Source organism: Pholcus phalangioides, unplaced genomic scaffold (genome assembly GCF_987345545.1).
Source record: "Pholcus phalangioides strain wild (caught in Gottingen) unplaced genomic scaffold, Ppha-v1.0 ptg000015l_1, whole genome shotgun sequence".
Classification (NCBI taxonomy): Eukaryota; Metazoa; Arthropoda; class Arachnida; order Araneae; family Pholcidae; genus Pholcus; species Pholcus phalangioides.
In genome coordinates, this window is record NW_028301608.1 from 62352871 (window position 1) to 62418440 (window position 65570).

Consider the following 65570-nt stretch of genomic DNA (forward strand, 5'->3'; position numbering starts at 1 on the left):
TACACACTGAATATGTGTGAGTATTTGGCAATTTCGTCACATAAACGAAATATACAGTGTCTCCTGCATGTTCTAATGTCGCTTTTATTTCTTCAACCGGTCGTCGTACAGTTGGTTCCAGTTTGAAAAATGCTCAAAATGTGTGCGAAATTCACCTTGTATCACTTTCGAGGGTGAAAATACGGTGTCACAAAAATCGACATTTTTATACGGTCCCCTCTAAGTTCCAATTGGAAAGTTGTTGCCCTGTCTCTTCTGAGCCGAACAAAACAAAAAAATCACGTTTCCAAGGGCAATATTCGCTGAGATATTTTAAATCAAAAACAGAAAAAGTTAGGAGGGAGGAACAGCATAAGTGAGGGAAAGGAGCGTCGTCCGTCAGTTCATGCCCTTCTTTTTCCCAAATTTTCTCTGGTTTTTGAATTCTAATATTCCAGCGAATATTGCAGTTAAAAACATGGGATATGTTTTCAAAAGGATTTGTTTGCTCAAAAGAGACAGGGCGGTAACTTTCTAATTGAAAGTTAGAGTGCGGGGGGACCATATAAAAATATACATTTTTATTTTGCGACACTATTTTCCCTCTCAAAACTGGCACATGGTGATTTCTGAACACATTTTGAGCATTTTTTTAAATTAAAACCCCTACGACAAACGGTTGATAAGACCGCATTAGAACATAAATAAGCTGTGGTATGCAAATCTACATCTCCGTTAAAATATTCAGAATACTGTACAATAAGTCTGTATCGAAGAATGGGTACTTCCTTTTTTCCCTGAAGCTGATAAGAACATCTTATTTATTATTGAATGGAGTATCTTCAGCAGACGATTAAAAAAAAATACAAATTCCCCATTCGCAGAAACTGATTAGAGATAATAACGGCTTCTTATCACTATTTTTCTTATCTTCATGATTGAGACAAAATTGAAACATCAAGATACGAAAAGAAATATTTCGGTAACACACAAACACATACACACTTTTCTTCCTGTTTCAAATTATTTCTGATCACCATAAATAAGACCCCCCCCCCCATAGAAAGAAGAAGAAAATTACCATAATAAAATGAATAAACATTTTCACAAGACTCGCGTTAAAATTCGTATTTTTTTTCGGAGTAGCAAGCTATTTAATTTTTTCGACAGGGCTTGCGCGACACATCACCGCATGGAAGTGATGCATCACAAAATTTTTAGTTTTGATTGCACAAACTAAACCCAAATATCAAAAAGACTAGCTCGAGCCCATTGGAGCAAAACCCGTTTTATTTTTTTTACGAGTGAGCGAGCGGGCGTAACGTCCAACAAAATACTATACAATCATAATTATTATTATTTAACGTTTTTACATGATTTTTGAAGCCTTTTCTGTCACGTGTCAATATCGTATCGATCAAAGAACAAACAGACCGTTCATTACACGTTAAATTTCAAACCTTTTTTTTTATGAGAACCAAACAAAACAATTTTTTTTGTTACTCTTTACACTATATATATAAATGTTTGTCAAACTGAATCTCGAAGAACATTGGTGTAAGGTGTCGGAATTCGTTCCGAATTTTTCACAATCCAATCAAATAACTACTTATAAAACAGTTTTCTTAAGGGCAAAATTATACAGGGTGCACAGCAAACAGCGGGTATGGCATTTTACTGGTGAGCCAAAGAATACCTCTAATTAGAAAAAGTTTTCAAATAACGTGTAGTACTCAGATATGCCATTCATGTTCCAAGGGGTTATACAGCTATTACTATAAAAAAAAAACTTAACTTCGTAATAACCTCCGCGTGCCCCAGAACCTAATTAGAAAGTTGTCTTGTCTCTCGTGATACCAACAAAAAAAAAATTCCACGTTCCTAAGTGCAATATTCTATGAGGTAATCGAATTCGAAAAACGGAGGAAATTCGGGAAAGAACAGCGTTTAAATGCGGAAAAACCGCTTTACCCGCTTTTAAAGCTGTTTTTATAGCTATACAATCCTTTGAAAAATTAACGATTTACTTGAGTAAGTCACACGTTATTTGGAAAATTTTTCTAACTGGAAATACACCTCTGGGATCAACGGTTCACTAGTAAAATGCCATACACCCTGTTTGTTATGCAAAATGTATAATTTTCATTAAATGAATATGGAGCAGAGAGTGTTCCTCAATCTCTTTCTTTTTGCGGACGGTGAAATTAAGTGATCGATTTCACAGACCGGCATGAATGAGAGAAACAATTTGAGAACCTGCGAAAAAAAAAAGAAAACGATAGGAAAATTTCCTACCGCCCTACTTATTATACATGCGGGAAACCCATCATTAAGCTGGCATTCCTGCTGCCATCTGTTAAATGAAAACAGAACTGTGTCTGTTATAATTCTTCGAATGAAATTGGCTGATGTTTTTAAACTGTTTTGCTGCATAAAAAAAGAATAATATATGGTATAATACTATATATTGTTTATTTTTATGCTGAATGTCAGTGTCAATTTTATGCGCTGAAATATTTGTTTCTATCTTTTCACTGCTGCGAAAAATATGAAAACATGTTAACTGGTATTTTGAAGTATAAAATTTACACCATCGTGCAGCACAAAAAATAAATAATAAAAAATATAATTTATTTCATACTGCACACCAGTTTAAAACAACAATTTGTTTTAGTTTAAAAAACTTATAACAAATGGTTTTTGATCCTATTTGATAGATGGCGGCAGGGGTCCTAGCGCAAAGTTTCTCTATTTTAAATAACATTTTTGCGAATTTCTGTTCTATATCAAAATTTCGGAATGCTAAAACTCGTGCCACCCATAATATTAACTAAATTCAGATAGGGAACTGGATCGCTTTCATCAGGGAGGTTAACAGGGCTCACGTGACTTAGTACAACCACTGTCAACAAATGTTATCCAAACATTCACACCGCGACTATTATTTATAAAATTCACTACCCCAAACTGTCAATTATGCATAATGACCGGTTAATATGATTAATTTAGTTGCAATTCGCCACATCTGCTAATGAAAACTATTGATCATTGATGACAATCGACGAATGCGATAAATTCGGTGGCACTCATCATACTCAATACGAATCTACGATTACGTATAATCATCGTTAAACAAGATAAATTCGCAATATATGAACAAAATACACAAACTTTCGGAGGTTGAAAATGTTTGAAAAACTGAAATGTTTCTTTTAGTTATGCAGAATTACCGGATTTATCCCTTTTTCACAATGACATATGCACTAAAACATAAGTTAGACATCTATGGTTCCATTAAAATCTGTCCAAGTTAGGCGTCCTATATATGGAGGTTGGATATTCTGTTAGGGGGCTTTTTACTTTACGTGGATTTAATAAACATACGAGAAAACCCATTGCATGAAAAATTGAATGTAATTTAAGGATTGGACATTATTTGAACATTCTTTCGTACAAAACGACGATGTAATGAAATAATCTTTGAAGCTGACCAACAACGTGAAAAATAAATATACCATTGAATGTATATATATTCATAATATTCCATGATAATCTAGAGTAATCATGACCCCCGACAAGGGTGGGGCTGATAGGGCCAGGGACACAATTACCCCATCATTTTTTGGTTTTTTTTAAATATAAACTCAGTAAAAAGGCTTGAGAGCCCGCCAAAGATCCGAGCCTTAGAGGCCTGCTCCAGAATATGGGGTGCCATGCGGTAATATTCTAAATTCGATTCGAAACATGAAAAATTAATCATAATATTTATACGAAACATAACTTACACACACTGAAGATTTCAACGGAATCGGTTTGATTTCAGGAACTGTAGAACAGCTAAGGTCGACCCTGACACAAATAGTCCTTAGCTTCAGAATGTATGTGTGTGAGAATTTTTTTCAGTGGCTATAGCGTAACAAAAATAGCGTGAGGCCATCCTACGAGGCTGAGTAAAAAAGAAAGAGTGGCAGCAGAAATATGAGTTGTGTGAGGGAATATGAGGGTGAAAAACAGAGCTTCGCCTTATACGACATAAGATGTATTATCATCGTAGGCGTTCGTAAAACCAGCCGCCATACAGAATAAATAAATGGAAAGAATAAAAAAAACAACACTTTCTTTTTTTCGGCTGGTTTTTCAAGGACGCACAAACACAACACATACACATATAATTTATTATCCGACCAGCGATAGTTGTAGGAAGTTATGGCTTTTCGTAATATCAAGAGCATCCACGTGTGCGACGACACCACCGAAGACCTTCATCGCGATTGCGTGCGAAATTCTGGTTGAATTTATCTCTACGCAATAATTGGCGTTTTATGACGCTCACCCTGTGTATAAGCAACTTCGTAACATTTATTTGAAGCGGGTTGATGCGCGATCTTGGCTTCCTAGGGAAAAATTCTCCTTCCTTTAATAAGGAACATAAAATTTTCTATGCACACTTTAGGCACTCAATTTTTTTCCAAATACTATGGCTATTTTTATACTATTTAGCGCAAACATTTAGAATTTTATAATTGTTAGCATTTTTCGAATTTTAACTCCAACAACATGCAGCTTTTTCACAAATCACCAAAAAATGTACCTATATCTTGTGCCGTAGTTTTTTTTAATAATTTTAATAAAAAAATCCTCGTGTTAAAGAATGTAACACCAGAGTGTTGAGAGACACACAAAGAGTTCCGAGACATTTCAATGAGTGGTGTTCGAATAAATGTTCCTTATCTAACAAAATACTTGGTTTTGAGAAAAAAACATTCTAATGGAAAACATTAGCATGTATGATGCCTGCCAGCAGTTTTATATTAAAATATTTTAAAAATATTTCTAGTACAGAATATAACAAAGTCTTTAGTTAGATGCAGAAAATTTCATAGTATTTGAAAATTTAAAAATTCGAAAATGTGTTTTTTGGAAAATTTGCGTGCAAAAGCACGCAACCTTTAACTTCAATTAGGTAACCTACGTATCTGCGTGTTAACCTACGTAGGCATCGCTTCCAAATAAGAATACCAACGGCTAGAAGGGATTGCTTTTTCCACGGATATAGATGCCGTGTGGCAAGAATATGGAACAGTCTTCCATCAGAACTTGTATGTGCCTCCTACGCAAGATTCGCTTCCACTATTGGGGATTTCGACCTGACTCCGTATGCGAAGTGCTTCCCGTACTGACTATTATTTTTTTTTTTTTTCTTCCAGTATAAGTGCATTTCATGCCTTCTGGGGTTATTGTAAATAAATAAATAAATATGTCATGGCCCCTAAAATAGATTATTCGAAAATGACTTCAAAAAATATTTCATCTAATTGCAAATCAAATGCAAAACATGTCGTGTCAATCGGTTTGTTTGTTCTTAGGAAATAAAAGAAACAAGTAATGAATTACGGTGTAAATGTACACAAGAAAAAAACACTGAACGTAATTTCCTCAGATTGCGGTTTTTGAGCTCATCCGTTAGATCAGAAAAAAAACTACTGCATACCAAAAAACACTGATATTTTACAGAAATGTGTGTTCGTGAAATGAATTAGCAATTGAGCAATGAGATTTCTTTTTTTGCAAGCTGATCTTCTCGTTGAAAAGGTCTCGCCACGAAGAGCAACAGGCCCACAACGATACCATTATTCAATCATTACACTTCAATCCCAGTTTAGAAATTGGATGGCAGATGACACCACTACAGCAAGCATTACACAGAAACACACTTCACGTTATGTTCACAACACATACAAACACATTTTCCAGCATGTGGCACGGGTCTTCTTCGATCACCTGCTAATCACCTTTCATTTAGACAGAGCGATGGACAGACCTCCTCCTGTCAAAGTTTACAAGACTAACAAAATTGTTAGGAGGAGGAGGAGATTTCTGGAATTTATATATTTTTTCAAACTTCAAAAAGTCATAACATTCTAAGCAATGATCAGTTTTCCACTTTTGAGGTTTATTTTAGTAACAATGAGCATTTTTTCAAAATTTCAGAATTTTTGGGCAGTAGTTGTATTTTAATCCTACGGACGAGCTCAAAGACCGCAATCTGGAAAATCGCATTTAAAGTGTTTTTTTCTTGTATACATTTACACCATCATTAATTCATTTTACTTCTTCCTTTTATTTTGAAAAAACGAATTAACCGATTTTTCGCATTGATTGCGCAGAAATGTTTTGCATTTGATTTGCAATTGAATGAAATATTTCTTTAAAGCATTTTTCAAAAATCGATTTAAAGATCGTTAAAGGATCGTTGACTCCCCTTGAATATTTTTTTTCTCCGTTTTAAGCGAGATTACGGATTCAAAACGTGTGATTGTTACTGATGTGTGATAATGGATTTCTGTGGTTAAGAAATGATGAATTTGAATTATTTTGAACCTTTCAGACCAAGTACGCACAAACGTGGAGCTTGTTTTTACGGGACGTTCCAGTAACTTTCAACGTCAGAACATTTTTGTACAATGTCCCGTTTCTTCCCCTTATTTTCAACAAGGCTTAGTTGAATTTTGAAATCAAGAATTCAGATTATTGTCATTACTTCTAAATTATATTATGATAATTATGGCTCTCTATCATAATTAATTATAGTCAAATAAATATATTCATCTCACAATATTTGTCATATCCTTCTTTCTTTCTTTTTTTGGGGTGAATTACATTTTAACTTGCACTACCCATCATTTTCCATGATTGGCAATTTTTCTGAAATTTTATAGATAGTTAGCAATTTATTTTCTTTTGACGATTTTTTTGTCTGTAATTTACAACTTTGTCATCCTTTGATAATTTTTTCGACTGCAATTGACAACTTTACTTGCCTTGAAAACTTTTTGACGATATGCCGTATTTTTGTGAAAGAAATATGGTCCTGTTTTTATTTACTACATGCTGGATGCGGTATTTAATTGAAGTTGCTGTACATTTTGCCAAATGTTTCGAATACCGTAAATTTACAAACTTTCTTCCTATTGTGAGATTTTTCCAATCGATTCAGAAATTTCATTTCTCAATAGTTTTACCCAATTATGAATAGATAAGGGAAAATAATTTTGTAACAATAAAAGCAAACACGAATAAAAAGCACCACTATAGAAAATTTTCAAACATCTCAATGATCATAAAATTTATCACAACTACATTTAAGAAGTATCGCTTTCTCCCGAAAAAGGTTACTCATTTAATTAAGGCAACTGACTGTGTGGGGCACGTTTTTTTTTAAACAGTGTAGTTTTTACAAAACATGTGTGATTTTAATTAGGGCTGATACAATTAATCAATAAATCGGGGTGGTTAATCGATCAATTGTTAATCGCAGTTAAAAATTTTAGTTGAGTTAATCGACTTGATCAATTCGATTAAAATTTTTGTTAAAAATTTGTGAATTAACTTGATTTGTTTGAAAAAAAATGATTAGATATGTCCTTATAAATCATGTTTAATACAGAACATTTTGGATAAGTGACTAAATTAAAAATATTTGAATCAATATTTTGACCGAATTCGATTCATCGGAAACTGATGATTTCAATTTCGAAATGAGTGTGATTGGAGTTTTAGAACAAAATTTATTGCCTCCATTACGAATAATGGTTTTCCGTATTCTTGCAAGCATCAGCTCATCATATTCCATGGGAGTTTCTAGAAAAATAATCAACAGTGTAATCGAAGTAGTTTCGAAATCTGTGATCCAAGTGAAGAAATTACGAGTTTCGGCAATTATATTATGTTCAGCATATTAAATTGTTTGAATCAGGCAGCCTTAATTTCTTAATCTATTCCTATACAGTATATGTTTACCTCTACCGAATGGGTGAGTGAAATGAATAAATTATATTTTTATAGCATCTACCTAATATTATATGGTCACACAAAAAGTATTCGATTAAAATTCAATTAATTGGTCGATTAACCGATTAAAACATTTTGATTAACCAGTTAAAATTTTCAATCGATTCCCAGCCCTAATTTTAATCATAATATTGTATAAAGCAAGGTAATCCAGTGAAGTTACTGAAATATTTTTATAACTTTTTGAAAGTAAACATAACATAAAAATGTACGGTGTTATATATTTATTTATTTATTCATTTATATTTAATGAGTATTGATTGAATATCTTCATTTCACTTTCAGAAATTGAGTTATCAAAACTACTTTGGGGGTTTCGCTCACTTTAAAAACATTCAGAGCATAATTTAATGTAGGTAGGCTTATACGTATATCCTAAAATATCTGATAAGAAATTTGAAAGTAAATAATTATGATTATAAATTATAAATTATTTGGCTAGCAAAAAAAATATCAGGTGTGTGGAAACTGCAACAAAAAAAATCATTCCCATTTTATCGTATTTTTATTGGCAATCGACGTGACATACAGCTAAGCTGATGATAATAATCACTTCTCCCGAGAATCTTAACCAATGAATTAAAAATTTTAATTATTATTGTAACAGGCAAGCTGTTAACAAGGATGTACAGTAATACTTTATTCACGAGACACGTGAGATTTAAGTTGTATCGAGAGAAGAAGACATTCTCGAGAGTTCGATTTTAACCTTCATCACGAAGGGATGTGTGTTTCGCATGTTAATGCAAAATAAAGGAATGTTTCATGTTCGTCGCTTCGTATACACCTCACCAATCGTCACATTGGCGCCCAACGTTTAAAATAGACGCGTGAGTGTTTTTAGCTAAGCGGACATCCTAATTAGGTACCAAGTGAGTGAAAATGGCATACTTGGCGAAATATCGAAAAGACGAACTCCGTCGCCTTGCCGAAGAGATGGGCGAACCTACCGAACCCGAGATGAAAGTGATAGAGCTGAAGAAGCTGATTACGTCCAGTAAAGAATACGATGAGGTCTTCGCAAAAGGAGTGCTACAGACCCTCGTAGAAGAGAGAATTCGACAAGAAGAAGCAGAAGAAAGAATTCGACGAGAAGAAACAGAGGAGAGGATTCGACGGGAAGATGCCGAAGAGAAAGAAAGAATTCGACGAGAAGAAGCAGAAGAAAGAATTCGACGAGAAGAAGCAGAAGAAAGAATTCGACGAGAAGAAACAGAGGAGAGGATTCGACGGGAAGATGCCGAAGAGAGGAACCGGCGAGCAGAAATGCAGTTCGAACTCGAGAGACTGAGGATAGAAGCGGAGAAGTGCCAAGCTTCCGTTCGACCGGCTGTGACAAATCGGGACTTTCAAGTGTCGGTTCCGTGTTTTGAATCATCAGATGACTTTTCACTGTTCCTGGTCCTGTTCGAACGACACATGGGATTACACCAGATTCCGGAAGAATTGTGGATTACGTATCTCATCAATAGCTTACCGAAGGAGGTGGCTAGGATCTGTGCCAGGGAGCCTGACGAGAAGTTCAAGGACTATCGGTATCTCAAGGAACTGCTGTTAAAGCGATTTAAGCTACATGCGGACAGATTTCGACAGCTTTTTGTAGAGCATCGGAAGAACTCGGAGAGTTCATGGCGTGATTTTTATTTTGAGTTGAAAACGTATCTTGAAGGGTGGTTAACAGAAGTTAAGGTCACAACATTCGAGGACTTGATTAATCTAGTCATAACTGATCAGATGAAGAAGAAGTGCCCTCCACAAGTGAAAGAACATTTCATCGATGTATGGGCCATGTTGATCTCCCCATCGGAACTAGCGGAGAAACTCGACGCGTATGAAGATGCCAGGAGTACTTTCCCAAAGAAAGTCAACCAGCAGTACGATGTCGAGGGTCGTCGAAAGCAAACACCGAGGAAATATCCATGGACGTCATCAAAACCAGTGATTCCTGCAGATGAACAGACACTTCCCATGATCAGCCTGGATGAACAGCGACCTCTAAGCTGCTATGGATGTGGATATCCGGGGGTAATTAGAGCGCAGTGTCCGACCTGTAATCCCGAAATGATAGCGACAACCGCTCAGTTTGGTCAGTTGGAACTGAATCTATGCTCTTCTGTAACAAAACCTGTAGCATTGTTAAAAATTCATGTAAATGGCAAAGTGGGAACTGCCTGTGCCGACAGCGGTGCTACGCACTGTATCGCAAGTGATACTCTGCATCGTATTTTGAAAGAGCAAAACGCCAAATTCCATCAGGAAACTATCGAGATGCGTCTTGCAAACGGACAGCAATCAACGGTGAATGTGTGGACCACAACGGTATTGGTCAACATCCAATGGAAGCGACTAAGGACGAAATTTATAGTTCTTCCTGGAATCGTCGGTAACAGAACTCTTTTGGGAATCGACTTTCTAGAGAAAGCTGGTATCGTGTTGGATCTCAAGCGAAGGCAATGGTTCTTCGGGGAAAATACTCGGAAGCGATTCCACTTTGTGAACGAGTCTACGATTAAAACTGTTCAACATGTAGTAGAGCATGTTAACTTGAATTCTTGCCAACTACGACAAGTTGAAGGAGAGCAACGGAAACAAGTGCTGAACAGGTCGTGGAAAAAGAATGAAAATTTTTTCAGTCCAGGGGGAGGAGACATTCCCGAAGGCGAAGTTCACCATGGTGATATGGCATCGGAACCTCAGCGGTGGGATCGGTCTAGACGTCTCAGGAACCAAACAGGTCGCGTCCGTGACTATCCACGTCATGTTTCTGGCTATCCACGTCCTGCTGTCCATAGCGAAATCCACCGATCCGCAAGAAGCTTTCATCACCAATCGGTGCAAAGGCAACCACGAGTTACTCCGACAGGCAGGCAAGTACTAGACTTACGTTTCCGCAGGAACGAACGAGTCGAACTTTCCGGTGCCAGGCGACGCAGTCCAGGATCACCAGGATATTATCACATACTGCATCGTTGTAAAATGCCAAGCCAAACAATAGCGTCTAGCAATAGCTTCCATGAGTCAAGGACCCAAACAAGTATAAGCAGTGCTAGAGAAGGGAACGATAAATGCAGGGGGAGCGGCATTAAATATTCGGATCAAACCCCTAACGCGCGTCGATCAGAAAGTCGCAGCCATGCCCAAAGAAGTCGTGAAAACAGGTTGACTCCCATGCAAAGCCTTACAAGAGTTTCTGTGAAGCAGAAAGTGGAACAAAAACGGGATGAACGCAAAGGTTATGTTGACAACGGTTCCAAACCGAGTTCTCGAAGGAAGAACTGGTCGACAAAGTTCACGCCACAACGAGATGGACCGTACCCTGTGCTAGCCCAGAGATCGCCTACGAGGTACATAGTCGCTGATCCGGCCAAATCGGGTGTCTCTGTCAGCGTATATCGTACTTCTGCTCTCACACCATGTGCGAAACCGGATGCTGTATCCATAGTGTCATCACGAAAGAAGGGACGACCACTCAAAGTTGGAACTAACAAGAACACTGAACAACTTCCCATAACGCCTATTGCTGGTTCCTTGCCGGGACGTCCGCGAAACCAGAGGGGGAGTATGTAACAGGCAAGCTGTTAACAAGGATGTACAGTAATACTTTATTCACGAGACACGTGAGATTTAAGTTGTATCGAGAGAAGAAGACATTCTCGAGAGTTCGATTTTAACCTTCATCACGAAGGGATGTGTGTTTCGCATGTTAATGCAAAATAAAGGAATGTTTCATGTTCGTCGCTTCGTATACACCTCACCAATCGTCACATTATTTATTATTTTCGAATATTATCTGTCTTACTTTTTCGGTTGTCCGAATTGCCGAACCTCTACATAATTGATGCAGTTATGGCTTCCTCCGCCATGAAACGAAATAACCATATCCATATTATCAATCTCTCAATGCAACACCAGTTGGTAGAAAGTTTTCGAATGAAAGGCCAGAAAAACATTTTAGGCCATTGCAATCAAAAACGAGAGAAGGGGGGAAAGAAAAAAAAAAGGTCAAGCAATAGCATAATTCTCGATTACAGCTCAAGAACAGCTAGTTTTGGCCCTATTACATGAGAAAAAGAAACTAGAAGCTAACTAGTAGAATTTTTTTTTTTTTAATTATTTATTTCTCTCTGTTTAGTAGAACACTCTGGGGCATGGCACGTGACCGGTCTAGAATTCACGTGACTGCCCAGTGTCATATTTTTTTGTTTTTGTTTGATGAGCCAGAAAAGAAAACGAAATGGCCCGCTGGAGCCCTCTGGTCATTTTTTATTATTATTATTATTTGGTGTGTTTTTTTTTTCTCTACTTTCGTTGTTAGTTGGGCCCAATCTAGTAATAATTCGCCATCTCTTACTCCGCACACCTTCCAACATCTTTTGAGATCGTCTAACCTAGAAACAGTGTATAAGGCTAAAATGTCCAATTTCTTTATTTTTTTCTTTCTCTTTATTTTCAGGTCGCTTTGACTAATTTTCTTTTTTTCAGTTTTTTACCACCTTCTGCGTTAACACTGCAATACTTTTCTCTCTCTCTCTCTCTCTCTCTCTCTTTTTAAATTTTTATGCGATCTGAAAAACCGTGTTACTGTGTTAGGCGGAAGGTGGTTCATTTTCTTGACTGTACATTCTCTGGGTCTGTCGTGTCGATCTATCTCTCTCTCTCTCTGTCTCTTCAGGGTTCTTTTTTATTTTCGAAGACTTTCACTTTCTTGGAGGGAGTACGAAGACCATTCACAACAGTAAGTTTAAAAGGAAGAAGAAAACATACGCTTTTTTTAATTAAATCCTATGATAATTTTATAAATATTCAATATAGACTTTAAAAATTAAATATTTTTTTACTCTTATTGTGCGAACGTTTACCTTTAAATTTCAATAATTTCCATTATCAATAATTGTGATTTTTTTTTTATTTCAGCATGCAATAACCAAATGGAAAAAAAATGTATTTTATAAATATTATTGAAGAATAATATTGCATAAATTTTGTTGCTTTCGGTAAGTGCTCACATTTTATAATTCTTTCATTTTTATAACTTGCGCCGATCTATATTAATTAAATTCTTGTAAATATATCTGTAAAATTTTGTAAATATTTAAAATATTTGTTTGTAGATTGTTTGTAAATATCAATAGAAGGTTTGTATATGTATATACAAACAGTAATTTTAAACAAGTTGGAGAAATAATTTCATTCAAACATATAGTTAAAATAATGTCAAACATATAGGTAAAATAATTTCAAACATATAGGTGAAAATTTTTAAATATCAATTTTAAAGAGATTCGTAAAATATTTCATTTATGCTTTTTCTTTTTACTCTGTGTGTAGCACTATAAATTTGTGAATTTTTTTATATGTTATAGATTTCACTATATAATATTATGAAATTATGTTTATCCTGCATAAATATCTTTTACATGTATTTATCTTGATATCTTTATTATATGATAGACTTTTCTATGACATTATGACATCGTATATAGTAAATGATAAATGATAATTTAAATGAGTTAAGCATATAAATATCTTTGAAATCATGATCCTTACACTATACTCATTAATTTTTAATGCTTTAGATAAATTAATTCAGTTCTTTTATCAAAAATTTTTGTTTTGTTTGATTAAAAATATTAATAAACTATTGTGTAAAAATCACGACAAGTAATATGTTTTTCAAATATCAATTTTTTCTTGAATATAATTCTAATAAAAAAATGAAAACAAAAACCTTTTTATATTATTATTCAAACAATAAAGTTAACACGAAAAGTTATATCATAAATTTATATTCGTTTTAAACAAACACAAAATATTTTTTATACTTGATATTTTTCCATGTAACATCAAATGCATGATGTATGTTCAAATTTAATCAAATATGAAATATTAGAGTTAAAATCTCACAAGAAATTATTCTTATACTATATCTAAGAATCTTGGTTTGTTTTTCTCATTAGAAATTTTTCTAAAAAGTACTCAATAAACTGTATCTAAGAATCATGTTTCGTTCGGAATTTTTCTCTACATTTCTATATTACATTTATTTGGTAAATTATTTCCTTTGGACTTTTTCCCTACCGGAGAAATATTAATGTTTAAAAAGTTATTTTTTTTATACACAGCCAAATCCTAACAATCTACGCTTTTGTACGGTCTTCATCAAACTGGGATTAAATGGAATTTGTAACAGTAAAGGGATTTTTAATTGAGTTACTCGATTTATATGAATCTAAATCTTATTTGAATCACTTTTGTCTCACCACTATCATTTTATGCTCTCGGGTTGGTGAACTAGACCGAGACTTACAGTTTAAAATTGATATTTTATGACTAACATATCTAAACAATAGTTCGAACCCAGACCTACCTCTTGAAGGCTGGTTCGGAAGCGGTTTCCACTGATTGAAATTCGGTCTTGGAATAAAATAAAAAAGTATCTTTTTGGAATGAGAAGACTGAGAAACTTCAACTCTCTAATATGAACCAGCAGTATCGGTATAGTTATTTGCAATTTATGTGTCGAATTATTATTTTTCTGAACATGAATAATTTCTCTTGATATTTCAGACATTCTCAAGTACTATTTCTATACAGGTTGTATCAAAAAGTGAGCTGAAGATTCTGACGCTGGTTCGGCCTTGATTATATCAAGGATTATTTTCTTTCATCTTCATCTCATTCATTCATTTATCAACAACTTTTCTGGGCAATCGAAAGCATCATGACGATGCTTGTCAAGAACGCTATAGTTTGCTACATGATCCGGATCCTGAGGCGATTCATTGAACTGGTCACTAGGCTTGTTCTTTTTCTCGCAAATCTAGGAAGGAAGAAGAGATTAGCTGATATTACAGATCCCATCCTCTTGGAATCGGCTGTCAGTTTGGCTGCCAAAATCCGCAGAGGAGAGGTTAGTAACAGATTCCTATCTTCTATTCACAATGCATATTACTAGAACCATCACAAAAATTCTCATTTTTAAAAATCTTACAAACCAGAAAAAAAAAAAATTCGAAATACTCATTTATTTCAGGGTTTGAAGAAATAAATATCAGTTATATAATTGTTGCTCTGGCAATTTCACATTCGAATATTTTTCGTCTTTACAAACACATTTGTATGAGTCGGGATGTCACAGAGCCCGGTTAAAACATTCAAAATAATTTTATCCCAAAAATATCTCGCAGTTAAGATATGCTAGGATCGTGGCCCCCCCACATCCTGGGGCAGGACACCTAGGGTGGAGTCTTTGTCTGTCTAGCCAGATTTTTCATGGGCCCCCTTCTTTAATGAAAAAGCAAAAATGATAAAAATTATCCCGGGTAATCAGGATGAAATCCTGTCTACTCCCCTCCCTTTTGTTGGGGTCCCATGCCTAGAATGCTACATACAGCACATCGTTTGGGAATCAATGAATTTAGAAACACCGTGGACGAAAGTGTAAATTCCTGTGTGTTTGCAAATAATGTCGGAAAATTCTGATTTTTTTTGTTTTTTAATACTTGTATGTATCGCCGCAATTTCCGGTAAATAAGTCGCTGGAATGTATAAGTACTGCTAAGAAAAATTACAACTACTACTACCGTACATACACCTCGCACACATTCCTCTGTGGAATTTCTAAAGAATCGGTACATGCCGGAATGAGTGTTCCGAGTTGTATGCGTGAGCTCTAATGTGTTTATGTTGTCAGAGTTGTGCTTGTTTCCATGTTCTTGTTGCTGCTGAGAATAATGAGAGGAGGGAAAACGTTTTCGCAGAAACGCCGCGGCTTTTACACTTTGTTCCTTCGTATAAGCCACACGTAATTTTCATTCAAAAACACTGATACAAAAATAAAATTAAGCGTTCAAGTTTTCTTTGCGAGAATTTTGTATTATTATACATCAGATATTATTTATAGAGTGAATATTTTTCACTGGGGTTACCAAAGAAATATATTTTAAAAAATGCTCATATGAAATTAATTAAAATCCTTTGAAGTCAAAATGTTATTGGATAAGCAGCAGCTTCACATTGGATAAGCCGCGAGAGCTAAAATTTCACTTTTAACCCTTTGCGGTCCAGTATCGAGATGGAATCGGCATGAGGCGAAAATTATATAACTGCGCTTTGCGATCATAGGAAGACGCCTAGATATGTTTTTTGAATAGCTTATTGGTATAATAGCTTGTAAAACACAAAAGCTAATATCTAGAAAGCCTTCCTGCAATAAAGTAAAAACTATGAAGTACCAATGAAGCACTGAAAACAAACCTGTGGACCGCAAAGGTTTAAAGCAAATGATTGTGCCGCGGCTATTGTTTTTGGGAAATTTCGATAGATGGATAAAAATATCCCTTTGTGAAAAAAGTAAAAAATATATATAATAAAACCATATAATTCTTATGGAATGAGAAATAAATGTAATAAAAATCTTCCATTTTCCACAAAAAACTGGAAATTTAATGTTGGTGGAACATTATCGGTGTAGGCCTATACATTTAAGCATATCAATAGGAACAAGTAAAATTGAGAGTTAATAAGATAATATCGCAAGTCGACTTCCTATTCTATTTATTTAATCTAGAATATCCCTTAATTGCCTGAAGAACAGTGTACATGGTTATATTTAGGAGTTTTTAGTGAATTATTCATATTACTGTAAACCTCGATATAACGATATTCTGTGAATCAAAAAAAAATATCGTTGTAGAGAGGGTATCGTTATATCGAGAGATAGCATTATCATCAGGCAACACCAAATTTATGCTGTTATTCGCATCTCAACTGAATTGGCGTTGTTAATATCACCATAAAATGCGTTTATAAGTGTTTATTGACAGCAAAAAATCGTAGTTGATTAGTTGAGGAATAAAACTCAGTTGTTTCCACCTTGTATTAGTCGTTTACCGCACAGCACTTTTGTATGATACACAGAAAGTAGCCTCATGGCAACTTTACACTTACGGAGAGTAAATAGTGCAAATACCGATGTTATTGTTAAACACCCTCGAAAGAACGAACACTGATGGGAAATTTAAAAAATATATATATATAGTGAAGGCGATTGTTTGGGTAAAATATAAAAAATATCGTTGTAGCAGTTTCGGAATCCCCTCAAAAATATCGTTATGGGGGATTTATCGTAGTAGAGGATATCGTTGCATGGAGAGGAATTTAATATATGCAATTCCACATATCGATTTGGAAAATATAGATTTTCCTGTATTTTTTTTTCCTGTTTTCACTGTATTTTATTAAATCGATTGTATTGGTCACGCCATTAGACCGGTAAACATTGCATAGAAATATCAAGAAAAATCTCAATGAAAATTTAATACCTCATAGCTTTACTTATACATGCATAATCACGAGAGTAGTGCGTAATAACTGCGTACTAGTATTCTTTGTAAATGGAATATGTGTCATAATAAAATAACTAATCAACAAAACATATATGTAGATCATGAAATGATTGGAGCGGCATAAAAAGAGTTTTTCTCTCTAAAATCAACGCGAACTTTTTTTTTAAACAATTTTTTACGCAATCTTTTCTTTTTCATCATCCTTGTCTATTCATGAAACTGCAATTTCAAATAAAAATAAGAACAATAGTAATATTTTAATTGACTGTTTCATAGTCGGTTTGGTGAGAATAAATATTGGTGTACGATATCTCGGTCTCTTTTCCTTTTTTTATGTTCACTTTTACTTCCTTATACGCAACTGGCAACGGAATATAAAAAATTTAAATGGAACAGATAAAAGAAAAACATTCATGGTATAAAAAAAAAAGGTGTTGTATGTGTTTTGATTATTTTTTTCATGAAGCGTTAGCCAATTCCTAACTAACACTTTCGTGAGTGCTCCGAAGCTAATAACCGAACTTAATAACTAATATAATATAATTTTAGACAACAAAGAGAAACTCTAAGATGTGCAACATGTGAATCAAAATTTATAACTCGTTTTGCTGTCTAGACTTTACCCTTTCGGATATTATTATTATTTCCAATGTTATGGTCGGCTTCATATTGAATCCGCCTTCTTTATTAAGCCATAAATTTAAGAACATTCTAGTTGGACTATTTGATGAAAACTAAAATCCGGAAATTGGAAGTAGTTTCTGCGATTTAGCAGCGATAAAATACATAATTTAAATGCAGTATAAACCACAAATCACCATCATCATCAGAGTGTTGAAAAAGAACTACGGCTTTTAGGCATTATTTATTTAACATATAGCTGGTATTTTCCGTTTTGTTATCAATTACATTTTTACGGAAAGCAAAACATATTATGGTATTTATGCCGGTCAAGCGTAAACTAGTATACGCTCGAAGGAAAGAAAGAATGGAAGTGAGATATGTGTAGAGTCTTAATGAGGGATATAATTTGCTTTTTCGCGCAAAGAGTTACGATTTTTAATTTTTTTTTTCGAATATAATACCATTTTTTACTGGTATCCGATTTTATAGCATATATTATGGGGGCAAACAAGTTACCAAGTCTATATACAAATTGAAGTGAGCATAATAGAGTTTCTGCAGTAGTGCATGGATTTTACCGATATCTGGAAAATAAAACGCGGACGATTAGTTTTCTAGTCTATTCTTCTAAATGAACGTTATGTAACAGTAAATTACCGTTAAAGTTGTTAGTGAAAGTACCAAAAAATTTTTGTAAAGGGATTTATTATTAAATTTTTCTAATTTAATTTTTTTGTTGATGACAAATAGAAGAAATAAGTTGAAATTCGGAAATAAATAATATATATTATGATCATTATGAACACAGACTGGAACACTAATATAGTATTTCATGCGAAACGTAATGCGAATAAATATTATTACTAAAGCAATACTCGACTGATGTTTCACTTCGAAAATTAGGAGAAATGAGAGTAGAGTTAAAGTTGCCAGAAATAAAAGCAGTAACCTCATAAATAAATAAGCTTAAAAAAATTTTAATGTAGAATGTTTACTCTTTTTACCCTGTTCGCTAAGAGTGCGCCCAAGGATCTAACTATTCAGCAATAAGTCGCAAATGATTGCCCTCGTACTTTCGGGACTATTTAAAGCATTCTTCATATGGTACCACGCCTTAAATATCCCACATTGAATCTAATCTTCATCGTTGGATTATATCGCAGACTGGGCTATTGTATGTAAAACTTGTTCAAAGAATCGATTTTTCGATGAAATTTAGAAAAACTTTTCTCTGTGATTTCAGGGCTTTTCCTTTCATTCCTCTTTTTCATATTTTTATGGACTCGTTTGGTTTTTTCTTTACTTCCAGATTTTTCATTTTAATTTGAAAAGAGAGAACTCATATCACAGCTGTGTGCGTAATCTTAACGTGTATTGCTATTCCAAATCCTTCATAGGTAAAAAATCTTTCGCCAAGCTTCTATCTTCAGAAAAATTAAGCTTCATAGAAGAAATACATACTTACATGGCAAACTCACATTTTCCCTAATAAATTGAAGACATAAAAGGAATGTTATTAATAATGGCGGTTTCAGTGATTGTTTATAATGACTGAGACACTCCAAAACACACTTGCTAAGCTTCGACATTAGTCGCTCTTACTTGTCCTGCTGCCAACAGCAAAAAAAATTACATGCGTAGTCTTATCCGCCTTTCATTATTATGACAGTTTCTTTATCATATTCACAGATTGTGTACACTGTACAAAAGGCTCATGCGATACCGAATATCTTGAACCGGTGGAAGAAATCTTCGTTTGATCATAAACACCAGCTAAAATCCAGTCGTCCCCGCTTTATCAGATATCACCGATTCCAGCACACATTATCCGATTGTGAGGGGAACAATTCAATTGCCATTTTGCAACATTAGTATAATTTATATATTGAAAACTGATTAAATTAAGCTTTTCGAATAAATCAGACATCAAAAATGAAATAAAAATTATATTTTTTTACAATGACCACAATATTTAAGGTTTTTACTTTTCATTGGAAAAGTTAGCACCCTCTATTGGCTCAACAGAAAACAAAAGTAAAATAATTAAATGTATGTATTTAAGATAACTTGAATGCTTGGAAGCCAGTACCTACTCTCAAATGTATTTTTATCTTAACCTATAGTAACAGTGGACGTGTGAAGCGTAATATTCGATTAAGCGAGGAAAAGTCGTTGGTACGGGAGGATTTTATCCGTTTAAGCTGGGTTTCCGTGTTTACCAGATTAAGCTGGGTGACTGTACCGAAATAAAGTCGTCTTCAAAAAAATATCGTATCAAATTTGAATTTCAATTGTGCTTAATATAGCCTACTACGTTTAAAACGTCATTTCGGAAGGGTAAAGGTATCGGTCTGCTTTTTAATTTAATTTTTGTTAAAGCCCCATTTTTTATGATTCCAAAACAGGCCTTGTTTTGTTTTATATGATGTTCAGAACTGAAGTTACGCCAGTTTTAGTGTTGCATTTTTACATCACATGATCTGTGACTAAAACTTTTAAAGGCTTTTCACGAACAATGCTATATTTGACATTTTACTTGAGTTTGAAACATGATTTCTAAAAATTATTGATTGTATTGTTAGAAAATTTTAATATGATATTCTCCTATATATATATATATATATATATAGTTGAGGTTATGAGTCAAAGCCTAAAGCCTAATACATGTGTTTAATTTCAGTGATATACACGATATACTGAATGAAATTTCCAAAAATTTCTAATAAGTACATCAACAGATTTGGGTGTAGCTTATGAACATACCATACAATCCTTTAAATTTTGATTCATAACTTTCAACATCACTAGCTGAATGTACTGTGAAAATACACATTCATAGAATTTTTTGCAATCGTGTTTCGAATTTTATATGGATTTTGCTTATTATTTTATACAAAAATGTTTTTTTCCATAGAAATTGACGTAGGTAGTCCAAAATTTATCATCGTTTTTCTATTTTGAGACACTTTCTATTAAAAAGTGTTATTTAAGTTCATTCCAGTACCATTTTATAAGAAAAGTTCAAAGAAAGGAAATCGGATAACTTAAGAAATTCAATGCGTACCGTTTTGAATATCCCGAATGATAGTTTAAAAAGGTGTTGTATGTTCGTAACATAATTTCGTTTGATGGTTTAACTAATAATTTCAGATCTTTTCCATCAGAATTCCTTATACTAACTATCTTATCTTCCTACCTGCGAGTGAAATCAAATGATTTTATCCTCAACCCTTTCTTTTTCCCTGTGTTCCCATTCTTAGCGAATCTTTTCCTTATGATCGCCCTTGGCCTTCAATAGCGTTTTGAATCCAAACTCCGCGAGTCAATGACCAAGTGACTTACTTCATTATTCTTCCTTGTTTATTACTTTTTTTTACCTTGTTTGTTTTGACGCCAAAATCTTTTTCCGCATTTCTTCGAAAAACGGTAAACAAAGCCACATTGGAATCAGTGAATGATAGGAAAAAAGTCTCCTTTCAATAATTTCTAAGACCTAAGAAACATCCCGTCTTTTACAGCAATTGACATCAGATGTAACACATGTATCAAAAAAATATTATTTTAATTCTTATTTTTTTTAACTTTTCACCAAATGTTACGAAACTACATATTTGTTTGTGTAGTCCTACATCGAATATAACAAGTTTGGAAAAAAAATACTACCATACAAATAACTTGGAAACATTCATCGATTGTTTCCATACATTACTTAAGAGGTTTTTCAATATAAAAATAAAAATATTATTTTGAAAGTTGTTTTCAATATGAATTTATTGAATTTCAAATTCTCATAACTTGGCAGTTTTTCTCATAAAGTGTTAACATCAAAATTTCGGCTCAGTTTGACATAAACTGAGTACAAGTCCTGAAACATGATTGTAATTCTATATACCCCATGCAATAATATTGTTTTCAACAGTCTTATTTTCAAATTATAAAGAGTTGTAACGTCAATTATTAATTCCTTGGTCTTATTTTTCTATTCATATGAAAATGGATATTTAACAAATATTTGTTGCTCTTATGGAATAGCTTACTTTCTGTTGTTGTAACCTCTACACTAAACACTTCTGAAAAGAAATATAACAAGCATGAGGGTGAAATCAAGAAGCTATTTGCACTTAGATTATGGCAACCATATTTTTATGGGCAGTTAGCTGTCAGGTCAGAGGTTCCCAAAGTTTTTGTGGTACAGTCCCCTTATACAGAATTTTATTTTCTCATCGCTCCCCCCCCCCCCCTCCCCAAGTCAAACCAAAGGATCGTGCGTTATGCCCATAGCTTCTACTGCTTGCGTTATTCTTAATTTCGAGTCGATGTATTTAAGTTCTATTCACATCATTTAATTTTATTATGAACATTTTTTTTTCATTATTTCCTTATACATATATTCTATAACTTTTTCTTGTCTTTCCATTTTTCTCCATCAACCTCTGTTGGGCAGTTCATCTATTATGGCTTTAGATTTTGTATTTGTATTTATTATTTTATTATTAACTTAAAATACCGTTATATATATATATATATATATATATATATATATATATATATATATAACTTATTTATAGTAGGCAATAATATACTTTATAACTTGATAAAAAACAACTCATAGATATATCATATTAGAGAGTCATATGGAAATTATTCCCTTCAATTTCATTTTCGAAATATCGGATTTCAGAGCAGTTCAGATATGAATTTCTCACAGAAAATTTGAGGAGACTACGGCATTTCATCTTCAATTTTTTTTTTCAAAAACATAATTCCTTTGAATATGGTTTTCAAAGACTTGATAAATGAAATTAAAGTTTCGGTTCCGTCTATTATAACAAATAGTGAGCCTGGAAATATTTCGGCTCAAATCAAGAAAAAGAATACTAGTGCAGATTAAACACATGTTTGACCGCTCCTCAAATCCATAACCAAATTGCAAAATTCTTTTATGTATGATAACTGGTTACTTAAATAACATATTTAAGAAGTTTCAAAAATTTGAATATGAATTTAGCATTCTTTTCTTTGTAATGAATGTGTAAATTTCCAATTCATAAACCTTTTTAATTAATCGACTGACTAACTAAATTAACTGACTTAATATAATTAAAATAATTAGTGATTATGATATTGGGAAGCCTTATCTATCATGCAAAAAAAATTTTTTTTTTAAATATTGTTTTCTGTTTTTTAAAAAATATTTCTGTTCATGGTCATGGGAAAAAATTCCAGATCGAAAATCAGGATAAAATTTCCAAAAATATAATTTTTGAAAAGCCACAAAAAATTTAATTCCTTTGTAAACAAATTTTAAAAATACTATGGCATTCATTGAACCTTTTAATTTCCAAAAAGTTAACTTCATGCAAAAATTTGAATAAAAAAATTAATTGAAAATTTTTTCAAACACAAAGCGTTGCGCAAATGTCAGTCAAAAATGGGTAGATATACTATCTATACCCAACGTATTTTCTACAAATCGTAAATAAAAATTATTTAACAGTTTTCCTTAATGAATTTTAGTAAAAAAAATCACCAAAGCCTTGCAGGTGAAAGTTATGAAAAATGAATCGTGGACTCGACCCTTTCATGCTCGAGGCGAATTCCGAACAATCGATACATATTCAAATGGTAACAGTGGGGAGAGTTTACGATTTTCTTCCAATCATATTTCATTTTTAATGAAACATTTGTAAGGCTGCTCTCTTAGGGCTTTTATTTATTTTTCTTTATTTATTTCTGTTTCAACTGAATTTATGCAAATTTAAAAGTAATCTGCGTGATTCAACTCCATGCTTTGAAGGAAGTTTGAACTTTCAGCCTACTTTACATTGTAAGATCATGTGTGTTCCCGATTTTGATTTTTGTTTTAATTTGCTGCACTGTATTGGCATTAGATAACAATCGAAATGATATTAGTACGAGATAGATATAAGTACTATCGTCTAGCCTTTACAATGCCCGACTCGACGACAAAGAAGACATTATAGCATCCGAACAATAAGATATTTCGTTACACCCTGAAAAAATTATTATTATTAGTATTATTTACTGACAACCAATATTTCATTGGGGTATAGGGTTGTAATATAGGGGTTTCAGCCATTTTTCTGACGTATGAGTATGATAAAGCATGTAATCACTATTATGTAGTAAAGTTACTTCGTCATTTATGAAGGCAGACGTTTTCCAGACGTCCCAGATCAGAAATAAGGTCGAATGATCAAACCACGTGTCTTTTTCTTTTTGAAAACCGAGACTAGTTTTGAAAATCTTTTACAATTGCCTATTTATGATAATAAGCTTGAAATTCGTTCTTTGAAAAAGTCGTGTTTAAGTTAACTCAAAACCAGGTTAAAAAGATGTATTTATTGTATATTACACGTCGTATCTAATAGGTGTTTATGCAAATACAAACACAAATACAAAGGCCACAACAGACAAATGTCCAACGAGGTGGCTTAAAAGAGATGCCCATAAAAAATATGGGTGCCGAATATATATGTAAACTATATCAAAAATACAGCAACACTATAACAGCAATAAAAAAAACAATAATTATGATAAAATATAAATACACTACCCTAAAAAATTATGGTTGTCTCATGTCTAAGTATGGCTGGATTCTCGATATACACCAATATGTTTATCGTACTTCTTTTCAAACTTAACAATTGTGTTAGAATTCACGACCCCCGGAGATAAGCTATTCCATTTATTCACAACCCTAAAGAATCAGAGAGGGTTGCAAAATGCCCAATCCCAGTCAAGTCCAAATGACGGGAAATTGACGGCATCATGGTCAGAATTCTAGCGACAGAGCCTTGCACCAGATTAACGTTATTTGATCTCATGATTGCCTAGCTTTGGTTTTAACACCCGTGTCTGACTTATTATTTGTATGAGTGAAATATTCCGGATGAGACGAACCTTACTTTTTTTAAGAATTCTCAATGATGAACAGTTCGGATTCAGCAAGTCCATCGCAATTGAGTTATCTGAGAATATCTTTGTGAGTTTTAATGGAGTTTATTTATAACGTAGATATTTTAATGTGAGAAAATATTTGCTGGAGTGAATCCAAATGCTCGGATTCAGCTAAAAGAATTAGCAAGGCTTACGTTTCAATTTTTTTTTTATAATGAATTGAGATTATCGTGTGAATTAATTTTATATGATGCCTGAAATATATCAAGCGCTATGTTTGAAAAAAAAACTTGTTAAAAAATTTTTTGCGCTTTATTTTCTGTAAAATTGTGTTAGTAGAATTGCTTACGACCATTGTGTGTTTCACAGTATGTTTCACAAAACTGTGAAACACTTTTTCCGCATTTAACGCTGTTTTTTCCCACCTTTTCTCCGTTTTTCGAATTCGAATATCTCAATGAATATTACACTTAGAAAGTAGGATTTCTTTTGTTCTGATCAGAAGAGAGACAAGCAACATCTTTATAATTGGAAGTTAGAGGACAGGAGGACCGTATAAAAAATTAAATTTTGTATCTCGATACATATACTGCCCTTAGTGAAATAAATGACATATGTGAGATGGGCATTTTATTTTGATACTTTTCTTAATTAAAAGTATGCTTTTATAACCAACGATTCAAAAGATAAAGGGTGTCTAAGGACTTAACTTCACACCCTGTATATAAAATCTGGTTGAGCAATGAACTTTTCATCTGCGATCAGAATGACTCTGTTCGGTAGTTCTAGGTAGAAGTAGTTTTTAAAAATCAACGTAATGGCTGAAAATTTTCGTTTTTGCTTCAAAAAGATTCCTTTCGACGAGTTAAGAAAAGTCAGGGAGGGAAAGTTTCAAATTTTGAAAATAGAATTGCCAAATGACAAAGTTTGAAAAGCGATCATAATGTCCGCGTGGTAGTTCTAGTGTGATTTAACACTGTGGTTTTTTTAAATGGGTGCTGGATGAAATATTATTTGCAGGGGGAACCACACCTTTTGTTCAATACAAAAACCTTAAAAAATAATTCTGTTTAGCCTCAAGACTTGAAATATGGCTATTGGGAGAAAGGCTCCGCATGATATAAACATATGCCAGTTTTTATTTGATAGTGATATTGAAAAGTAGGCTATGTATCTGTTACGGTAGATGTGATAAACTGGTAATTATACATAATAACCGGTTATTACGCATATTGAGCAGTCGTCTTGGTAAATTTGATAAATTTATCCCTTTTACCTAAAAGATATTTATTAACCAAATATCGTTGGTAAATTTAATAAAAACTTGAAATTTATCTCTTTTATCAGTGATTAAGCATAATACCCTAGTGCAATTGGTGAATTTGACAAGTATGAAAAAAATTCCAAATGAGTCTAGTATGTGTGATAAATATAGTTGGACCCTCGATACAATGACAACAAATTTTGCTATCGTCCCCCGATAAAATGATACATGTTTGAATTATCATGTTTAGTATATCATACAGAACGATTTATCATGTATACCTATAACGCGACAATTGGATATTATGCATAGTCGCCGGTTAAACTGATAAATTTAGGAAAATTTATCAAACATACCAAATGCTCGGCGATTAAGCGTAATAACCGGTTATCATGTATGATAATTAGATTTATCGCATTTACCGTAACATATCCATTAAAGAGTTGTCATTTTGAGCATGTGATTTTGCCGAAAAAAAGTTCCGAAAAACTGACTATATAAAGTCTTCCCTTTTTTTTCAATTCCATCATCATTCATTTCACTTATAATGTCACTTTTTTCTTTTTCCTAAGAATGGTGGTATAAAGAGGTCCCTATGCTTTTAAATATTCTTTCAGTTTTCTGGATATCTCAAACTATAAAAAATCCCATTTTCGCTGTTCCAAAAAATACTGGATCATTGGAAAACTCACTCATTCCTTCTATATGTCTCATCATTTGATTTTTGTTGCCCATTAGTCGCTGGAAATGACAGGGGGAAAAATTCACAAATCCACAAGACAACAACTCAAACAAATTACGTCATTCTGTCGAAAAAAGTCAACAAAAAAGCAACTCATTTTTTGTGCACAAAACAAACCTTTAGTCGCAGAGAGAACCAATTAGTCGGAACTGTTTAAGGAAGGAAAAAAAAATATTTTCCTTCTTACAAAATAAATCATAATTCTGTTAATTTGAACTTAATAGTTGATTGAGTTAATACGACTAAATTTTGTTTGAGGAAATTGTTCATCGTTGAAAAAACGTCAATTGATGGTCATTATTATTTTGTAACAGTTTAATTTCTTTCCTTTTTCTTTTTGACCATAATTATTATTACGTGTTGCAAAAACATTACCCTTCAGTTATTGACTTCATTTCAATTGGCTACTCCGGAACTTGGTTACGCTTCGTTTTACTTCCCGGAACTGAATAGAAGAAATATTTCAAACTATATAGAAAAAAGTAAGGTGTTCAACTGTGTTTCGTGTCCTACTAATATACTATTCGCACATATCTTCGGATTGAGAAATCGGTGATGACATATGATGGCCGCCGAGTCTCTTCCCTCTAAGATAGCAGGCAGTTAACATTCGACATGGCCAATTTTTTTCTCCCAGGAATAGCTAGAATTTGTTTTTCGCAACCCTAACTAACTATATAACGTGCTTTATTGACATTACTCAAGAGCTTCCTGGTGACATACATTTCTTACGTTAATGAATGCTATAACGGACGTCAATATCTAAATGGTGGTGTCCCATGATTCTTTTTTCTCTTCCCATAAGTAAAACTGTTTTTGTTGTTTTCTGAATCTCTTTTTAGCATTCCGCTGTGATTTAGCCTATTTTCATTTATCAAATGCTTTGATGTTTCCAATTGGCTTTGTGGTTGGTGTTTATTGACTTTCTCCTACATAAATGAAAATATACAAAAAAATGCATTTCCTAATTTGGTGGTTCTAATCCTTTCGCACTTTCACTTCTCAGAATTTAATTACCGTATTTGCTAGCGTGAGATTTTTTTGTTTTTGTTTTTTTTGTTTGTTTGAGAAACAGACTTCTTGTACGCAAATTTTCATGAAGGATATACAAAGAGGATTAAAATGTTACAAGTTTTTCTATTCAAATCAAGTATTTGTTATGCGTGACTTTCTTGGTATTATGAAGTATGTATTTGAAATACTGTAATTGTGTATTGTGATATTTAGAGAGAGGAATTTGTTCTCAAAAATGAATACAAGGAAAATTGTGTTTTTTGCATGCCATTAAACACGGTATATTTTCTTAACAAGATTAGTTTTTATAAATTTCATTATCACCTATTTTATTTTATTTATTTTATTCATTTTTATTTAATTAACTTTATTAATTTGTTCATTTTTTATTTAACTTTATTTATTTTATTTTATTTATTTAACTTTATTTATTTTATTTTATTTATTTACATTATTTTTTTTATTAAGTTTTTTTATTTATTTTATCCACTCATTATTTCATCTATTTCAATTTTCTTATTTATTTTTCTGCAAGGTGGATCAAAACTCAGTCGAAAAACTTAGATGAATCACCAGATACATATCTACGCAATCATAATTCGTGTCTAAAATCCAGAACAAAGACGGGAGAGGCCTGACACACACATACACAAAACAACATTATCGACTAACTCAAATAGTGCTCTTTTAAACATAAATGTGGTATTTCCAAAAGATATAATGTAACACTAATAAGTTAGTCTAACAATAAGTTAATCTTATGTCTATGGTATTTCCAGATACGAATTTTTTGCCAAAATAATATTTATTTCGTGGCTTCCATTTACAAACGTTTGAAATTATGTCACATTTTAACACTAATTTAACATGCAATGCCACAAACTTTTAAAGAAGTCTTTTATCCAATTAAACTAAGTATATTTGAAGCAAGCACATATCTACAATAATGGTAACTTAAACCTTAGTGGTCTAATAACATACATGAACTAGACCAATCATTCTCATCCTATGTGAGCCCAAATCAACGGAAGAGGATGCCAGAAGATTAGGAGGCCACAAGAGGAAAAAGGCCAGTGGGAAAAAAATTGAAAAGATAAGCATATCGACTGGCTAATTCACCACACACATACTACATATCGCTATGCTGCTGTTTATTGACATTAACGAGTTGATATAAAGGCACCATCTATCGTTGGTCGCGTCAATCCTCGTTAGGAAAATATCTAGTTACTTATGTTATTTACAAAACTACTCCTTAAAATTTTACAAAAATTACTCCTCAAAATTATTTTTTTTTGGATAACACTATTAGGAAACACAGTACAAGGAGAAGGAGACACGGGAAAAGAAGTTCTGAAAACATTTTGCAATTACACAATAATTACATAATGCTGAGTTTCGATGAGCGTCGTGTAACGTTTTCGTATAAGCTAATCTACATCATGGTAAAATTAATGATTTCATTATGAAGTGATTATCTAAAAGCAACGAAATTAGTAAATACTTTCTTATTTGTCACTCCAAAACTCACTCATTTCACTAAGAAATTATCCAACACTTCACGCAGTCTCCTAATAATGAATAAGTCGATCGCGTATCTGGAATCCGATAATTTATTACGCAACATGAACATGCGCTTTCATTTCAAGTGACCATCTACGTACATGAAATGGTATAATAAATATTATGAAACGATTCGAGTGAGGAATTTCCGACATTAGCAGGAAATATTTTTCAATTCCAACGCCCACCGAAAAATAGAGACACTGAATATTCTTCCTTTAAATTTCAAGTGGTAAAAACGTAATCGAAAAAGTACCCGACTTTTTCTTTTGAGATGGCTTCTTAGGAATATGTAAGTAATTTGATACCATTTTTATTACTATCCAGGTGCGAAGTTCAGACGTGGTGAAATCTTACATAACGAGGATATCGGAAGTTCAGCCCGTTATAAATGCTTACGTCGACGAGAGGTTCGAGGAAGCATTTGAGGAAGCTAAGCAAGTCGACGAGTTGATTCAGTCTGGCGAGAAGACCGAGGACCAAATCGCCAAAGAAACACCCTTCCTAGGAGTGCCATTTTCGGCGAAGGAAGCCGTTTCTGTGAAGGGTATCTGTTTCTAAATATAATCGATATTGATGCTATTAATTTATTAGATACTGAACTTTTCAGTGGATAGAAGTTGCCGCTGTGGTAGTCGAGTGGTCAGAGTGCAGGACTCGCATCTGAAATATAGATGGCAGCACTGAAAATCGAATACAACGCTAGATACTCACTCAGAGTGTTAAGTGCACACACTTACACTTCCGGCACAACTCAATCGGTAGTGACATTGCCCATAGCGATAGACTGGAATCGTACTCGGTTTGAAAGACAGAAAGAAAAGTGGGTAACAGTTGAGGAGATATATACGAAGATACACGACGTGAAATAATTATTCCTTGTTTATAATAAAATAGATTATATTATGGTTTTTAAATACTACAGAAATAAAACTATTTTATTTTTCTCCCCATTAATTCAAGAAGAGATTTTCAGGTCACTGCAGGTCAGCACGTCTCAGTTTGACAAGCCCTTGTACAGCTCAAAAGAGCTTCTCTATTGCATCCGTGAAATGCCATTGTTTCATTGCTGTCTTTAACGGGAATCAGAAATCTATCAATGTACAGGATGTGAATGATTAAGGTTCCTCTGCTCTAAACTGTCTACAGCTTTAACTGCCCATCAGAAAATTATGAAACTTTAGGAACATCTTAATGCGGGTATCGGGAGAATTTTCAAAGACCTTTTGAGGACCAAAAATATCTGCATCGCTTTTAGTGCGGAATCACCGTGAATGTAAAAGAATTCTACCAGCAAAGCGTGTTCTTGTCAACGTCATACTGTTCGGTGAAAATATGGAAAGGGTTCTGCTGGAGAAATTCAGACACCATGCCACGAAACTTCAGCAGTCTGTTAAGGGTATGTACCGTTTCATCCTTTTCCTTTTCATCCACTAGTCAAAACAGTGCGTTTTATCCTCAGATTTATAGAACTTGTCTCATTTTGGTATCCTCCTGTAGCCCCCTTTTATTTCTATTCTACCCTCTTCAAGTCAAAAAATAGGGGACTTCATAGCTTCAGATTTAAATGTTTCTTCTTCAGAGTATGGTACAAAATTGCGTACCAATGACATTTTGCTAGCACTGTAGCACCGTGGTGCTCTTTAAAGTACCAAGAGTGTTCTCAATGTGCCTGATTCTATACTAGCGAGATCGATACCCGTTTTAAACATTCAAGAATTCATTCTTGTTGGTTTGTCATATGAATAATACATAAGTGCTCCTCGTCTAATGATCGGCATACACCTGTGCTCTTGACTAAAAAAAAAATTGGAGACCACTCCTTACACCATGTTTAAGATGTCAACATACGAACGGGTGGGAGGAAGTCGGAGTGGATGAAACTAGACTAGCATTTATCAACTGAGGATGAAACGGCGCTATCTCAGTAAGAGGATGAAACGGGAAAGGATGAATCGAGACATTACAGTTTGGCAACATCAAGTTCTATCCAAGTCCTCTTGGGGGACCGAGCGGGGACTATGTTCTGGTTTGGTGGATGAATAATTACGGCTATAGAAAGCTCTGAATCGGTAAACTTTGGTTATGATTATTACGCTTTTAGTTGATGTCATTCTATGGTTAAAATACTGTACGTACAAATGCAAAACCATTTGGATGCGCAGCTGTTGGGAATTTCTCTACTGAGTGTAGATTAAGGGATGGTTTTCTAAAAAAAATATATAAATCAATGTCGATAGACGGCTTTTACTCACCCCAATATATCAGGGAAACGGATATTTTCTGGATTTTATGTCGAGGTGAACTCGGAAAGAGAAGTCATCTGGTCTTCTTCAGGACTCGAACCAGGCCCTCTAGCATTCTGGGCAAGTATGCCACCATATAAACTACTGGGTCTTGTCTCCAGTGGTGTAGATGGACATGAAATAGATGTAGATTCGACATAAAATCCATAAAATATCTGTTTTCCTTGGTAAATCAATGTCACTTTCCCTTACGGAACCCTTGAAATAATAATCATGGTATAATGCCATGGTTCTAGTTCTTTCATGCTTCACACTACCTCATAAAAATGCTGTGCCTTGCTCGTAAAACCTTGTATACTGTACCGTAACCAAAGATTAACAATTTCTGTTACTTGCTTGTTTTTAATGTCTCTCATACTCATTGCAATTTCGCGCCTAGGTCTGTTTGCAACAGGCGGTGCCGTGTTTCGCAAAGGTGCCAAGGCAGACGATGATTGCGATGCGGTTCGTCTGATGAGACATGCCGGTGGCATTCCGATCGTTGTAACCAACACCAGCGAGATGTGTCTGTGGTGGGAGACCTACAACAAGCTCCACGGAAAAACAAACAACCCTTACGACGTCAAGAGAACGCCTGGTGGCAGCAGTGGTAAGTACTGGATTTAAAAATATTAGATGCACAAATATTGAATGCACAGTCATATGAAATTTGACATTCTCCATATATAGTCTATATATTACCTGAATTTTATAAAACTGAGACAGTTCATCTCATTCATATATATCTCGTAATATATGACATAATATCGACATCCATATTTTTTATGGGCACCTTTTTTCAGCCACTTCTTTGGACCTTTTGTCTGTTGTGGACTTTGTATTCGTATTTGTATAAGAATGTTTCTACTTTTCACTTTCTCATTAAGTATGAATACTCATTACGCTGCAATACAAAATTCAATGCTGGCACTGTTTTTCCCATCAGTTACATGTTCCGCTTTACCCCATAGAATTCAAGCAAAAATCGCAAATAAATAAAACTCATACTTTCAGATTAACGAGCCTTATAGGAAATATATTAGTGTTTCCTATACCACTTAACTTAAATTGTACTTTTCATTTCAGTAATTTAACGTTATCTAATTCCTTCTCTCTTGTCCAAAGGTACTAAGAATAACATTATTCTGTGTGAGTAAAACCCCCATAATCATAAATATAGGGGAGTATTTATAGCATGCCTTCATTTTTATACACATATATCCCCCACTTAAAATATATTACGCCAAAAATATTCGCACAAGAAATCAGTTTTTAATTTTCGAACTGCTGGGAAATTTTTGTTACGAAGAAAAGTTAACGAAGTGGGCCGCATAAAAACGAGAAATGTACACTGGTGAAATAAATTAAGAGAATTTGCATATTTTATCGAATTTCATGAAAAGAACTGAACTGAATGTAAAACCACTGCTTCTAGACAAAAAGGCAAATCTTGTACGTCAAATACGTAAGCGTACACGTGTGTGTAGGCGGAGCCAGTAGAGAAACAGGCTTTATAAGCGCGCGTAAGTTAAGACGCATTTCGTTCGCTAGCACATCTCGGCGAATTTCTAGGTGTTATTTTGCAGCAATCGGTTAATTTCAAATTGTAACAGTAAAAATGAGTAACCACCAACGTTTAGATGATGGAATGAGGTGGCGAATTGTGGGGAGGCTAGAAGCAGGCCAATCTCAAGTCCAGATTTGTAGAGAGTTCGATTTAACGCCCAGCGTCGTGTGTAACTTATGGAAACAGTTCCAGGATACCGGATCCATCGAGAGAAAGCCTGGGCAAGGTCGTCCAAGAGCCACGACGGACAGAGAAGATCGCCATTTGTCGATTATAGCGAGGCGTAACAGGAGTGCTACAGCTTCTCAGCTCTCTCGTGACTTGTATGCAGCCACAGGAACCCGTGTATCAAGGGTGACTGTTTCCAAAAGACTTCGTGAAAGAGGGTTGTTTGCAAGAAGACCTGCTGTTTGCGTCCCGCTCACTTCTACGGACAGGAGAATCCGTTTATCATGGTGCAGAGAGCATAGAGATTGGAGTACGGATCAATGGGCGACCGTTCTCTTCACTGATGAGTCCCGGTTCAGCCTAAGCCCCGATTCTCGCCGTACGTTCATATGGAGAGAACCAGGGACCCGCTACCTACCCTCCAATGTCCGCGAAATCAACCATTATGGCGGAGGAGGTTTAATGGTCTAGGCAGGCATCATGTTGGATGGCCGCACACCTCTCCATGTCTTTGAAAGAGGCACTGTGGCTGGTGTGAGGTATAGAGACGAGGTCTTGGAGCCCTATGTTCGCCTTTTCAGGGGTGCAGTTGGTGCTGAGTTCATTTTAATGGACGATAACGCGAGGCCACATAGAGCTCTTCTGCTCTACGATTTTCTAGAGAGTGAGGATATTCGCCGGATGGGTTGGCCAGCCAGATCTCCGGACCTTAACCTTATAGAGCATGTCTGGGACGCTCTGGGGAGGGCAATTGCAACTCACAACCCCCCTCCGGGAACCATCCATGAAAACAGCGTTGCTGAACGAGTGGGACCAATTGCCACAGAAAATGATAAACTGCCTTATTTCAAGTATGAAATCACGCTGCGAGACCTGTATATCTGTGAGAGGACCATAACCCCTATTAACCCTTTTTTTTTTTTTATTCTGCAACCGCTGTTTCATACCTTCCGACTCCAACGAGTGTTACGCACGATCATGCGTGTGTATTACAATTATTGAACGGTTATTTGTTTTGTATTGTATCAATGCATGTACGTATCAAATTTCATTAAAATCGGTACAGTAGTTCTAGAGATAATCGACCAAGTCTGCAAATTCCCTTAATTTCTTACACCAGTGTAATTACAATATGAATGTGAAAAATAATGTACGCAGAATATATTTCTAAATGTGTACAGAATATTAGGTATGAGTTTAAATGTTCCACGAGATGGAAAAACTTCAGAGCACTACTTCGATCATTTTTAATTTGTATTTGCAATAAAATAGGAGGGCAAAAAAATATTTGAAACAATTGACTACGTTTAAGACCAGGGACGAGAAATTATTTCAAGAGGGAAGGGTGGAATTTTACTCCTCTGAAAATCGAAAATAAAAATGAAAACAAATACATTTTTCCTTCAAAACATAATATAAAAAAACGCATCGTTATTTTCCTATCGACTTTTAAAAATATAGTGTAAATAATAATAATAATACGTCTCTCCTACAAAAATTTTAGTTATATTCCTGTGAGGCACACGGAGTTTCACTATAACGAGGGAAAATTAAATTGGTGGCAATCATTATGATCGAAATCACTTCTGCCATTTCGAATGATGCAAATAATAGTTCAGCTTCAACTATCACACCCGTTACATAATACTGCTTTATACATACATCTAGACCAGTGGTTCTTAATCGGGGGGTGAGGGAAAGCACATTTGGGGTTGTGAGATCTAAAAAAAGTGGTAACATTTTGATTGATTATTCAGGAGATTTTGTGTGTGTTAAATTATGAGAAAAATCGAATTTTCAATTCTTTAAAAATATGAATCGCACCGACATCTTGACACTTTATTTATTTTTGGCTTTCTCTCGCAGAAATATGCCACGCGAAATTAGGATATTCTCGGTTTGAAAAGAAATATAGACACAATAATTATCTTTGAATGCAGTTTCCAGATGTTTTTGCAGAAATTTATTTTTCTGTCGGTCATGCTAGATCCATTTCTTTTTGGTCTTAATTCTATGAACGATTTAATAAAAATAATTATTTTATTGGAAGTCGATCAAAAGCACGTGTCAGAAAGGAATTTCAAAATTCTGATTCAGACCATTTCTGGTGAGTTCAGTGGGAACTTCTTTCAAAAATAGTGAAGACAATTAGCAAACACTTCTACAATTCGCTCCCACCCACCTTTGCAAAATGGGTTATTACATTATATTTGCTCATGAAAGCCAAAAAAAAAATCCCGAGTTCGCTTGAATTATATTCGGACGGCTCTTTAAGAAAAGAACCTAAATTTCAAGATATGAAAAATCAATGACAAATAAGTCACTAAAAATCAACATGCAATAATTTTATTGTTTTAATATTTGCGATATTTTTACTTCAAAAAATTAATTTTGAAATTAAATTTTAGGTTGACAATTTTATTACAGTGGGTTTTATTTAGTGGATAATCAATGTAGTTAATTTAATTACAAGAAATAAATAATTTTCCAACTAATAGAAAATTAATTATTCAAGGGGGTGCGGGATGATAAAAGGTTAAGAACCACTGATCTAGACCTATCTGCCGCGGCTATTACGTTTTCAAAAACATAACTTTGGAGGCTTGTGGCGCTTACGTTAATTTTCATTTTAAAAAAACACAATTATCCAAGAAATCGACCATTCCTCTAGATGTCAGCAAACTGAAATTAGTTTCATTTCTTCAGAATTGGTACCAAGAAATATAATTCATCATCCGTGAATTTCCTTCTTTGAATTCATCGAAAATTTGAATTTTTCCACGTGTAGTCTATTACCTGAATTTCATAGTACTGTGGCAATCCATCTTACTCGTATATAAATCTCATTCTTTCAACAAAGTTATTCTCCGTCAGTTGAACTCCAATAAACATATTTTGTTTCGTTAATTTTATCCTGCTTCAACTTTCCTCTGCACCGCTACACGCATAACCCAAAAGTTCACCTACTTTCACGTTAGGCGTATCTCTTATAGGCATTATTATATTATTTAATAAAAAACATTACATACAATTTACTAAATTTGAAGAAAAAAATAACTAAATTGTATAGTAATAACTAACGTGACCACTATAAAATCTTACTCGATAATGGACCGAGTCATTCAATGTGGACAGTTAAAACGAAAATTTACCGAGCATTTTGTAATTTACATTGCGTGACAAAAGACAAAGAGGAACAACTCTCGAGGATTATCTCGCGTGTCTTGTTAACAAAACTTTAAAAGAATAATACTAAATTGCAGAATGGAATGATCCGGTGGTCACTTCATACGCAAACGGGAGCGAATTTAATGACAGTCACAATATTTTGAAAACAAAAGTAAAAGAAAGTGGATACCCATAGAAAACGAGGGGAGGCAAAAGAAAGATGGGATTTTTGAGAAGAAGCTCATTCGATTTGGGGTGACCGAATTTGCAAGTAACACTTTTTGGCCGAGTAACCTTCTCCGCTATGAGGAAGTGCCTTCTTTTTTTTTTTACGCTTTTGTTTGATTCACTCACCTTTACAGAAAACATTCATATTATTGCCCTTATCCCGAGGGTCCATGGGGGCGAACCCGGAAGAACGCAAACAAGAAGGTCCCAAGTTGAGAATGCGCATAGAAATTAAGGTCGCTGTCTGCGTCTGTTTTTTGCTGTTGTTTTCTGTACATTTGAATAACCACCGAAACGGGTTAATAATGCAGCCGGTGAATAGCCGATAGACAAGATACATAGATAAATAATGAACTTTAATTGAGGAGGTTAAAGAGGTCTACATGGTGATATACACATGTGAACACGTTCCTTGCATTCAACAACAGTCAGGGACACTAATAACGTGAACTGAATGTATAATCGTGAATGGAAAGCTCTCTCTTCGTAACTCAATTTTTTTTCTATCTAAATTTTACAAAAATCGTATTTAATGTCAAAAAAACACCGTAATTTCCCGCGTATAATAACAAATCAGAATTTTTCAGCATGTCATCTTCTTTAGACCGCGCATTATCTCTAGTATTTTTTTTTTTCTGAGAGGTTGGAATAGAGATAAATAGTTTTAAAAAAAATTTATAAAAAAATAGCACTGCTCAACAAAAAAAATATCATGTTCTAAAGGAAATTTTAATGATTTAAGGATATATTGGGACTGCTGATTTTAAAACTGGTGTTGCTTTTGCCAATTTAGCGCTAGTTTTTGAGGAATTGCATACTCTCAACAATGTGATTTGTATGCTGCTTATATATTATCAGTGGGATTTAATTTTCACTTTATCTAAAAAACTAAAGCCAATCCGACAAAACCAATGCCAGATTCGAAATCAACGCAACGAAATCGTCCTGAAATCACTGAATGTCTTAAAAAACGAAATCAGTGTTGAGCAATATAATCTTTAACCATCTATGGTCCTGTGTATATTTGAATATAGATGGCAAATACATGTGGTCAAGAGACGCATCATACCTATTTCATTTCTAATCTTTTTTCAGTATCTTAGAAAATACATTTTTCACAGTCATTTCGTTATAAAATACGACTGTATAAGTACAATACTTTTTTAACTACAAAGAGTTGATTCCTGGTCGGTGTCGTTTTCTGAGGGCTGGTGAGATTTTACGTGTTCAGAAATTCATAAAATGGCAATAAATTCAGATAATTATTATTAATCTGATATCATTATTAATTCTATGACTAGTAATTATCGTACTAATTTTAAAATATTGAAGCTCAAAACCAAACAGAGTTTGAGATGATAATGTTCATTTGGCCAAATGAACATTTTCATCAAAACGCAAAAACAGCTGAATAATGTAAACATAAGCCTTATATGAGCCATAAACAATGATGAGTCAATGGGCGAATTTTTAGACTAATAGCCCATTAACAGGTGCGCACGAGTCCTGTACTCATACTCTTTCCATGGAATTCATTGTTCCGTTAGGATAGTTGGTAGTCGAATTCTCACGTTTTCACATGTCTTTCAATGTCAATGCTTATCGACTTGGCCTCATCAGACAAAATTCATATCGTTGAAGTTGTTCAACTGAATTTTTCGTCGCGGGAAGTTGACTCAAAGTTAACTCTGAGTTCGATTGAAGTTGTCTCTTCAACGTTTTTCCTTTCTTGTGGCCCGGTGAAATTAAGTGGTATCGTGGACCTGGAAGAGAAATGAGTTGCTAACTTATGTGATGAGAGAAAAATAATCAAATGAAAATTTCCTAACCGTCACAGATTTATTGTATTTTCATATTTATACTCTACTATTATATATGCGGGAAACAAAGTTGAGCTGGGACAACTGCTGTCGCCTATCAAATAAATGAACAACAATTTGTCGTTAATTCTTGAAGTAAAATTGGTTGTTTGTTTAAGCCGGCATGTAACATGGAAATGAACAATGTATGGTAGGTATGATACCTAGTATAAATTTAAATCGCCAGAATGTTTTAATGTTTGCTGCAAAATTTCAGCAATTTTTTGTGCGCTAAATATGAATAAAGGTGTCCCTCGCTTTATGAGGTTTCGCTTTATGAGGTTTCGCTTTACGCGATTTCGCTATAACGGGATTTTTTCACGTTGATTGTGGGAATTCCAACATACAGAAACCGGCTTGGATTTTAACTTATATCCTGAAAATGAGTTGCAAATTGAAGATATAACACAGTCCTTTGACAACGAAATACAAGTTGTATGTCGGTTTTTATGATGTAGCTAAGACAAATTCTCAGATACAACTCCCAAGATCTCACTGATGAACAACGTTTGGTAACACATTGACAATGCCATCAGAATTTAAATTGAAGAAAACGATACCAATGAATATAAAACTGTCATATTTGCTAGGAATATTCAGAATTATCTGGCTTTGCTACTACAGTTATTATAAAAGGAGACGAAAAATGCTGCTTGTCAGCCGAATCTTGACTGTTCCATTAAAAAGAGTACTCTTTACGTACTTAAAAGATATACTCTTCAGGAAAGAAAACATCCACAATCACTAGAATCAATCAGAAGGTAGTTTAATTCATTAATATTAGCTTAATTCGCGGGATATATTCAGAAGTTTGAATAATTAATTAATCAATCACAATTTTCTTTGCTGTTGGGTCCAATTTTGTAATCCTTCTGAAGAAAATCAACCCCCCATCCCTATCTTACCCATGTTAAATTCAACTTACTTTACGTGATATCGTCTTACGAACCAATTAATCGCTTAAAGCGAGAGATGCTAGCTGAACTTGAAACTTACTGGTGGTAGAATATTTCGCGGCAGACAACCCACTGCATTTCTTAATTTTTTTTTTTTTTTCCTTGTTGATGGCAGCAGGAGTGTGAGGATAACAATAATGTGCTTCATTTACACGATAGAAAACTTTGCGCTGGGACCACTGCTGCCGCCCATCTAATAAAAACAAAACCATTTGACGTAATTCTTTCAAGTAAAATCTGTTTTTGTTTTTAAATCGGTGTGCAGCATTAAAATTAACAGTGTGTTGCACATTAATGATGCCGTATATTGCTTGTTTTTATACCGCCTACCGGCGTTAAATTTAATATGCCTGAATATCGGTTTATATGCTACTGGACTGACTGACTGGAGATAAAAAAATTTTTTAGGGTGTACCGAGTTTTATGCCATTAGTCTGACTGACTGACTGAGGTAGACACATTTTCTCAGGGCGTACCGAGTCTTTAAGACTCCCATAAGCTTCCCTGTTTGATGCTGCTCCGTACGAGCTGGATGAAGAAGTTAAAAAGCTGTTTGTATGTGATAGTTGAGTGTGTGAGTGTAAGTGTATAAGAGGCGTGTCAATAAAAGCTAATAAAATTTACAGCCCATGCTGTACTCAGAGAGTCAGTATACGTCAAATTAATTCAGATCATATTAGAAAAAATAAATTCGGTAAGCTGTGGCTTACTTATCACAGAAATTTGAAGTTTGTAGAGCTATGTTCGAAGACGGTGAAGTATCAAAATTCAAGAACGCATTTTATACACAATTACAAAATCAGTCAATTATCTCAGCAAATAATTGACAAAAAAGTGGAATACTGCACCTAATGGTTACAAAAGAGTATATATATGTTCATTCTAATAAATGGCGTGAATACAATATATATGATTACACGTGGATACAAGATTAAATGCGATAAATATTGGTAGGCATTCAGTATATATGCAACACTATGCTTCCAATGAATGAAGAAAGAATTAGAACTATTTACACTTTTTACAAAACTAAACCAATTCATTGGGCCATATCAGACCAGTATGTTCTTAGGTCGAAGAAACCTCAACACCTCTACCGCAGGATAAGGCGAGATGTCTCTTATGTGCTGATATTCTGATGTTTCAGCTCTATCGAAATATCCTCTACATAGTTTGACTAAATGGTCATGTATGGTTTCAATGTTCAAATCCTTCATTATGTCAAGATTTCTGATATACCATTGTGCCCCGGTATATCGCCGAAGTATTTTATTTTGCTGCACTTGTAATTGTTTGATGACAGAGGGTTTCGCTGTGGAAAAGCATGGTGCTGCATAGCACATAATTGGTCTAATGACTGACTTGTACATAATGGTTTTGTTTTTGAGGCTAAGTGCAGAGCGTGTGTAACAGACTCTGTTTAGAAGTCCTGCAGCCTTAGCGGCTCGAACTTTTGCCTCATGAATGTGAGCTTTGAAACTGAGCTTTTTATCCAAAATAACACCAAGATATTTTGTCTGAGACTTGGGTAGTAATATGGTCTGCCCCACTGTGATAGTGGTGTTCGGAGGGAGTTGTCTCCTTGCAAACCATATAAAGTTGCATTTACCCTCGTTTAAGACCACTGCATGTAGCTGACACCAGATCTCGACCCTTCGGACCATTTCTTGCAAGTTCCTCAGAGCTTGCTGAGGATCCCTATTATGCCATTAGATACTTACAAGGACTAATTTTACAGCAAACAACGTAAAAACATAGTAACAGGTATTTTAGCCCATAAAATTTACAACCACGTGGAGCAAGAAAATAAATGATGTATTATAACACATCTTGTTCGCTTTCATGCGCCATATAAGTTTGAGCCAACAAACATTTCAAAAATTACGACAGGCTCTTTGTAGTTTTGTTTTTATTTGATAGGTGGCAGCAGGTGTCCCATATTTATTTATTTTTTTCTGTTATTTTTGTACAGAAGAGAAATATCGGAACGGGAAGACGAATAGAATTCGAACTCATTCATCAATTTTCAAGGCAACATAATCTTTCTTCTTTACACGCTCGAATCTTCTGGAATAATCTTGACAAACGTCTTTGATTCATACATCACTGCTCTCAAGTATCAAGGAAGCCAATAAGCCAGAGGGTCTTTAATACGCTGACGAAATTCGATGCTATCGATCAGCAACAAAAGGTGTACTGTAATTCGTCGCACAATTATCACATCTATTTATTGTATGCCTGTTATAATATGTATGAGCTGCAATAGCCTCTTCTATCCTCGTTATGCAAATTCAGGCTCACTCCTTCCTTTGTCCTCACTCCGTTTTTTATAGTAGTTTGACATCCGCTGCTTCCTTGCTAAAAAAATTTATATACGTGTCTTCAGCATTGTTTCTGTTTATAAGCCGCTGCATGAACTTCTATTCGATTCCCCCTCTTGGGTATTTATCACTGACACTGCTGAACAATTTTGTTTTTCATATAAATAGAAATTTCAAAAGCATTTTCCTCACCCCGCGATAATAAAGCTCTCCTGCAAGACTAAAATTCATTGCCTTCAAACCGCTGCATTATCGTTACTTTTACATTTCTTGTATGTTCGATTGACATTTAAAATTAACTGGTCATAAAGCTGATTAATCAGTCGATGAATCGATTGAAAATTTTCGATTAGTCATATCGATTTCCATCCCTAATTAAAAAGAGTATAAGGTATAAAATGAAGAGTATTTTTTTAAATAACTGCAAAAACGAAATTTAGTTATTCAGAAAATCGAGAGTGAAATTAAAAAAATTTACTGCAGAACAATTCAAATTAAATAAAACACACAAATTCTGCTTTGTTATCACCATTTACATCGAAATTAATACCTAGTTTAGTGATATAAATGTTTGTGATAGGCTGATGCATTATCTTTTTGAAATTGGATCCTTATCAGAGAAGGAAAGTATGTCAGTGGCAGAGGTGTAATATGTTAAGCCCTCAATGAAAGGCCAACCTACGCCAACTTGAAAGCTCGGCTATAAGGAAAGTTCAAACATGGCTCTAAGCGAGGAAAATAAAAGATCAAGAGACGGAGATAAGATTCTCTACTTATTCAAAGAGTTTCTTCTTTCCATAACGTTCTAATTTTTCTCGAATCCCTCAGCAGACTTCATTGAACTTCATTTATAAGACTCACACCTCATTATGATGAATTAATGTACTTCTTTTTCCTCTTGTTTATTACTTTCTCCAAACCTGTTGTTTTTAGCCTCCGGACTTCCGTATTCGTAACCGACATAATATGAACTTGAATGGTAATGAATAGTGAAAGAACCGGGCTACTTAGGTAAACGTTACAAACACGAGATCACTAAACACTGAAGATACAATGGGAAAAGTTCACTCACGTGAGGTCGGGATTGTTTTTTTATGAGTTATTTGTTAGACGACGGCTCAATGGTCGTTCTACTTGCATATGATCACAATACGAATTGAAAATATGCCGTCGAATAACCAAATGAAGAATTTATAATAGCTTGGATGGAGAGTTTTGAATCAAAATTTTATTGTGAGATAATAATGACTAGTTATCGCACTCTCTTTAATTATCGTGAATATTCCATGAGGAAAAACTCCTTCCATATCAATTGCCAATATTATTGCTATTAAAAGATTTTACGTTCAAAAAATATGAAAAATAAATATAAAAATAAATTTGCATGAATAAATTGAAACTTTTTGATACACGTCTATAATTTTTTCTTTATTATTTCTTCTTTTACTAATATTTTATCTAATACTTTTTCTTTGTTAATCGCTTCGCAATTTCGGAATAGGTGGTGAGTCATCGTTGCTGACTGCAGCAGCGTCGGTAATCGGTATCGGTACTGATCTGGGAGGCAGCATTAGAATACCATCGCTATTCAGTGGAATTTTTGGACATATGCCATCCCGAGGCAAGTATTTGCTCATGAAAATTTTTTTGTGTATAATCTATTTACGTTTTTAATGAATTCAGCATATTTTGATGGCATCAAAGATTGCTCTAACAATTTTTTTTAAACAACATTTATTCAGTTTACTTTTCAAGACTTTCATATTTGTATGAAGCTGAGTCCATGAAGTCCTTATCCAAGCCTTTTTTCTCAATCGTTAGTTGTAGGCAAAAACTTCCAATTGCAAAAATGTTTCAAATCAAATAAATATTCATATTAAGGTACTTTTATGTAATTTTATATACTTTTACGTATTTTTTATATTTTCTCCAGGGCTCTACCTACACTTAGAAAAAAGTTTGTCCTTTCGAAAATATGTGAAACAAAATAAATTCCATTGCCATACGACAAATATTGAGAGATATTAAATTTTAAAAATTTCACAGGGAATTCAGGGGTCGTTCACAAATTAAACAGCAAAAGAGTTAAATTTGTACTTAATCAGATAATGAGATTTTGATTTCACACACGTCCCTGCTGTTGATACATTAGGAGATTATGATTGATATTCCACTGTTTTGAAAAAATTATTAATAAAATTCAATAAATTTCTCGTTTGTGAACGTGTAATTAATTAATTTTATTCGTTAATTTTGGCATACGAAATATGTAGCAAAATTATTAAAGGATTTCACTCACTACTAGATTACCTTTCTTATTTTATATAACTTAAGATAATATAAGTGAACCACGTCTGGTAAGGGCATGGTCCTGCCCTACCACCGTTCAATTTGATTTTACTCAAACCTTTCTAATTTTTTTTTCTTGCTCGGAAAGGCAACCGACAAAAAAAATTAAAGTACCGTATATACTCGTGTATAAGCCGACTCGTATATAAGCCGGACCCCCCCCCCCCCCACTTCAGGACCACCAAAATCGCAATAAATTGAAAACCCGTGTATAAGCCGACCCCAAAAAATCCATACATTTCAGAGAAAAAAATTACTATATTTTCATTTAAAAAATGAATAGCTCGCGGAAATTTATAATAGAAAATGATTCAAACTTTTTAGTCCGTTTCTTTTAAGTCACCAAGCTCATGATAATCCATCAGATCATCATAGGGGGTGCGGCATCTTCGTTTTTATCTTCATCTGGGCTGTCTCATTGCCATTGCCACTTTCAAAGAGGATATCATCTTCAGTTCCGTCCATCGCATTGCTGATGCAACACGTTTTGAACGATCTGATGATAATTTCGGTGGAAACAGAATTCCACGCCTCATGTGTCCATTGGCACACTAGGCCAATGTCAGGTTTCTTCAAGGCAACCACTTTTTTTTGTAGTTTCTTTATCATCGGAACCCATCCATTCGATCCACAAATTCCTCAAATAATCTTAGAAAGACTTGTCGATGCGCACATAAGGCTTTCCAGTCGACATTAGCCCACCTGGTATCAAAGCCAATGATGTTTTCGATTTCTTTGCCTAGGATTTGACATCGGTTCCGTGGGGTTTGAACATATCCCATACCAATAATGCCGGTTTCTCGAACACTGGTATAAAAATGACTACGGATTGTGGGGTCAAAATTTTCTCATCAAAAACTGACCCGAGTATAAGCCGACCCCCCCCCCCCCACTTGAGGAACGAATTTTTCCACAAAAAAACTCGGCTTATACACGAGTATATACGGTATTTTCTATTCTATCCAATTAGAGTTTTCGAAAGCATTTGCTTAGCGCTATGCTTTCGAATCGGCATAGATATGATGAAGACGCTGTGACTATACTCAGAGAGGACCCTCGAACCACCATTCAAAGTTTCAAGGAAACTAGCAAATCACAAAATCACAAACACCTAACACCGAGTAGCAGCATTAATGGATAAAAAACTTCAATTTTGTTGTACGGTGATGAAACTTGTTTTGTTTGGCATATTACTGTGTTGCAATTATCGTATTATTTTTTTTTATCATGACTAGGACGCTGGGAAAAATATAAAAAAAAAATTTTCAAAAACATTTTTTTACTTAAGTAACATAATGCACAACAAAACCTGTCTTCAATGGAAAAAAAAGTCTTGGTTCCCGTGATTCCAAAAAATGCCAAAATACACATAAAAAAAACCTGATTAAACAGAATCTAACGCGGAAACGGAAAAATACACTAACACTTCGAGTGTTTCGCGACCAATAGACCAAGGGATCCTACAAAATGTAATGCCAATGCGAGTTCTACATCATCCACCCTGAGATTACCAAAAACGGTGCTGTATTTAATAAGCCATATGTAGTGGAGCAGTTGCTTTTTGAAATTAACAAAACTTTTCGGAAAAGCAGGTTTTTCTACGGGAGAAATCAGCGCAAAGGTTGGATTTTCAAATGATATGCAAGACTTACAAAATTGTCTGCAAGCTGCATTCCGTGTTCGCAGTGCCGAGCAGGCCCGGAAGCGTAATTACAGTCCCTACATTGTTAGTAACAAAGAGGCATTGCCGGTGATTGGTCAAGCCGGTTCTTGGTTTCTACGAGCAAGAAAGATAACAAAATGTCACGATGGGCGAAGTTTTTGGCGAAGCCCAATTTCGAAGTTCATTAAATAAAAATTAAAGCATTTTTTAGTGAATCAGGGAATGATTGCAGGGCCAAGCCTCACGAGCCGTTATTATTGTCATCTTGATGCACCTGAATCGCATTTCATTAAATCAGGGAAAAAATAAAAGCATTTTTTAGTAAATCAATAAATGGCAGCAAAGCTGGAAGTATGGAGGGGAGGGGGAATCTCGGATGGGTTTGAGAGGGAATCGACGCATACAACCTTCGGTACGTGTGTTCCGTGCTCTAACCATTTCTCCACCTGCGGATTTCGGATTCAAACACAATTAAGTATATCTATTGTTAAACGTCACTAGCGAAGATTTCACTATGAGTGACGTAATGATTCATCATTCATTTCGACCAATCACGATGCGCTAAATTTCTATAACGTAGCTAGGAATGTAGGACTAGTTTATGAGCAGCCCGGAATTAGAGGGAGGCGAAGGAAAAGCAGCTGCCCAGGTGGCAAAATTTAGGGGGGGGGGGGAATTTTAGGTGAAAACAAACACACATTACAAAATTAAAGAGTTTTACAGTGGTAAGTGCAGAAAAATCATGTTGACCCCCCCCCCCCCACCAACAAAAAGCCTAGTTACGGCCCTGGTGCTGGGGATACATAATTGCATGAACATTACCATGTACTCGTACAAACCAATTCTGAAACGACAAATATTGACAGTCTTATTGAAAATTTTAGAGAAGGTAAAAAAACACAAATGTTGTCAGTTAAGAAGAGCAGTGTGGGGTTAAGTTTTGTACAGATGCTGTGAAAACCTAATTTTACACATTATGTCAATTGAACCCTTCATTATGTGGAAACCTGTGTTCATAGAAAAAAAATATCTCGGTCCCTTACGATTCTGTTGAAGATAGGTTTTACTGTATAAATATATACTTCATTTAAAATATTTTTGTAATTGTAAGTTTTCGTCAACGACCAGCGAATAAAAAGAATAAAAAAAGCCCGAGTGAGATTCCTGGATACGCTGTATAAGAGCCTTGCAAAGCCTTCCACGGCAATTGGCAAATAAATAGGTACATGTCATTTCAACATACATACATAAGACCACAAAATTCAATCAGGAAACTCTATAATTAACAAATGCAAGTATCTGTAAAACATACTACAAATCAGTGGAATAAAAGTTAAGATCAATGATTTACCTCAGATTTCAAGAATGTGGGAAGTATTTGGTTTCTTCTGAAACGTGAGCTAAAACCCACGTTTATGCGTTAAGAGAACATCAATATTCCCATCTGACTTGAATATTTCCGTTCATTACAACCACGACGTCTTACTGAAGAGAGAACAAAGCAAGGTAGAAGTGGGTGTGAGTTAACCAGGAATTTTTTTGAGATTGATCCTAAGCTCTACCTTGACGAAGCTATTTTTTTACCTCAGAATGACTAGCAAATCTGGGTAAAGTCAAATATCCCACTTACAGATGATGCAAACATGACTCAAGACTTTTTTTAATCATTTTGACCCCTACGCGTTCGACAATGTTCACCATCTTCAACAGAAATTCTAAAAATACCATGAAATAAATAAGTTATGCTCCCGGGTGGAACTAACCCTACTGATATAGCGTAGGAGTCGTAATTGATGAACGAGACTTCTTTTCTTAAAACATTATTCTGTTGTAATTAAAAAAAGAGAAACCAATAGAAAGAATGCTAGATTATTATTCTCAAAAATTATCTTTTTTTATTCTACCGATATTGTTATTCCACTGTTTCGAGATTTAATACCGCCCTGATTTGTTATATCCAGTACAATTCTGTGTAGAGAAGTGTCTCTACACTAACAAGATACTTACAGAAACACGGAAATTTAGACATTTGTCACTTTCCTTCTTGATTGGAAGACGGATGGCAGAACTTCCCGAAAGCGAAATACGTATACCTCTGACATCATAAATGTATAAGAAGCACGCATATTCACACAAAACACTTTCCCGGCGTGTACCAATTAGTTAATCATTATAAATTTCTCCAGAGGAATGTTCACGAGGTGCATGTACTTGCTGGTATGAGGGGACTGAACTATGAGGGCAGATAAACTTGAATCTTTGAATATCTTTTCATTCGAAGAACGCAGGAGTAGGTCTTTTCTCCTTGCATTTCATTTGCATCCCCTTTATACCGCGATAGACATTTATCTTGATATTTATATAAATTTCATAATTCACTGACAAACTTATCGTATTTACTCGCATATAAGACGAGGTATACCAGATTTGTTAATTCAATTCTTTATTTCGTTCAAAGATAATAGCTTAAGATTTTTAGGCAGAGACGTCGTAAATGCAGGGTGGTGTAAGTGATGAATTGTATAGGAGATTTCTGAATATATTCTGAGGGAGGGGGTGCTCAAGAATGGTTGCAAAATCCTGTGGGTGATTGAGCACCCACTGCACCCCCGGATGTGACGCCACTGTCAGGATCTGTTTCTGCTCCGGGCTATGAATCAAACCTTCACGTTGCATTGAAAACGTTCACAAAATCTGAAAATTATGTCTTTCATAGATTCTGAATTTTCATTCTGGAACTATTTCTCTCATTAGTTTTCAGTTGTTTTACTCGTAATTTTTCGATTATTTTACTTCCTGATTCTGACTTTAATTTTTTCATCAATATTGAATTTTTAATGAATTCGGAATAATCACTTTCTATGAGTCAAAATTATCGTTGGTTCTGGAGTTACTTCTTAAATTAATTCACATTTTTCATTAATATTTTTTTTTGTCTTTCAGTGCGAGACGTTTTTTGTTTAGATATTCGCTTGCGCATATAGGACGACCTAGGTTCTTGAAGCAGTGAAAATTGAATAAAAACCTCGTCCTATACGCGAGTAAATACGGTATATCAGAAATTAATGAAGAATCTGTAATCAATTTTTCTCATGTCTCCATGCTATCTCATTCATATTCTTAAAGAATGGACCTACTTAAATATTGTTTGTGAAAATAATTTTCAAAAAGAAAAATGTGCTTTTTTTCATAAAAAATGTTGAAGATTTGAATCCACGCAAATTATGAGAACATTTTATTCAAGTTTCTTTCTTCTTTTTTTTTCCTTATATTTCTTTCGTGTTTGCAATGCCTTTTCCTTCAATGGAATAAAGGTATTGTTCCTAATGATAATCAATACCCTGTTGTGAAAGAGGCCATCAGGCAGCTCATAGGCACTGGTCCGATGTGCCGATATGCGTGCGACATGCTGCCCATGATGAAAGTCTTGACGTCCAGATCTCAACAAGACCTTCAGCTGGATAAGCCCGTAAGTTGAATCGACCAGAAATTGAACTGTCATCGTGATTCTCAATTGCATATGTACAGTCAAGCTCAGTTATAACAACATCAGCTAAAACGTCAATACGCGTTAGTCCCCGCTGATTTTTACCGAGAATGATTTTAATGAGCCTCGCTTTTAACGTCTCAATGAAATGTGCAATTACTTAAATATAACAATAGTTTTTCTGCTCTCTTTTTTTAATTATTTTAAAGACATACATACATAATAAGACAAACATACAAAAGCGCAGTAAACGACAGTATACAATGTAGACTATACGAAAAACTGAAATAAAGAAAAATAAAAATATACGCTTAGGCCGGGATTTCCCTATAAAGTTTGATACAAGTTCTTTTATAAAACTTGAAAAATGCAATCAATAAGCGTATCGGTTACATTCGCTCGAATGTAATTCAATGATTATGCCAATGATCGTGGATGATTACTCAGTTTCCGTCTATTATGGTGTAGGAAAATTAGCAGAGCTCCTAGAATCTGTAGATCTCTATTGCGTTATCTTTAATATTCATAGCAAACTACCAGTGCCACTCCAGGGATCGAGATGCTTATATCTCTTTGGTTCATATGTTTGTCATGACTTTAAGCCCTTAACGTACAGGGACGAGATATCTCGTTCCTATGTAAATGTAAGAAACACACACTTTCGCACACTCTCACCCTTCTTTCGAGACTCTTGACTTTTTAGAAACTGTTAAAATAGTTTAGTTAGTAGTAGGCGAGACCGTAGTACCTATGAACAAAATTCACATTTTAATTTTTCTCAGCCGATAGGAAACACATTTTCACTTCGTAAAACGCTCAAGTGTTATGCTGTAAACTACTGTTTCCCTTTGTGGGCAATATCGCCTTTGTGGGCAAAGTCAGCAAATCGGAAACCCCCCCCCCCCATCGATGATGACGTATTACTTGAACGGGCCCCTATACTATGCTATACTATTTTATACGCCTATGAACTGCTTTCACATGCTTTCTTCTTCCATTTCCTCGTCCATTCATAATTAATCATAACCCGAAGATCCCAATGGCGAAATTACTTCATCGGAGTCGTCAGAAGAACAATCAGATTGTCACCACTGATTGTTATATTTTTGCTACGTCTTTTCTCGTCTTTTGAGCAGCTCTTTTTAGCTATTTCATCCAAAAAGGCTTGTCCAACGGCGTTTTTCGTTGTCTGAAGCCGTACATTACTTTAGAGTGGCCGATGGTACAACGTAAGCCATTTTGTTTTCTAAGTGGAGATAGCAACAGGTAGATTAAGATTTCAATTACTTTGAAATGAAAAATAAATCAACAAAACCTAGATAGTAAACTACGACTATGACAAATAATCATAAAAAAATTAGAGGGGAAGAAAAAAAAATGAAATGCATTTTTTTTTTTTACTTTGACCTGCAAAAAAGAAGAAAAAAATACCATACTTAACATGAGCCATTCAATTGCACAATCCTTATTTGTTCGAAGCTCAGTACTTTCAGTACTAGTGGGTCTTCTAGTATTCACTTCAGAGTCTATTTCAATCAATGAAGCAGGGTTACTCCCAAACGCTTTGGGGACACCTAGCTGGTCCTTCAAGTAATTCACCTTTTTACCACTTTTCTAACACTATAGGGAAGCGCTGGTGGGAAATGCTTGCGTACACACGGCTGACCAAATATCTGGTTTCGGCACTGCCCATACATTTCGTTTTCATCATCAATAAAGATTTTAAGGATTTGTTCTGTATCTCTGAGCACGAAGACCATCTCCCGATGGTTACTCTCTCCGGATGGTTCAGACTCGGTTTTTTTTGCATGAAAATTAGGCTGACCCTATTTGCTCCAGAAAAATATACAAATAATTGCCAGTAGTGGCCAAAAATGATGCCAAAGGTAAGCAAAACTGTCAATTATGACTGGAATCACTGGAAAATTGCGAAATGATGAGAAACGAAACGCTACTGCAAATAGTAGTGAATTAAAATGCATTTCACGAGGGAAAAAACGCTAAACGAGACAAATGTGTGAGATAATTATTCGTATCTTTATCCACAATTGCTCATAATAACACATAAAAAAGTTTTTATCATTGATTTCAGAAAAGAAATAAAACTTACTTATTCTTCGTTGAAAGCACAGTAGAAAAAAAAATTGTATATTTTTATTTAAAAAAAAAAGTCTTATTTTCACTCTGTTTTTAAATGAAATAACCACATAGTTATCTGATACAGTCGAATCCCATTATAACGAACTCTAAGAGACCGGAGAAATCACTTCGTTATAACAAAATTTCGTTATAAAGGAATTCCAAGTTTTTGCATTGTTCCTATGTAAACGTATCTGGGGATTAGAAAAGTGTTCGTTAAAACGAGATTTTCGATATAACGGTATTCGTTAACGGGATTCGACCGTAGTATATCTATTTAAACCAATATCTTGAAAGACTCAATTTCAAAACCACCCGCAGTCACTTAAACGTTGTTATAACCGATTTTGACTGTATATAGTTTTGAAATTCTTACACCATGAATCTTACATAAATTGTTTTAAGCATGGCAAATAACTGGGGCTCGGTCGATTGCTCTAAAAATGAAGAGTTTGAATTTTTAACGTGTTGCAGGTCGATTGCCCTTATAGGAAGTGACTTTTCGTCATTATAGGAAGTGAAGGTGGGGTTGGAACTTTTCAAACATTTTATTTTAGTAACTAGTAGTCATACGTAAAATTTATGTGCAATTCGATTGAGAAATCGGAAAAACACAAAATGTATTGACACGAGCCAAAAAACTTTTTATTAGCGCCCTCTTCTGATACCTTAAAACATTAATTTCTTAATTGATGCATATTATAGAAATATATGTGTTTATCTCTTCTTTTTTTTTAAATTGTGCTGTAAATTGCTATTTTGAATAAAGTTTATTGAAATTGAGCTCAATCATAGAAATATTTGATACAGTGAAATATCGGTTAAATTTTTTTTTATTAGTTTGTTCTGGTGGATGAATTTTAATCCGTTTTACGTCAGAGTATCGGTTTCAGTTTTCTTTTCTCTCTCTCTTTCTTTTTTTTTTCTTTCTTTCTTGCTTCTTCTTCTCTCGTACCAAAATAAATTATTTTCAATTTTAGCGTCATCTACCCTTGAATCTGGATATATTACTTTCTAATTTTACACGTATAAATTCTGAGGTCATAATTTTTTTTTCACTTTATACCGTTTTTTCTTCTTCCAAGAAATTAATTTCTTAATAATTTGCAAAAAATAATTGATTATTTTGATAAGTTGTGCCCACTTTTAAAATCATCGGATGCAGTTAAATATCGGGTAATACGATGTTTCTTCTGCCTTTACACAAGCTCGAACCATTGGAATAACGTTAAAAAAACTTGGTGCGAACCATGGCTGCCACAAGAGTGGGACTGACAGGACCCGAGACGATCATTTTTTGTTTTTCCATGCTATAAATTCATCATGGGGGGGGGGGGCTAAAAGTCTGGTCTGAGGGGTCCGTGAAAGATTCTGGCTTGGGGGGGGGAGCCTGCTCCAGGATGTGGGAGCTATGGAGCAAGCTATGGAGCAAACGATGTGTATTTCTAAATTGGGGTGAGGGCAATCGACTCATTTTTTCAGAAGAACGATTCAGCGTAAGGGCAATCGGCCTACAGCCATAACTGTGTTAAGTGCTCGTTATCAAATATTGCTATGTCTGTTTGTCATCGGAGTTTTAAATTGCATCAGGTCGAAGTGAGATCACTGAAAGTGTATTATATGGAAGATGATGGAGGACATCCTTTCAGGACACCAGTTTCCAGAGAGATGAAGAAAGCGATCAAAAAGGTGGAGTTGGAATATACATGTTTCAATTTTTCTTTTCGATGATTTAGTTGATCAATTGTCAGTTGATGACCTTTCAATACAAATACGAATATTTTGTTCTACTCACATACATTTGGATCTCGTTCCAGGCCGTATCGCATTTTGAAAACATTTGCTCTGTCAAACCCAAGAAGGTTTTCAAGGAGAAGCTCCAGGAGGCTATGGAGATGTGGATTTGCGTAATTGAATCCCAAAACGAACAGATCATAAAGAATGAGATCGTTGGTTACCAAAAGCACCTCAAGCTCAGGAAAGAAGTTCTGAAATCCATGGCCGGTAAATCAGACCATACGTTCCCTGTAATTTGCATGGCCATATTCGACAAGCTCATCCGGAACATGGACGCGAAACTAGCCGAGCCCTTCTTCCGTCTGAGGGACGAGATTCTGGCCGACTTCAAAGAAATGCTCGGTGAAGACGGCGTCTTCTTCTATCCGACTTATCCTGACACTGCTCCGTATCACATGGAGATGCTGTTCCGACCTTTCAACGTAGGTTACAGTGTCATCTTCAACATTCTTGGCTTACCGGTTACGCAATGTCCAATGGGACTCGGAAGTAACGGACTTCCGCTGGGTATGCAAATAGTCGGTGCCATGAATCAAGACAGACTTACGATAGCAGTGGCGAGAGAACTTGAAAAAGCTTTCGGAGGTTGGGTCAGCCCGTGCGAAGTGCGGAAATATTCTTTTGTTCCGGTCGAGGCTGTTTAGTAGGCCGCGCATTGTACTTACTGTCTATAGAGCACAAAAAACAAGTCTTCACCACTTTTCGCGGAAGGAAAACGACCGCGTGAATGTGAAGCGTCAATCATTTCTTGGCATTTTCATTAGAGCTTACGATTGAAAAAGCAGATTTTCAATGTTGAAATGACAGCTGTTGGAAAAAACCAGTAACATCTTCACTTGGATAAAGTAGGCCTACTGAATTTTCATGCAAAGAAAACACTATTTTCTGAATCAAAGGAGGGATTCGAAAATGAACGTTTCGCTAATAACCCAAAAAGCCTCCGAAGACATTGTTCATTGTTGATGTTTCTGTGTGTGAAATGTTTCTTCATTTATAAAAACTTTATTTTTATGTTTTTACACTGAGTGTAATGTATTTTTGTATAAAGTCAGATCTAATTCTCATGTTATTCACTTCTTTCATGAAATAAAATCTAATAAATCTCATTCTCAAATAATTATTAAATATTGATTTTTAATATAAATTTAAACAATATTTAAATGGGACGAATTATATGATTATTTTTCATTTCGGAAACCATATAGTGTTTTAATGTTTCAGAACCGTGAATAAAGATAGAAGAATTTCGAGACGACCTATATTTTTACTATGGAGTCACAAATCGCTCCACAACCTGCAGAGCAACGCAACTGAACTCTTAAATTAAGAATTTTTGATACATTCAAAATTCAAAGTATAAATTCAAACTTTTTAAGTGATGCTTATACAATTTTTTACGTAAAGACCAACGCTCTTCCCTCCTCTAAGGAATAAAAAATTCTTTTGTTAACTCCTCGTACAGACTTTTAAAAAACGAATTTGGAGACGATCTCTATTTGGAGTATCGGCGATAATTCTAAAAAAAAGGATGTCGTTGTTCACTTGTTATAAAAGGGAAGAAGAAGAGGAAAGGTACAAATAGAAAAGAAAAAGAAATAGAAGGGGAAAACAGTGATATCTGTGATAGTTAAGACCCCCCCCCCCCCTTTTTATCAGTTTGAGCCTTAGTACATAGTTAAACCTATTTGCACATAGAATGTTATCGAATACGGCTGAGTCTGATATACATTTAATGGATCGGCGTTTTGCTGTTTGAGTTTGGAACCTCTGGTTCAATCAATCAACATCATCATGATATCACTTGATGCGTTCTCTGAACTTAATTCAACACAAATTTTCATTTAACTGGCCTTTTTGTACAAAACGTTTTCTTCGGAAGAAAAAAGGATTTTTTTCAATTGTGTAGATATTTTTTATATTTCAATATTATGATGCTGTTTGTATTTTTATTAGTTTTGCAAGTAAATTTACGTGTTTATAATTTATAATTGGATAATAAACTGTTCACTGAATTTTTTTCCTTTACTTTTTTAGATTACTAAACATCATTAAGCATCATTTTCAGTTTTCAGATGCAAAGAAATCGTATGATTCGAAATCTCCAAAATCAGATAGGACCCATATAGAAATTTCAATTTTTTTTACTAGAAAAATTTATTCAGCATTCAGTTCCTTTGTCTGAAAACCTCTCATAAAAATTTCTATACTACTAACTGGTGCTAAATTTTAAACAAAAAATGCAGTACTGTATTAAAGTAAAAAAAGGGGTAAACTCCCACTATAAAAACATGGGAATTTCCTCAATAAAAAAATCTAAAATTTACTTCATCAAAAAAATTTTCATGGTAAATTTAAGTTACAAAATAAAAATTTATGCATTTGAAGGTGTGAAGGAATTCAGATTATTTTAAACCTGTAATCCGTGGATTATAGGAAACTGTCGTTGTACATTAGAGACAATTCATGAAGAAACTCAGAATGAAACGAATGGTACACAACGTTTTTTGGAAGTGAATGTGCATATGTATCATTGAATATAAAATTCATCTTCTTCATGAATAAAATTGTGTGAATTTTCCCTAAAACCCGATAGTTCCAGTTTTTTTCGTAAAATGATGAGAAAATAAAAAAAAGGAAAATTGAAAACAGGGGCCAAAGTAAAAAAAAATGAAGTTATTGAAATTCATGCCTGATTTTCAACATACCGAAAAATGTTCACCGAGATATCGATAACTGAAATTATTGATTTTTGCTGCTTTCTACGACCGTCTCCATAGCCATTTCAGCTCGTAAAAAGGAAAAAATTAAAATTTTCAAGCATCCATATTTCGATATGCTATGTAATAAACTTATTTTAGTATGTGAAAGAAAAGCGGAGATTTTATTGACTGATTTTCCCCCACACAATTATCAATTCACAAAAAACCGCGATGTTCAATTTCCTTCTCTTTTTTTTAATGACATTTTCTCATATTTTACTTTAATTTTAGAATCGACTTTATTCCTGTCGGACATTCGTGAAACACCCGGTATAACTTATTTCGACTTCGAAAGTGAGAAAAAACTTGGAGATGAAAAGTCTTCTATATCAACCATCCGTATAATAATTAACACTGACAATCATCATCAAATAGATTTTTCTGTCCCGTAATGAGAAGTTTATTGATTCATTTTTCTTGGTCATTATTCAACTTGATTGACATCCGAGTTCTAAATATGGAATTACGAACGAGCCCATAACGTGTGGTATACACATACGCGATGGTAATGATAAATGATATTGAAGTCCGCTTAATCTTAAAAAGGCTGGCCTGAGAAAAGAAAGTGAAAGTATCTCTCTAGGCTATCGTCGTAATACCAAAATTGAGGTCGGAGAAACGTTGCGTAACATGATTAGAAATTTCTAGTGCAATAGCCCAAGGCCCCACCGTACGTGATCCTTTTCTCTGAAGCATTACATACTCTTCATTACATACAGTGTCAACGTAATGCCGCCTCAACTTTAGCATATTAAAGAAAAAAATTAAAATATATTGGATGAGAAGTTATTCGTATGCAGTCCCGTGTCTCAGCGATTTAATTTCTCTTACTTAAAATGCTTATGGTCCACACGAAAAAATGCAATATCTCAATTCGTACAATGAACTATTTCCGACATCCAGTTATACTACATCAGCCAATAACATTAGAATAAGGATGGAGTTCACATTATTCTGCTCTGAGTATGTGCATATTTCCATATCGGTTCTCTATTTCTGATACAAGGTTCTCAAAATCTGCTTGATCGTTTTTTCCTGACTTTCCCTGATCAAAACTCCTCCTGAAGAAAGAAATATGCTGTAATTCAAAATCTTAACCTTTCAAATGTTTTTCAAGTTTCAGTATTTTTCCCTTCGCAGATTTTTTCCCTGACTTTTATCAAACATTTGCATATTTCTTTGACTTCCGCCAAATATTCTACTTTTCCCCTGACTTTCGAGGTCACTAATTAACTAACCGTGAGATGCTCGATCCGTATCCTACGGGACTTCTAACCGAAAAGCCATCACCGGGAAACATATTTTCAATATGTTAAAATTGCAAAATGAAATAATACATATGCTCATCCCATACTCATTCCTTAATTTCCAAACATTTCAGAGATAGAAATACAAACAAAAATCTGTACATCAGATAACCTAATCAAATATGGCAATTCATCAGAGATGCTACCAGAGCGTATGCTATAATATAGAGGTTATTGAATTCTGACCACATTGTTAGTCAATTCCGTAGCAAGGATTTGCTTCGAGTAATAGGTGGTGAGTAATCTGATAAGATTGAAGTCGTGGATGTGTCCGAGTCTGGAGGTAGGCTAGCAGAAGGTCTAGTCTTGGTGTGTTATACTTTATACGCATATGAGTGTCCATAGAATTTTTAAGGTTTTCCATCTTTTTAGTGAGGACTTGCGACCTAATGATTTGTTTCTTCCATATATTTATGTAAAATGGATTTACTTGTGGAAAATGAGCATCGCTGGTGTGTGAAATAGTGCAGAAGGTCCCCTTTACCGCCACAGTGACAGAATTTGTTGGAGAGTTCGAAGCGTTTTAGATAAGGTGGCAATGGGCCGTGTTCTGAAAGAAAAATGTCTTCTGACGTGACCAGACTTTATTCATAGTCTGAACTTGTGGAACTACCTTTTGAACATCTGCTGGAGTGTCCGAATCATTCCATTCCATTTGCCATCTGTTCCCAAGCCAATCTTTTAATATTTTTTTGGCAAAGGGTTTCGTTAATGGAAAGTCTGTTAGCGATGGAGGCTTAGTCGCTTCCTTAGCTGCAGCGTCGGCAGCATAATTTCCAAAGTTGGACCCACGCATGGACCCACTTGGGCACGGCCCGGGAGCCTCAAGAGAAGAGAGGCTTCACAAAAATGAGATCCTGTTGAAATTTTCTAGAATTTACCTGGTAGGGCTTCAGAAAAATCACTTGGCCCAGGGGCTCATGATGATCTTAAGACGGCCCTGCTGAGAACCCTGTAATGCTGGGAGTAAATGGTGCTCGCGACTCGAGAAAACTTAAACACATCTGCTTTAGGAGAATGTATGAGGGAAAATAACTTTAAGCCCACAGAGGCGTTGGAAGTGTTTCGGAACTATGGAAGCTTGACTTGAGTTTCGTCTTGGAGATTTCGATCTCTGAATTAATTCTGGGGTTGCTAAAACACGTGTCAAAAAATTCCGTGGGCGCTCGAACACCCACAGTACCCCTAGCTCGGACGCCAATGGTTGAGCCTAATACAGTAGAACCTTCCCTAATGGACACTTCCCGTTAACAGACACTTTTATGATCCCCAGTCCCGTGGAATAGAGCTTTGATGTATTTCACTCCCCCATTAGTAGACACTCTCGATAGCAGACAGTAAAATCAGCCAAACTCTGATTTGTTAATTCTTGGTCATAAACCGAGAATTTATCAAGTGCAACTAAGATTATGTTCAATTTCAAGCTCGTGTTGTGACAAATCGTCAATTAGTTACTTACTTAACTGAGCATAACAATAGTCCAGGATGGTGATTTCGAGTAGTAAGTAATGCTGGTTTTGTTTGTTGATACGTGTGAAGAAAGCCAACATTACAAGACTGATAATGTTGTTATGGTATGTTTTTGTATTCTTCGCTTATTTTAATTTTTATTGCAAAATATGTACTGTGCACGTATCATGTACGGGGAAAAATAATTAGTTGGTTTAATAAAGAAAAGAAAAATTATAAATTTTTCCGAATTTATCAGACTTTCCAACTTTATTTGAGAAGTATGTAAAATGTATAATCACCAGTAAAAATTATAAATGTAGTGAAATTTAATCAAACAAATACAAATACAAGGCCAAAACAGGCAAAATTCCCAAAGAGGTGGCTGAGAAAAACTTTCTTTGACTTTCTTTAACATTTTTTGAGTGTTTTTATCAAAGAATTATTTATTTATTTATTTTAAACTTGTGAAATGCTTTTCGTACGGTATTTCTAAAGGTAAATACCGTACTGGGATAGGTATTTTCACCTGTAGATGACAGCACATTAATTTTGAATTTGTAGGGAAAAAAACACAAAAGGGAAATTTTGGCTGGATGAGATTAGTTAGTAAAACGAATTTCTGTTCATATAATAAGTAATGGTTCAAAATAGTTTAGACTGCATCAACACTTCCCGTTATCATTATTTTGCTAAAACTAATGTTATTTGAGATAGGAATGAAAAATTTTTTAGGACGGGTTTTTCATTGTATAGGGCATATTTAGTTTTTTAAGAGCATAAATGCATTTTTTATAGAGCATATTTTAGAAGTTTTTAGAGCATAAAAATCCTAGCCCTAGTGATTATGCATAACCACCGGGGGATAACTTTTACAGTAACATGTGCCATTTAGCAATAAAATGTGTAGTAACCGATTGCGACCGAAGCCAAACGTCGTATAAATGTGAAAGTCGTGTCAACGAGGTTCCTTCCACTGTACATCGTATCTCCTCATTAGTAGACACCCCGTTAGCCGACATAAGTTTTGGTTCCACGTTAGCCCGTTATCGAAAGGTTCTACTACACAGTGACTATATCAATTGAGATGAGAGTCAAACACACACACGAAAGCGCGATTTAAATGAACTATCAGATTATTGAAAGAAACTACCTCGTAAATTATAATATAAAAAAATGTTTTTATAATTTTATGGTAATACTGTATTTGATAAGAAATATAATTTCCTAACTAAAATTATAGAATATGGTTATTGTGTTTGCGAGCATATCTTTGTCAGGCCTCCAATTAGGCCCTACATTAAAAAAAAAATATGAAGGACGTGATTCATTTACGGTGACTTCTAATTATCTACGCCTTCCCTACAGTGATTCCCAAAGGGTGTGCCACGAGATATGTTGAAAATGAAATTATATTGAAAGTATTGATAAAAGGCTACTATTCCCAGAGAGAAGTGTGTCAGGGCATTTGAAGGTACTACTACTGCTTAAGACTACATGCGCCTCGTAACCATTCTTCGGGAGAATTTTTAACGAATTGGTACATGCCAAAATGGGCGTTCGGAATGTATTTGTGTCCATAAAGCAGTGCTTCCCAAACTTTTAATCGTGACCCCCGTGAGGGTTCACGTAAATGGGCCTGGGGGGGATTCGCGAAAGATTTTTCCAAATTTAAATGTCTTAATATAAATTTATTTCATTCTTTCGTAACATAAATTTTTATACGCAAAACCTAAAACACACCTTAACTCTTAGCTGAGCTTCTTATTATCCATGTACGCAGTGACGCTAGTCAAAAGTAAAGCACACAAGTGCTAAATTAGAATCTACAGAGTGTCTAAAAGAGAAAACTCTATTAAAATTGAATATCTTAGAAATGGTAAATGAAAAGAAAATGTTTTTTTTCATGCTTGCAAAATGGCTGTAAAATTTTAGTTATCAGGTTTGACAAAATCATGTACCTTACTTGCAGATTTTGATGATAAGAAGCCCTAGAATCATTCAACTTTCATTGGTTGTCAAACACAGGTTGATATAAACGCGTATGTAGTAGTGTTGTCCGAAAAAATAATTTTGAAGAGTAATTTCACTCCTCTCCAAAAAAATTTGAGGGGTAATTTTGTAAAAAGGGGGATTTTTTTTTATGAGAAACAGAAAAAGAACTTTTTAAAAAAATTTCCTAAAATTTGAAAAAAGAGTATTTTCACTCCTCGACGAAATTTGGAGGAATAAAATTAAATTTCGATGCGTGAATCACGAATCTAGATTACTAATACTACGCGTATGTATTCCCCGTGACGTACGGTATCTCGATGTGAGAATGTCAGTTTTTTTGAAAAATTCGAAAAATGCACAGTTGATTGTGCACTTATGAATGGTATTGGTGCAGCCCCATCTATCGATTTAACTGAAGTTGTACTGATATACCTTTAAACTGAAGTCGAAAAAACGGTAAGTTCGCCAATAAAATTATTGTCAAAAGAAAGTCGCGCTTCAAAAAGTTCGGGAAAGGTATTTTTGTTGTCAGATTCATGCGTGTTTCGCGTTCTAATTGTGCTGCCATCTCTCTGCCATATTTTGAAGTGTAGATGCCTGAATTTTCATGGTATGCACTTTAGGATGCTTTGGTTTCTTTTCACACAGAGTACTACTCCCGGTCTATCGCGTTGGGCAATTTACTACCGAATGAGTTGTGCCGGAAGTGTGCAGGTGTACCTAACAGTCTAAGTGCTTATCTAGTGTTGCGTAAGAATGTTTTAGAGCCTTCATCTATTTTTTTCAAACTATGAGTGCTGCCGAAGTATCTCGAAATCCACAAGTTATTTTATAATTCCCAGAGGTGCCACGAACGTAAAAATTCTGGGAATCCCTGCTATAAGAAATTTTTACGAGATACAGGTGAGATTTAGTGGTAGTTAGCCCTATGCAAAAATCCCAATTTATTATTCCTCACATAAGTCATAGCATTTCCTCTGTCAAGTTACGTTCATATATTTAAGTTCAAGGTTTTTTTCACTCCCCGTGTGTCGTTTAGAAAGACGGTAAACACCTCTAAACGTTGCGTTTGTCCCACATAATTCAATAATTAATATATGTGAAGGTCTTTGAAAACTGTTTCCCAACATATTATAGAAGAAAAGTTTCAATACACAGGATGACGAGGAACTGCACGTCTCCGTGAGTGACGGCTTCGGAAAGCCTACAGCTGTCAAAATAGTATATTCAGACACGCAAATAAAAAATGGCTAAAGCCGCTTTCAAAAAATCGATGCGTAATATGCATGTTACACGCTGAAGGTCTGGAAACAAATGAATATAATATCGATCAATAAATCTATACGACTCGTACAAATTACTCTCTAACCAAAAATGTAAACGATGGTAAAGAGACGAGTAGACAATTAAATACCCGACATAATGCGATTACAGATGAAATGCTTACAAATGTCATAGCATTTCTAGTGAACTGACAGGTCCCAAAATTGGGAATGGAGTGTATTTTATGTTTTGTAAAAATTAAAGGTAGGGGGGAAAAAAACATTTTGTTTCTTGCATTGATTCTCTCTCCATCATGGGAAACTAGACAGATGTTGAGAAAACCGAACTGTGTTTTCAGAAACACGACATTTCCATCGCGGATTACAGACAAACTAATATATAGGAGAAGGGAAGTGTCCAAGAATCATTCTTGTAGTTCAAGTTCAATTCCAGCCAACACTTGAAAATCTAGAATAAGTTCTAGTTATAATTAGAACGTCTAATATCGATTAAAAAAATCCCATTCCTTTCTTAATTTGGATCGATTTTTTTTTTGTTGTATAGCGAAGTTATTATCAAGATACTAAATATCTCAAGTTTCAGTCTTTTGTTGCGGGGACAAATACATCTAAAATGGTTGTCTGGAACGATGTGAACTCTACGTCTTTGAGAGTGCAGAATCTTCTGAATCGCCAGGGAACCGTTTTGTACCTGTCCTACAGCGTCGCGGGTACGGTAGCCATAAGCGCGATCCTGACCCTGCAGTCAACTGTGATCAGCTTGACCAGCGCCGCTGTTTTAGGTATAATTTTAACAGACCAGCAAATGCGTTCTCTGCCTCAGTATTTATACGTTGCGAACCTGGCTTTCTGCGGTCTCGTCGTGGGTTCGTTCATATCTCCTTTCAATATGCCATTTATACTCTATCAGGACAACGCCTGGGAATATGGTCACAACCTCTGTAAGGCCTGGCTGTTCTTGGACAATGTCGTAACTAGCGAAGTACCGCTAGCGGTGTCCTTGATTCTTCAAGACCGGTTCCTTTACGCCAAGAACAGATCCGTCTATTACAAGAGGGAAACAAGACTGAAGTGTCTGACGAAAATAACAGTGACGTGGACCTGGTGCAGTTTACTTTATGGTCCAGCGGTGCTTTTCTGGGACGTTCTGCAAGGTTACTCCTTCCACCCGAGTCAAACCTGTATAACAGAGTTCTCCGAAATCGATGCTGCGGATGCTGCTTTTTCCTTTTTTGAAGCTGTTGTGCCATCTTTCGTGATAACAGTGTATGGATTGAGACTTTATTGGTTACGAAAATCAAACAAGAACGAAGATTTTTCCATCGCAAACGGAACCAAGAAATCGGCAGCAGGTCTGAAAAAAGGAGAAAGGTTGATGATGGAAGGAGTGATTCTATACATTTTCTTTTGGGGTCCTTACGTAGCTTTCAACTTGATTCTGGCAGGTTTCGAAGGCAATAAAGAGTTCAATTTCGACGCGGAAGTCGTTTATTGGTACAACTTGGCTGGATTCGTGACGCATCCTTACTTGTTTGCGCTTCCTTGCCCGCTATTCGCTAAAAGACTGGCTAAGTTTCTGAAGGAATTTCACAATAGCTTGAACAAAGTTTCTTTCCTCGGTAATAATTGAAGAAGATAACATATATCTCTGCATCCGTGAAATAAATACTAGAAGAGCAACTATGCACATTTTAAGAAATTTGTCTCTTCTTGTTGCTCGCAATTAGAGATTTTTTACCACATGTCAAGGTGAGTTACATTTTTTCCCCCCCTACACCTCAGGAAGAAACCAGACAGAACCACAGAATATATATATTGTACTGCTACACTAGACTACTACAGAAACTAGGAAGTGGAATTTGGTAATACGTTATACGGTATTACGTTATTTGGTATACGTTCTGATGTGCAATATATTACATATTTTTCGAATGTGAATTTAATTTCAGTTATGCCCAGAAAAAACGACAAACATGTGGTTCGGATTCAGTTATTTTATAAGCTTAAATACAGACACCAAGGTACATATATGGATTATCTCTGTCAACTTTGCACAGCTGTTAATCTCTCTTCCAAGAAGAGACTTACTAAAGAATATTCAGAATATTCTAACACACTCATGCTCAACCCATGGTCCACGGACCATGTGTCCTAGTTTTGTAAAAATAAACTAAGCGACACATTAACTGAATTTACACGTAAGTGATTCGCGGTGCAGTTCCAGAGCACTCACTTCGCACGCAGTTCATTTTCAGGTAACTAACGTCATGTGCCCCGGCCCAAGTGGTTTTTCTGAGACCCCGAAATTTAGATACTTTCGAAAATTTCAGTAAGTTCTTATTTTTGTGAGGCCCCTTTTCTTTTAACGCCCATGCGTTAAGACGGCACTGCCCGTGGCACATTCTTAGACTATTTAAGTATCCTGCGGCATATTTACAGGTCACATAAGTGATCGCGACAAATCCGGATCACTTAAAGCAGTGTGTCTCAACATTTCGGAACCCAAGGACCAGCAAAAAGTCTGAAACTAATTGACGGACCACTTGTGTCCCGTACTACGGGACATTCCTGTAGTTTTGTTTGTTCCGATTTTTTTTACACACTTGTCCCTTTTATTTGAATTTTTGGTAATTGTATGAATTTTTGAAATATTGTAATCGGAACATTTGAATATTTTTTCATGAAATATATTTTTTATTGCGATTTGTTGCAGTCCTTCATTTCCCTTCAGCAATTTTAACAGCAGCGAATGGCATTTGAAGCAATAAATATTTTAGGCAAAATTTAGTGATATCCCGTATTTAGGGTCGGATTTTCTTCGATGATGTGTGTAGTGAAACTAAGTACGATGGTGTAATTTTTCTTCAGCCAAAATACCGTAATCACTAATATCAATATTACAACTGTTGAATAATGTTTCATTCAGTTGGAATTAAATTATCAAGTCTGCCAAAGGACCATCGTCGCGAACCATAGGTTGAGAAACACCGACACAAAGTGACCCGTGGCACATTCCTAGATCACTTAAGTGACCGGTGGGATATTTAAAGATCACTTTAGTGGTCTGCGGAACACTTCCGGAGCACTTCGATAATACATCGACGATTGTGTTATTGGTATGGTTCCTATCAACGGCTATGTAAACAATGCCAATAGCAGTGATCCGCGGCACATTTACGTATCACATAAGTAACCTGTGGCGCTGTTCCAGATTACATTATTAAGTGACCCACGGCACGTTTTCAAATTAACGAAGTGACCCACAGTCTTCTAAAGGTTGAGTACCCTCCTTCTAGCATCGGTATAGAAAAAAAAATTTAATATTTATTATATTTATAAAAATATTTATTAATCTTTTTTTAGATTTTTTCAGTAGCCGTTTCCAATTATATTCAAAAAACGAAAAATTTATATAAATCAACAAAACTAATTTATGCAAAAACGTAAAACTATATAAAAGCATGAGACAAAGAATAATAAAAACG

At 34.9% G+C, this 65570-nt stretch overlaps 3 protein-coding genes across 3 annotated transcripts in view; 2 read left to right on the plus strand and 1 right to left on the minus strand.

The window, feature by feature from the left end:
- The window catches only part of LOC149076426 (fatty-acid amide hydrolase 2-B-like), a 15959-nt gene extending 11705 nt beyond the window's left edge, over window positions 1-4254 (minus strand). The window contains exon 1 of the mRNA XM_089243988.1: window positions 3765-4254. The gene's annotated coding sequence lies outside the window, so the exon portion shown is untranslated. The remainder of the gene's footprint in view (window positions 1-3764) is intronic.
- Window positions 4255-12744: 8490 nt separating this feature from the next.
- Window positions 12745-55302, plus strand: LOC149076427 (fatty-acid amide hydrolase 2-like). Its single transcript, XM_089243989.1, has 8 exons — window positions 12745-12824; window positions 14425-14740; window positions 29633-29852; window positions 31991-32200; window positions 43359-43478; window positions 49184-49338; window positions 53086-53184; window positions 53313-55302. Exons 2-8 carry the CDS (start codon window positions 14552-14554, stop codon window positions 53934-53936), a joined length of 1617 nt encoding a protein of 538 aa, XP_089100115.1. The 5' UTR covers window positions 12745-12824; window positions 14425-14551; the 3' UTR covers window positions 53937-55302.
- Window positions 55303-62698: 7396 nt separating this feature from the next.
- LOC149076428 (histamine H3 receptor-like) lies at window positions 62699-63715 on the plus strand. The gene has a single exon (XM_089242242.1). It carries the CDS (start codon window positions 62699-62701, stop codon window positions 63713-63715), a length of 1017 nt encoding a protein of 338 aa, XP_089098368.1.
- The last annotated feature ends 1855 nt before the right edge of the window (window positions 63716-65570 follow it).

Bases quoted from the DNA above. Each gene is read 5' to 3' on its own strand.
- LOC149076427 (XM_089243989.1), top strand. From the start codon at position 14,552: ATGACGATGCTTGTCAAGAACGCTATAGTTTGCTACATGATCCGGATC. The intron at 14,741-29,632 runs GTTAGTAACAGA...ATTACTATCCAG, and splicing joins CCAAAATCCGCAGAGGAGAG to GTGCGAAGTTCAGACGTGGT. The intron at 43,479-49,183 runs GCAAGTATTTGC...AATGGAATAAAG, and splicing joins TGGACATATGCCATCCCGAG to GTATTGTTCCTAATGATAAT.
- LOC149076428 (XM_089242242.1), top strand. From the start codon at position 62,699: ATGGTTGTCTGGAACGATGTGAACTCTACGTCTTTGAGAGTGCAGAAT.